At 39.1% G+C, this 60,599-nt stretch overlaps 4 protein-coding genes across 4 annotated transcripts; 1 reads left to right on the forward strand and 3 right to left on the reverse strand.

The window, feature by feature from the left end:
* Positions 1-14,377: 14,377 nt before the first annotated feature.
* Positions 14,378-19,062, reverse strand: LOC143713556 (BEN domain-containing protein 5-like). Its single transcript, XM_077204872.1, has 4 exons — positions 19,039-19,062; positions 18,772-18,824; positions 18,333-18,543; positions 14,378-14,711 (listed from the first exon to the last, which is right to left on the reverse strand). Exons 2-4 carry the CDS (start codon positions 18,820-18,822, stop codon positions 14,581-14,583), a joined length of 393 nt encoding a protein of 130 aa, XP_077060987.1. The 5' UTR covers positions 18,823-18,824; positions 19,039-19,062; the 3' UTR covers positions 14,378-14,580.
* A 673-nt stretch (positions 19,063-19,735) lies between these two features.
* LOC143713557 (uncharacterized) lies at positions 19,736-27,140 on the reverse strand. The gene is made up of 5 exons (XM_077204873.1): positions 26,897-27,140; positions 26,099-26,244; positions 20,988-21,132; positions 20,571-20,645; positions 19,736-20,013 (listed from the first exon to the last, which is right to left on the reverse strand). The coding sequence occupies exons 1-5, from the start codon at positions 27,102-27,104 to the stop codon at positions 19,910-19,912; spliced, it is 678 nt and encodes a 225-aa protein (XP_077060988.1). The 5' UTR covers positions 27,105-27,140; the 3' UTR covers positions 19,736-19,909.
* Positions 27,141-29,049: 1,909 nt separating this feature from the next.
* On the forward strand, positions 29,050-39,714 carry LOC143713543 (uncharacterized). The gene is made up of 9 exons (XM_077204867.1): positions 29,050-29,206; positions 29,643-29,682; positions 31,289-31,342; positions 31,509-31,574; positions 33,352-33,411; positions 33,936-33,995; positions 38,491-38,568; positions 38,657-39,551; positions 39,662-39,714. Exons 1-9 carry the CDS (start codon positions 29,139-29,141, stop codon positions 39,712-39,714), a joined length of 1,374 nt encoding a protein of 457 aa, XP_077060982.1. The 5' UTR covers positions 29,050-29,138.
* Positions 39,715-41,779: 2,065 nt separating this feature from the next.
* On the reverse strand, positions 41,780-43,901 carry LOC143713544 (uncharacterized). The gene is made up of 6 exons (XM_077204868.1): positions 43,642-43,901; positions 43,087-43,208; positions 42,687-43,002; positions 42,550-42,597; positions 42,161-42,205; positions 41,780-41,814 (listed from the first exon to the last, which is right to left on the reverse strand). The coding sequence occupies exons 1-6, from the start codon at positions 43,802-43,804 to the stop codon at positions 41,780-41,782; spliced, it is 729 nt and encodes a 242-aa protein (XP_077060983.1). The 5' UTR covers positions 43,805-43,901.
* Between the last annotated feature and the right edge of the window lie 16,698 nt (positions 43,902-60,599).

Here is a 60,599-nt window from a genome sequence, read left to right on the forward strand (position 1 = left end):
CTAAGCACTACTTGATATAATTTTAGCTAATCAATTGCATATTGAATCAAAATGTATTCTTATCAATTAAAATTAAAATTTAATATTTGTTAATACTTGCTTTAATTTCAACTGTAGCCTTAAATTAATTAAGTATACCCTTGTATTGACAAGTTACATCTGAGTACCCTTTAAGATTTATTTTAAAGTTATTTTTAGTTCTAATTTTTTCCTTCATGAATTGTCTTAATTCCCATTATGCTATATTAATTGTTAACATTATTTTAGTTTCTTTTCTTAATTAGTCATTATCATTGTTTTCTATGTTGTTTTATGGTGGGGTTATTATTAAGTTGCTACTGAATCTATTCAAGGGCTGAACATTCAATCATAGGAAAGTTGGTTGATGTTGACTATTGTTTGAGCTTGTACTCATCTCTGTTGATTCTCTTTTCTTTGCACAGTTCCTCTCATTACTGTGTTTCTGGTTAAGTTTGTCTTTTCTTCCATTCATGATTTGATCATTCTGTTAACCTTGTCATCAATCATTACATCTTTCACCAGGGTGTCTCCAGTGAGTCGTTCGTTGCAATGGACTCTTTCTCTCATTGTCAGCATGTCCTTGATCCTTCACTTCAGTTGTGGTGGGTTGCTGAAGTCAGTTGGTGTATTTTAAGTTGAGAGGCATGGACTCAAATGTCACTCTGTTGATCACTTCTTCTGAAATTACAAAGCACAGTTACTGATTCTTTTTGTTAGACTTGTTCCAGAATCCTTCCTGGAATTGAGCTGCTGCTATCTGTAAATTAAAGCTTAATTATTTTTGTTAGTGAAAACAACATGTGATTTCAATCATCTGCTCATCTGTCCCATTGTCCTTCTCGATGTTACCTGTAGAAAGGTCATGTGGGCTGAGTGGTGTCCTTTCTGCTTTCATTAACAGCAGGACTTTAATCCATATATTCCTATTTGTTTTTCATAAATTTGACTTTTTATCATTATTTGCTACTTTTTGCATTTTTCTTACAATAAATTTCAATGTACTCTTATAATTAGTCAATTCAACTCAGTTATCTCTTTGTCTTGAGTTCCACTATCAACCCACTATTTATTAGGCATCTTGGACAATACTCAACCCACTTTGACAAAAGTTACAAGACAATATTTCATACTTTTGACAAAGATCAGCTCCATCACGATATGCTGCAAAGAAAGTCAGATATGTTATGCACTGCGCAAATGTGGCACTGTTTTTTCTCTTTTTATTTTTCTCTTTTCATTCTTTGTTTTTTCATGTTGTTACTTCAGTTCCTGACCAGGAAATTTAACCAAATCCATCCATGGTCATTATTTTATTGGGCAGAATTTGCCCTGTGGGCCCACATGTTAAATTTTAAATACAGCTGTATTGGCAAAATAATTGATTTGCCTTAGTGTCTCTTCAGACACAATCTCTCACTCATTCACACTCAGTGTCTCTCTCACACACACTGGCCAGCATACACTCTTACAGGTTGTGCTCTAAATGTGGCATCCTATAATTTTAGCCATAAGGTCTGATCAGGTCAACACAGCTATGTCAAACACTACTGAGAAGTGTCAATGATCATAAGGTTTAATTTAACACCGTTGTTATAATCCTTTTTTTATTTTTACAAATTCTAATAGACTAAGTATTTTAGAATAATAAGCCTGCCAATTGTAATTTTTCAAATACATTTTGTCATTTGTTTTTCCTATTCTTTTTTAGTTTTTTTCTCATGAGCTGCTTTAAGAAATTGGAGATCTCTGCATAATCTTGGATCCATGGCCAACAACATTTCCATCTCATTATCTCAGTTCTGACAGCATTTTTTGCGATTTCATAAGCTTGGACTTTTGGAGTAATTTTTTCTCCAATCTATATCTCTAAAAACTTATCAAAACAAAATGGAGTGACCAGTATCATTGTTTTGTAAACAATAATATTATTTGACATTTTGCGTCTATCTTTTTCTTTTCTACATGTAGCAGGGTGAAGTGTATCAGTGTTGGTTATTGGCCAGTGTCAGGTAAGAACATTGAACCTATCGGCAGTTAGATGTCAGGGTATAAAATGGGGAGGGTTGTTGTCATTTGGGATGCGTTGTCACCTGTACCGCCCCTTTCCGGAAGTTGCTACTTCTGAATGAGATCGTATCTGGAGTGCCGTCTCTGCGTTGTGCTGCTGTGCATGGGCTGTCCCTGGCTTTGAGGTTGGTGCGTTTACGATGAGGATTTTCTTGTTAATGGGATGGTTGCTTATTATCTCGAGTTTTTGTGTAGCTCATCAACGAACAAACTGCATGCTATGGTCAACGACCACGTATAGTACCACGTTGTCAACATTCGGTACGTACAAGAGGCATTTGCGCGGTTTGTTTCTTTTATTTTTTGTTTGTTAGTAATTCTGTTTTATGTTCGACAGGTTGAGTAACAATCAAGGGTTTCATCTGATTTACGGGACGAGATGCGTGTCTTTCTGTAACGCACTGCTGTCTTGCCTGGGCTGATTTGCGTCTTTTTGGTTGGAGCGAACTTGAACTCTCATAACAGCGAGTCGGGACGATTGCTCGCTGAGGCGTGAGCATTTATGTGGAAGCTTGTCCTCTCGCTGGTTTGCTCTGCTCTTTGAGTGTACGGCCGATTGAGGCCTGTTTGTTTCATTTTGATTTATTTCTTGTTTTGCTCCGAATTGTAATTTATATATTTTTTTGTTATTTGTCTTGTGCTCATTTCTGCGTATTTTGCGATATCATTTATTTTTCTTTTGTTTAGGCTTAAGTTTGGTTGAGTTACAAAACGAGACTGAAATTAATATATTGTTTTGTTTCTTATTTTTATTTTGTTTGTGAACTGAAGATTTCTTTTTTTTGGCGCTGGCTTTTGCCAGTTAATTAATGTTTATTGTTGGAGACTTTTCTTTTTTTTATAAACAGCGTGACGAAGAAAGTTTATATAGAGGAGGGGTTTAGCCGCTGTTTAACGGGGTTCACATTGAGTGCTGTGCATTGAGTGACCTGACTTCACCAGAGTGGGTGTGTAGATCTTAATTGTGTTGCATGAATTGAGGGTTACAGCAGGCCATCTCCCTTCCAATTAAACTTTCTTGTGTAATTGTTTTTTTTTTGTATTTATTTATTTATTCCGAAGTTTTGTGAAGTATTGTTTGTTTTCTTCCTTCTTTTTGACATGTGAATATTGAGCCATTGATGTTAATCTAAGTGTTGATTTTAACTTTTGTATTTGAATAAAGCTGCTTCATATTTGATACTCCCTGGCCTATGTCTCTCTGCTCACCCATTTCTTTTGGTTACGAACCTGTGTGCTCCCTGTTTCAGGGTGAAGTTCCCGGTATATACCGGGTGGCGTAGTCAACAATTATCTAATTGTTTCATACATTTCCCTCAAGTACCTGATGCAACTGGCCACATTTGGCGTAGTCGGCAGGGTCTCCATATTTTGGGTGAGCTTGTATTTTGAGACGTAGGTCTTGGAGTGTCTTTTTTGTTAGTATTGTATGTTGGGTATTGTATGTTTGATTGTATGTTGAAAGTAGTAATTTTTTTTTCTCTCTTTTTTTTCTAAAGGCAAGGCAGCAGTGTGTTATTTGTGAGTAAATCTCCTCTTGTTGAGTTTCCTTCGCAAGTGGTAAGTAGCGTAGCGATGGAAGGGGAGTTGCAAGAATTGAGGGAATTGGTGGCACAGCTAAAGGCTGATAATGAGAAATTGCGCCAAGAACGTGTATCTGCTCCATTGTTGTCAAATAATGCTTTTTCTAGTGTTGCAGGCGCTCCTGCTGCAGTGTCCCAGCCCATGAGTGCTGATGTCACCTCGGCTGAGAGGTTTGTGTTTGTACCTCGTGATCGGCGATGTCCAAAATTTAATGGCCGGACTGGCATCAGCATTGATGAATGGGTTGAGGAAGTACAGGCGTGTATGCGGGTGCGCCATCTTTCTATTGCCAATCAAGCATTTTTTTTATTTGACCATTTGGAGGGGGAAGCACGGGAGGAGATTAAGCATCGCCCTAGTGTTGAACGGGGGGATTGCGCTAAAATGATTTCAGCGTTGAGGGAATTATATGGCTGCTCTCAGTCATATGTGGCTCTGCAAGAGGCATTTTTTTCTCGTAAACAGCGTGAGGGGGAGACCCTATTAGAGTTTTCATTAGCTTTGATGGGCCTTTGGAAGTGGATATGCTCAACATATGATGGATAGCTCTTTACGCCGTGAGTTGAAACAATTGGTGCGTCGCTCGCCCTCCTCCAGTTTGCTGGAGGTCCGTAGTGAGGCTTTTAGATGGGAGAGGGAGGGGTTGCCCGGGGGCGATCGCCGTCGAAGTCAGTCGGTTCCGTTGGTTCCTGTCATGCAGTATGGGGTACAGGGCGGATCATCGTTAGATACTCGCGGTGCCTCAACGTTTGAGTTAAGTGAGTTAAGGGATCTGTTGAAGTCGCAGCAAGCCCAGTTAAATCAGCTCTCTAAAAGTGTGACTCAGCTTCAGATGGTAGCTGAGTGTAGTCAAGCACCTCGTGCACGTAGTCATTCTCCACACCCGCGGAATCACTCTTCTCGTGGCAATAGCATCATTTGTCGAAGATGTCAGCGACCTGGCCATTTTGCCAGGGAGTGTGACGGGGAACGTGTTCCTCCTCATCCTCCATCTTCTCGTATGGTCCCTCCTGTGGCTGGAGTTGGGCAACCTTTTGCACAGCAGTTGTCGGAAAACTAGCACCCGCCGGGCTGCAGAGTCACAGCTCGGTTGGGGTAGATGGCGGCTCAAATATTCTTCAGGGTTCTCGTTCAGTATCGTCTTTGATGTCATCGTGCCCCCATTTGGTAGTTTGTGTTGGTGGGGTTCAGGTGCCCTGCCTTATAGATACTGGCTCCATGGTCTCTACAATCACAGAGAGTTGCTTCTTACAAAATTTTGAACCATGGGGTCAAGATCGTCTTCGGTCATGCCAATGGTTGCAACTTCGTGCTGCCAATGGGTTGGACATCCCCTACATTGGGTATATGGAGTTGGATGTCGAACTCTGCGGCAGGTTAGTGCCGAAGTGTGGGGTGCTGGTTGTCCGAGATCCTCCTGGGGGCTTGTGTTCCCAGGCACCGGGAGTTCTGGGAATGAATGTTCTCAGCCGGTGCTACCAGGAGCTCTTTGGACAGCATGGCTCTTCTCTTTTTGAATCTCCCTCGTTAGTTCAGGTGCCCAGTATTGTAACAAAGGCATTTCAATATTGTCATGAGGTATGTTCCCAGCCTCATTCCATTCCCGTAGGTTCAGTTAAGGTACGCGGTCGTAGGGTACAGCGCATCCCAGGTGGCATGTTACAATTAGTTACGGCAACTTGTTCAAAGCAGTTCTTGCATGACACTGTGCTTTTTGAGCCCCCGGAATCTGGCCTTCCAGCTGGGTTGTTGGCTTCGCCATCGTTGGTGCAGGTAAATCAAGGTATTGTGTCAGTGCCAGTGGTGAACGTGGGAACCACTGACATCGTGCTTTACCCACGCACCCATTTAGGCACTCTAACTAGTGTTTATGTTGTCAGTTTACCATCAGGGGTCACAGAGGTTAAAACTGTTGCGGCTACCGTTAACATGCAGGTCTCCCAGGAGTTACCTACGGTTGAAGAACAGATAAGGACTACTGATTTGTCTGTGTTGTCACTTGATGATCAAGAACGTGTTCGGGCTCTGCTCTGGCAGTACCAGTCGGTGTTTTCTGCACATGAAGGGGATTTGGGGTGTACTACCCTGTTGTCACACGAAATCCCACTGTTGGATGATACCCCAGTTCGGCAGCGGTACCGTCGAATACCCCCGTCAGAGTATGAGGTGGTAAAAGCTCATATCAATATGTTGTTGGAGGCAAAGGTGATACGTGAGAGTTGTAGCCCTTATGCATCCCCTGGACGTCTTGTCAAGAAAAAGGACGGTGGTCTGCGCATGTGCGTAGACTACCGTCAGTTGAATGCTAGAACTAGGAAGGATGCGTTTCCTCTTCCTCGTATTGAGGAGTCATTAGATTCACTGACAGGGGCCCGTTGGTTTTCCACTATGGATTTGGCTAGCGGATACAATCAGGTCCCTGTCAGTGAGCAAGACCGGCCTAAGACCGCATTTTGTACACCATTTGGCTTATTCGAATGGAATCGCATGCCTTTTGGCCTTTGCAATGCACCTAGTACGTTTCAGCGTTTAATGCAGCGTTTATACGGTGATCAGCAGTGTCAGTCATTATTACTCTATCTTGATGATATTGTAATTTTTTCATCCTCAGTCGTACAACATCTGGAACGACTGGAGCTTGTTTTGAGTAGGTTGCAGTGTGAAGGTCTTAAGGCAAAATTGGAGAAATGCGCTTTCTTTCGTTCGGAAGTCACATATTTGGGACATGTGATTTCAGCCGATGGTGTTTCCACAGACCCCAAGAAGATTGAGGCGGTGGCCCAGTGGCCACAACCTACTAGTGTGTCAGAGCTTCGTTCTTTCTTGGGCTTTGCGAGTTATTACCGCCGTTTTGTGGAGGGGTTTGCTAAGTTGGCAGCCCCTCTACATCGGCTGGTTGCAGAGTTTGGGGGTACAAAGTCGCGTAAGAGAGCAGAGCCGGCTTTTGCCAGTGGCTGGACTACCCACTGTCAGAGAAGTTTTGAGAGTTTGAAAGGTAAGCTCGTTTCTGCCCCAGTGCTCAGTTATGCAAATTTTTCCCTTCCTTTTATTTTGGAGGTGGATGCTAGCCTGGGTAGGTTAGGTGCTGTCCTTTCGCAGGAGCAGGGTGGCAAAGTAAGACCTGTGGCGTATGCAAGTCGTGGCCTAAGACCCACGGAACGTAATATGTCAAACTATAGTTCTATGAAACTAGAGTTCTTGGCATTAAAGTGGGCAATGGCCGAGAAATTTAGGGAATATTTATTAGGCCATAGATGCGTGGTGTACACTGATACCAACCCCCTCAGTCACCTGACCTCGGCTAAATTGGGGGCGACAGAGCAGCGCTGGGCATCACAGTTAGCTTGCTTCGATTTTGAAGTTAAGTATCGACCGGGGAGGTGTAATAAGAATGCAGACGCCTTGTCTCGCCAGAATCCACCCGTGCTGGAAGTGGCAGGCAGCCTAGTTCCTGGTACAGTTGTTCCCGCTTCAGTACAGCAGGCTGTTGCTATACCATCGGCCCCTCTTGCAATTCAGGCTGTTGTGACTGCCTTACCGGGTCATTCAGTGGATCATATCAGGGCCCTACAAGCGGCTGACCCAGTAATTGGCGAGATTTTGGGGTTTTGGAGGAAGCAAGAGCTCCCTGGCTCTTGCTTGGAGGAAGCAAGAGCTTTACCGTCGCATTTTCCGTCCTGATGGTGGAGATGAGATTTTGCAAGTAGTTCTGCCTTCTGTGCTGCGGCGTGACGTTTTGCAGGGGTTGCATCAAGAACACGGGCACCAGGGCATTGAGCGCACTACGGAGTTAGTGCGCCAGCGGTGTTATTGGCCCAGTATGACAGCCGAGGTGGCACGATGGGTCCAGGAGTGCGAACGATGCCAAATGGCCAAGGACACTGAACCGGCTGCCCGTAGTTTTATGGGACACTTGTTAGCGTCCCGGCCAAATGAAATCTTGGCCATAGATTTCACGTTGCTGGAAGCCTCCCGTTCGGGCCTGGAGATCGTTCTTGTAATGACGGATGTGTTTACGAAGTTCACGCTTGCCGTCCCTACTAGGGATCAACGGGCCGAGACTGTAGCACAGGTGCTGGTGAGTGAGTGGTTCTACAAGTTTGGGGTCCCGGTACGACTTCATTCTGACCAGGGCCGCAACTTTGAGTCCTTTCTGATCCAGCAACTGTGTAAGCTTTATGGGGTTGAGAAGTCTCGCACTACACCATACCACCCGGCTGGTAATGGTCAGTGCGAGCGCTTCAATAGAACCTTACATAACTTATTGCGTACCTTGCCAGTTTCAAAGAAAAGAGATTGGGTGTCATGCCTCCCTCAGGTGCTCTTTTCATATAATACCACACCACACCAGGCCACAGGTGAATCCCCGCACTTCCTGATGTTTGGGCAGGAACCACGGCTCCCCATTGATTTCCTGTTGGGCAGAGTGTCTGAGCCAGTGGCAGGTGAGGTGCATGAGTGGATTATGGAACACCAGACACGGTTACAAGTAGCCTTTGATGGGGCGAGAGACCATTTAAAAGCAGCTGCCGATCGTCGGAAAACATCGTTTGATCTGCGGGTCCGTGACGCACCACTTGAGCAAGGGCAGCTGGTTTATCTCCGGGAATGTGGCAGGCAGGGACGACATAAGATTCAGGACTTTTGGAGCTCTGTGGTGTATAGGGTGATGGAAGCGCCTAGGGTAGGTGGCTCAGTGTATACTATTGCACCGGTGGACAATGTGGATAAGATCAAGCGGGTTCATCGGTCATTGTTAAAAGCCCAGGTTCAAGGTAGCCCTGTTCACATACCTTTTGTTGCTCCTGTAGTTGAACCAGAACTGAGTTTACAGGATAGTTACGATGAGGTGGACTTGTGGGTAGCAGTGCCAGAGTCGCCCCAGGCGACTGGATTCTCTGTCCCTTTGGAAAAGTCAGTTGTGGGTGAGAGATCGGGGGCTATGGATGGGCCAGGTTCTCCTTGCGAGGTGGGAATAAGTCAAGGGTTATCATCAGACTCGTCATCTCTGGATCAGCCGCGAGAGGCTGGGAATTTGCCTCGTAAGTCACGGCGGCCAACAGCTGGCCAACATTCAAATGTTTATCATTTGCCCAGGGCCGTGGGAGAAGTCACAGAACGCGTTAGGACGCCCTCTGGAGCAACGTCTAATGTAGTATTAGCCATTTTTAGGCCATGGGATTGATTCTTGGGGTCTGTGGACTAATCGTCGGGGCGACGATTTATACTGCGGGGGTGGAATGTAGCAGGGTGAAGTGTATCAGTGTTGGTTATTGGCCAGTGTCAGGTAAGAACATTGAACCTATCGGCAGTTAGATGTCAGGGTATAAAATGGGGAGGGTTGTTGTCATTTGGGATGCGTTGTCACCTGTACCGCCCCTTTCCGGAAGTTGCTACTTCTGAATGAGATCGTATCTGGAGTGCCGTCTCTGCGTTGTGCTGCTGTGCATGGGCTGTCCCTGGCTTTGAGGTTGGTGCGTTTACGATGAGGATTTTCTTGTTAATGGGATGGTTGCTTATTATCTCGAGTTTTTGTGTAGCTCATCAACGAACAAACTGCATGCTATGGTCAACGACCACGTATAGTACCACGTTGTCAACATTCGGTACGTACAAGAGGCATTTGCGCGGTTTGTTTCTTTTATTTTTTGTTTGTTAGTAATTCTGTTTTATGTTCGACAGGTTGAGTAACAATCAAGGGTTTCATCTGATTTACGGGACGAGATGCGTGTCTTTCTGTAACGCACTGCTGTCTTGCCTGGGCTGATTTGCGTCTTTTTGGTTGGAGCGAACTTGAACTCTCATAACAGCGAGTCGGGACGATTGCTCGCTGAGGCGTGAGCATTTATGTGGAAGCTTGTCCTCTCGCTGGTTTGCTCTGCTCTTTGAGTGTACGGCCGATTGAGGCCTGTTTGTTTCATTTTGATTTATTTCTTGTTTTGCTCCGAATTGTAATTTATATATTTTTTTGTTATTTGTCTTGTGCTCATTTCTGCGTATTTTGCGATATCATTTATTTTTCTTTTGTTTAGGCTTAAGTTTGGTTGAGTTACAAAACGAGACTGAAATTAATATATTGTTTTGTTTCTTATTTTTATTTTGTTTGTGAACTGAAGATTTCTTTTTTTTGGCGCTGGCTTTTGCCAGTTAATTAATGTTTATTGTTGGAGACTTTTCTTTTTTTTATAAACAGCGTGACGAAGAAAGTTTATATAGAGGAGGGGTTTAGCCGCTGTTTAACGGGGTTCACATTGAGTGCTGTGCATTGAGTGACCTGACTTCACCAGAGTGGGTGTGTAGATCTTAATTGTGTTGCATGAATTGAGGGTTACAGCAGGCCATCTCCCTTCCAATTAAACTTTCTTGTGTAATTGTTTTTTTTTTGTATTTATTTATTTATTCCGAAGTTTTGTGAAGTATTGTTTGTTTTCTTCCTTCTTTTTGACATGTGAATATTGAGCCATTGATGTTAATCTAAGTGTTGATTTTAACTTTTGTATTTGAATAAAGCTGCTTCATATTTGATACTCCCTGGCCTATGTCTCTCTGCTCACCCATTTCTTTTGGTTACGAACCTGTGTGCTCCCTGTTTCAGGGTGAAGTTCCCGGTATATACCGGGTGGCGTAGTCGACAATTATCTAATTGTTTCATACATTTCCCTCAAGTACCTGATGCAACTGGCCACATACAGAATAATTTGTCTCATGCTTTTAAGCCCTATAATTGTTTCATATAATAGCCCTCACTATAACAAATCCAGCCTCAGTTTGAACTATTTGGTGAGTTGAGCACCCACTTCTCTCTTTCAGTGTATTCTCTTTCTTTTTTATATGGCTGGACTTGAACCTACTGGAAAAGCAGAGAGGGTTAGTTTAGCAGAGAATATAAAGAATTGCTTATGAGACCAGTGAATAATCAGAATGAATAAAGTTAATATAATAACTAAATTTGAAGCAGTCTCTAGAGTGATCATCGGAGTTGCCACACCTGTGTTGCCCGTAAGGGAAGGGTTTCGGTCAGTTCTTCTGTTTTTAGATTATCAGTCTGTTGAAGCTTCTTGGCTGTCGCTCTGCATGTGTCGTCAGCCTAGCTGTCACTCAAGGCTTGGTGTAGTAGACTGTATATTGGCTCTGTTGTTTCTCTGCCCCTTCTCAGTTTGGGCTTTTGATAGATTTTGACACAGTTCTGCATCTCAGGATTTTCCTCTCGTCCTCAGGAAAAAGTCTCCAGTGAAATAGTGAAAGTTTCACCTTTTCCAGCATTAAACAGTCTTTCTCCATGCTGAGTTTTCCAGAGAGTGGTCATCTTCAGAAGGGGAGCTGAAAGCCCCTCACCCTCTCTTCTTCTTCTCTCTGCAGTCGTCTTTGACCTTTCACCTCTTCCATTCGACACTGAAGCCATCTGAAACTTGAACACTTAGAGAGCTGCATAGATCAAATTAGTCTTTATAAATATTTGTTCCTGAGCTATTAGCTCTTTATCTAAATTCCACTTTTAACCATCTTTTTCCTAGTTCTTTTTTACTATATAATAATCACTGGTTGACAACAGCAGTTCTCCCATTCTGTTTTTAGTAAAGCAAGTTCTTCGTTGCAGGAAAAAGCAAGCTATTTCTTCTTTGCAATATCATCAAAAATCTAACTTTGATTTTCTGAGTATAATACAATTAAATAATTTTCCCTATCATAAAATCAGCCTTCAATCGTTCTTCTGTATTTGCATGCTGTGCTCAAAATAATCTAACATGGTGAATAAACTTTTCCTCACCCATTCCCAACAATTCCCATTTACTACAATTCTAAGATTGCTGTAAATTATTTATGACTGTTGAAACTTGGTCACCCAATCTTGTTCACTTTTAGCACACTGCACAAGTTATTTTTTCCTTAGCACAAACTTAATTATCTACAATGGAATCATTTTTCTCACTTTGTCTTCAGGGATAATGAGATACAAATTTTAGACGTCTTCAGATATAAGATATAATATATTAAGCACGTGCATTTTTATTTATTTATCCATTAATATATATCAGTCCATTTATTAATTAAATATATATTTTATAACTTTAACTTATTTCATACTACAATAATCTGCAAGATTATTATCTTGAAACAATTGTTTTCTTTTACTATTTCCTTTACTTTTAATACTCATTTATACATTACTTGTCTCTGAAGCACATTCACACATTCCTTGTCACCTATTTTTAACCACAGTCACAGTCAAGCAGACACACAGGACAGGATCCTACATACACACACAGAGCTATATTCTACTCACAGTGTTTCTCACTGTTTTTACAAACAATACTTCACTGAATAACTTTAAACTATCACAGACCTCTGCGATTCAATTTAGCTTACCCGAGCAGTCCATTGTCATTCCTATAACAATGCGGTAACCATAAGCTAAACTTCTAATTCCCCTATTCCATAGGATTTAACTTAACCCGAGCAGTCCCTCGCTAGTCGAGGCGGTAACTGTTAAGCCAAACATAACTTCCCCGAGCAGACTTTTGCTAAATCTTTAACAAAACGGTAACCGGAAGTTAACCTTGATCTGTACGCATGCTATACTTGTATCCGTCCAGGCCCACTTACAAGTAAACACAGATCAACACTGATATCTTATCAGTACTTATAATCCTCTGTGTACATGCTATCTTATTATCCGTCGAGGCCCTCTTAATAAGAAACACAGAGTTCTGGTAACCTTTACCAGTATACTTAATGATACCCAATACCATTAAAATCTACAATAAGTTGGTAACCTTTACCAGTATACTTAATGATACCCAATACCATTAAAATCTACAATAAGTTGGTAACCTTTACCAATAAACTCAAACTCTTGCTAATCATCCATCCAGGCCCTCTTGATTTAGCAAACACAGATTCTTACATACGTACGACAAAACCTTTAGCGGCACATCAGCATCCTACCAATATTCATACAATCTGCATCAGATTATATAAACACTGGCAAACACTAACGGGAGCTCCGCCGCGCTTTAACACAGTACTTGACATCATCAACAACAATAGACACTTATTTCTATAATCAAAGATCCTCTTTTCAATTTTTTAGTTCTTTAAACTTGGAGAAGCATTTTAAAGGGTCTTACCACTCTTGCTCACTGGTGACAACACATACTTTTTCAAAAGCAAAAATTGCTCACCTCAAATTACAGTGGCCACTGTTGTCTGTGTCGGTCACCAGTGTTGCCTTTCGTGGTTCCTTCAGCTTCAACCCAAGTCCTGCCGGGGTCGCCAAATGTTGTGGTTTTCAATCTTTCTGAAAAATAACTTCGCAGAGATCTTTGATGCCAGAAATAATTAGACTTTATTTTCGAACGCCGTCCCGTTCCATAGAACGACGCTCTAACGCTCTCTGGCCCTCTGGCCTTCCAGTGCGCTCCCGAGTATCTTTTGGTTCAGAGTTATATACATACATCTTCTTCCAAAGAAGGTAACACACCCTATAGATAGTTTTGGGTAAAGGTCTTTTACCATGTGACTTCTCAGAATAGAATTTTCTGCAGCAAACAACATTCCATTCAAGGTCTTTCACATACACAGAGGAAATCCAAAGTCACAGACAGAAGAAATAATTGTGTCCAAATATATAGCAAAATTACTTGTTTTCTAAATAATAAAATCTTCTACATTTCCCGGTCAACTATAAATCAATGACTTTTCAACACATTCAGCGATCGCCCGGTAAACCAAATATCAATGCTTAATCAATCATAAAGATAACTATAGATCAATGTTCTTCCAATATCGTTGCCATCAACATTAATAACATCAGGTTTTCATCGATAAATGGTGATTCAACATTTATTTTGCATTGAAATTTCAACATCAACCATAATGATGATTCAGATGGAAAAACAATGTTTATTCAATGTTGGATTTGCTGTCTGGGGGATTTCTCTTGGTTTGAAACAACATTCCACACGACGATAGATGGACGTGACGTCATCTGATATCGTCCCCACCAGGGATACACGTTTTAATTGTTAAACTACATTCAGAAGCAAAAATAAAATCGTTTTCACTCAGATAACACTCCAATAGGATCTTGACTACACATTCAGGCCAATTATATACATTTATACCAAAAGGGTAAATTTTAAATCACCATTTTCCCTCGTGAGGAACTTCCATCGGAAAACAGCTTTCCACACGACGAACGATGATCGTGACGTCATCCGATGTCGTCGCCATGAGGATAGTACATATTAAATTCAAAACAGCACTTAAAAGTAAAATACACTCTTTTCCACATAAATTACAGTAATAAGTAAATTTATCATTATTTCAGTCATAACCAATAATCGATTTTATTTTACAAATTTCCCTCGTGTGATCCCTGGTGGAAAAACCAGCTAGGCCAGTTCAAGCTGGTCAAGCTGGTCAACCAGCTTGACCAGTTCAAGCTGTGTTTTGGAACATGGTTGCTGGTTAGACCACCCAATACCAGCTTATGCTGGTTAGACCACCCAATACCAGCTTATGCTGGTAGCGTATTTTTGGGGTATTTTCTTTGCTGAGAATTGTAACCAGTTTTGGGTTTGAAGCTGTTTTATGTTGCTGGTCACTGATTTAATTTAGCTGCTAGTTACAACACCTACCCTAGGCTTATGATAAAACCAAACCTATGCTTTAAGAATGGAGCACACAGACACAAATATACACATTCAAGAGGAGAATTACATTTATTTATGTGAATTTCATTCTAACATCTTTATTAAATTAAACAATACAAAGATGTGGGTTTTTTTTTTGTATGAATTTGTATGAAATTATTAATTATTTGTAAGCTTAAATCAATACAACATTTCATTGTAACTACTTAAGAGAAAAATAAATGTAGTTTATGAATTGAAGCAAGCAATTTACTTATTTGGCTTTTTTGACTTTTTTGTTGATGTCTTGAATTTTTTCTGTCAAGTAGTGCCCAAGCTTCACTGTTCTGGCCTTCAGCTCTGCTTCCTCCAAATTTTTGCCCTCCAGCCACTTTTGAAAGCAACCTAGGAAAAAAAATACATATACAAGAGAAATCCTTTAAGCCTTGACTACCACAAATATCTATAGATGCTGTTCTTGAATAAGGCTAAATTTGACAGTCTGAGCATTATTACCGTTGATTGTTAGCACAGGCGAAGCTAACAGATATCTCTGTGCCCAAGTAGCAGTGCTTCGCCTGTGCTTCCCCCCAATATAGTCCCATGTCAATATCTGCCTAGGAAATCACCTAGTCTTAATCTGCATTGCTATTTGTACTCGTGTGAATACGCAGGCCACAAGAAGTAATTAGGTTAGTTTTTTTTGGGGGGTTCACTTTTATTCTCGACATGCTATCTGGCAACATAGGATTCCATTCACTATGCTAAGCTACGCTAGCGGCAGCACTGCCAGACTAAGTTAATGCATGCACTGAGACAAAAATGCTTTTGCCCACCTTAATAAATCTAGGGGAGACGGTGAATAACCCCTATTTCAAAAAACGTTGGCATGTTCCTTTAAATGCTTTATAAGCAGGGCTTGACATTAACACCCGCCAAAATGCGGGTGGATTTTGCTCGTGGTGGGTAACATAGTCACTCCAACTAGCCACTTTGGCGGGTTGAATAATTGTAGTCTTTTCAAAAGGCATCTGAAATAAGTGTGACACTACGACACTACAACTCCCATAGGGCTGTCAACGAATATTCTAAATTCGAATATATATTCGAAGAATTTCGAAGGTGAAAATGAATATTCGAATGTGGAAAAACGCCCACGGTAGCAGAGGCACGGCTGTCTGCTTTGCGAGTGGGCGCGCTGCCTGAGGGGTCAGGGAAAGGTAACAGGAAGAAGCGTTAACGTTAAACAGAAACATTACTAAAGTGTAGGCTCCTGTATTGACTGAATAGATATTGCATGAATAAGGTAGGTTAGATACAGCAGTTTCATGCACTACAGGCTTCCAATGGTTTGATTATTTACCGTTTCAGGTCAAGGAAAAGTTCCATGTTTACCACAGCACAGCTCGCTCGGAGCGTTCAATGTCGGTTCTATATAGGCTAATGTAAAACTTCAATTATTGTTAATAATATTTGTTTCAATCACTGAATGAAGCCTGCTATATAAGAGTCGCGACCTTAAATTGCCTGCACAAAACTCTTGATCAGCACTCAACATTTGCTTGTTGTTGTTCATTAAACCGTTATGGACAGAGAGCGTGACGCCTCATTCGCGCCGCAAGCAGTGTTGATTTCGTTAACGAAAACTATGACGAAAAATGTTCGTTGACGACCTTTTTTCCCCTGACTAAGACAAGACGATGAGAGACGACACCCACGTCATTAAACGATAACTGTGACTATCAACACATGCAATATCGTTGACGAAAAAAGACGAGACTGATCGGTTAAAACAAAAACAAGACTTTACCAAAACCACTTGTTTTTGTCGAATAAAGGAGAAGACAACACATTACAGACTGTGTTTGCAAGCGTTCATGCTTACGGTTGCCATATTTCAATAATTTAATCCCCAGTTAAAATTTTCTGTTTAAATAACACGTTTTCTACCCGGTCTTTTCAATAGTATCTGGCAACCATGCGCGCGTTCAGCGATCTTCATTTGAGATTTTCTACTTAAATTAAAGTTTCATTCAGTCTGTCTTTTTTCTGTCACTAGCCGCTTGCGCTGTTTGTGAGACTAAATCTGCGGTCAAAATTCAGGCTGATATCCAGCAGTGTTTTTAATGTTGATCATATTAGCCCTATACGAGCAAGAATGCAATGTTTCCCGAATATCCACACGATTTCAAATGTGACATTGATTTTATACAACAGTTCAACAAACAAAAGGGTAACATTAAGCGATGTAGGCCTACTACATTTAAAACTGTATTGTCAGTAGGCTATTATTGCTCTATTTTGCAACAAACGCCACAGCAGAACTGCAGCAAACGGCGGTGATTCGTGAACGAATCTGTGTCTTTGAACGAATCGTGAGATTCAATGATCCGTTCATAAGTACAGCAACTTGCTTCGTTACTGAATGAATGAATGGCTCGATGACTCACTCATAAACTATAGACAGACTTACCGCCACCTAGTGGCCATTTTAATTTAATATTTAAAAGTATAACTTTGTTTTTACCATCATTGCATATTTATTGAACATTGTTTTATTTAAATCATTATTTATTTTATAAAGGTATTTATAAAGGTAAAAAATAAACTGGAAAAATCGATTAAAGAGGGCAAATATTGTCCCTTAATGGAAAAGGTGTGACAGCAGTCTAAGTGGAAGAGGGGTTACGGCACTCTAAAAAATTGAAGAATCACTGAACTAAGGAAAATGGATATGTAGGATTGCACAAGTGCTACTGCTAGAGTGCAATGTCAATACAGCCTGTTACCTTGATTCAAATTTCTCATAAGCTTAAAGAACTGGCCTAGAGAGAAAAATTGTTATGACATTTTATGTCTAAAGACTACATATGCCAAAATTCGGTAACTGCAATTTGACTAAAAGTAATGACAAAGTTGACAAAAAATGCAATGACTTTTCGTCAACTAAAACTAGACTAAAACTATGAGAGACAAAATGACTAAAATGTGACTAAGACCAATAAGCATTTTCGTCTGAAGATGAAAACTAAGACTAAATCAAAAATTGCTGCCAAAATTAACACTGGCCGCAAGACCTAAACGCGTCTTTACACTCGCGCCAGACGCTCTATTCGCGTTTGGCGTGAACGCAGCATGAGGGTGAGGGTGAGAGAGAGAAAGAGTGCCTGCGAGTGCAAGTGAGCGAGAGTGAGGTCTGCGGTCTTGGCCATTAGTTGATTTACTTGTTTTTGTGTAGGTAATACGTTGTCAAATATGTTTAAACTTAAATAAACTACCTATACAAGTAGTTATGTCTCTTTGTATTAATTTGCCCTGTTATTGACGTAATGCGTGTCATTGACAAAATGCGCAACCATGTTCGAGTAGTTCGAATATAGGCTATGTGTTTTTTTTAGAGGGAATATTCGAACGTCATTTCTGAGCAATTTTGACAGCCCTAATGAGTATTACATGCACACAGTGTATGCCGGTGGAGCTATGTGGCGACATATAATACATAATACATGGTTTTATTTAAAAAAGGAGCTTTAAACACAACCTTATCAGAGCTAATGATAATGACCTGTATTGTGTAGTCTTGATTTGGGTGTGTACAGTGGTTTTACATTTAAAAGGGTTGTAAATTTAGTTCAAGTAAATTTTAGCATGCCACAGTCAACTTTTAAAAGGTAATTTCACAAAAACAAAAATGTGGCTAGTAAAAATGCTGTGTGGCTAGTAACTTTGGAAAACCACTAGCCACATTGACTAGTGAGCAAAAAAGTTAATGTCAAGCCCTGTTTATAAGGCATAAATAGTCCTCACTTTAGATGAAAGTTATTATAGATAAGCTTATAAATCAAGAATAAAGCATTTATAGCTGTATTTATAAACAACGTATTAATGTTTATTAATGCTTTATAAATGATGAATTAATTGTTTGCTAATGCTTTACTAATTACTAATAGCATGCAGTTATTATAAAGTGTTAACCCTTCATATGTCGAGCCCTGAACATAATTCTCTAAAGTTGACATCACTTACTTTTTAGTGTTCTGACTTTGTGAGGTGTCAGAGGTGGCCTAGGATCTGATTTTGTGGTGGGGCAACTTTTTCCTTCCAGGCTTCGGTTGGCCAGTGTGCTTGTTCCCCAAATGCACACTGCCAGCTCTTTCACAAACAAGCTGTCCTTTACATTGAGCTGTATCTTCATCCATTTTTCACGGTGTATAACTACACCTTCGCCGATATTTACCTATAAGAAATAAATTTTTAAAATTAAACATTTATCAAGAAACATAACACTACTGTAGTCTCCATTCTTATAAATTTGTAATCAACATTTCTCTTTTTTTGTAGGCTTTGAGGTACTATGTACCTAATGCAAAAATGTAAACCAGCTTAAACCAACTAATATAAACATTGGAGTAAGTAACAAGCAGCCCCAGCCTCTCCTAAATATTGTGTTTAATTAAAATCGTACCTCATTGTTATCTGAAGTTTGTTCAGAGTTTTGATCAACAGCAGAATTCATCTCTGTGGGAAGGGAGTGTGTAGTTTAGGGAGGTTAAGTTTTCATAACAATTACAGTGGGACCAGATTAACCATGTATGGATACAGGTAGTAATCCATCCATATGGCTAAACTGGCCCTATCATACAGTATAACATACATAACAACAATTATAGTAATGGTAATAATATGATTGATATAACAGGGAAAAAAATCTGCAAAGATCACCAATACTTACCAATTGCTGTTTGAGGGTGTTTTAAAGGGGCCCATACGGAAATGTAATATATGTACATATATGAAATATGCATATATTAAATATATGCACATAGACAGTGAAAACATATATGTACATATATATCTGCCCATATATAAAACGTATTCGAAAATGGAACAATTTCATATATTGACATATAAAACTAGCCCATATATTTTATGTATGTATAATAGTATCTATATATATATGTCACATATATACAATATACATGACATATATTTCTTTGTATGTATGTTCAATATACAAACTACACATATATGCATAGCATATTGCTTACATATATGTGACATATATATATGCCCCTCATATGTTTTTATATAGTCTTAGTATATATTTTTCATATAATTTGAAATATATATATATATAATATATTTTTGATACATGTATGTGGAATATATAAAAACATTGTGTGAGCACATATATTTTGAATATATGTTATGTTCTTATATTATCTATATTAATTGCAAAATATTTTAATGCATGATGTAAACTAAACAAATGTAAAAAAAATTTGCTTTCATTAACTTCATACATTATTTTTAAATATAGGTTATGGACGTGTACTTGTACTTACACACTTGTAATGAACATGACATGCCTAGCCTTAAATGTTAAATGGTGCAGTTAGCAAAAAATAAGTAATACAGTAAAACAGCTCAAACATTACAATTTTATTCAAAAACAGTTTTAATTCAAAAATAAAAATTAAGCTGTGCAAAATTTGAAAACTTCTGAACACTCAACACACAACTTTATCAATATTTCTCCAAAACATAAAACAAGACAAGAACAAGAATATCCACCAACAGGTACGATACAGACTGTTATTTATTTAAGTTTGGGTCTTCTTGGATGTCCGCAGCTCAGTGACCTTCTGATTGATAGCCACCCCTAGTTGGCCCCTGGTGGTTCCAGGAAATTTCTGGATCACTGCATCTGTATAAAAGACAATGAAAAGCATTTTAGTTTTATAACATTTATCTAAAGACAGGCAAATTATAATCACCTCAAACACTAAATTAACACAGGACATACAGGTGAAACGCGAAAATTTTTAAAATCATGCAAAACTTAATGTATTTCAGTAATTCAAATTAAAAGGTGAAACTAATATATTTAGTATATATAACTATATACATATGCATGATTATATCTTCAGAGGGACGACATTTCTGTATTTAAAATCCTTTTTTTTTATTGATTTCATGTAATATTCTAATTTTCTGAGATTTTGAATTTGGGGTTTTCATAAGCTGTGAGCCATAATCATCAAAATTATAACTTTTGCACAATATTTTAATTTTTATAAGTTTCACCTGCACATTGTTTGGTAGATAACAAACTTAATGTTCCTGAAATTCAAGCATTATTCAGAACCCAGTGTAAGTGTCATCACACTGAAACACCAAGCTGAAACTGATCAATTCTGATGGTTATACTGACACATTTGGTTTTAAACAATTCAAGCCCAATTCACCAAGTAATATACATACTCATTATTGCATCAATTTTTATTCTGTCCAATGGCTCTTTTGATTCCCCAGGGCTTGCATTTTTGGACTTGCCACCTAAGAAAGAGCAACATAATAGAGATTAGAACGAAATCTGAATTAACTCCACTCCTATCTAACTACTCAACCATACATCACATTTTTCATTCTGCTTCAGTAAAATGGGGATAATGTAAATAGTCAAATTTTATATTTATAAAGCATCATATTTCAATGTAAATGTGAATGAGTGTACATATGTCTGTAAATATGCAAGAATTACTATAATAGAGCAGTTTTTTGTTTTGTTTACTTTAACCCCTTACCCAAAGACTTCAGATATGATGTTCAATCTACAGAATTATCAAAAAATTATAATAATTATACAGACACTTGAAGACACTATGTCCCATTAACTACCTCTGAGATTGCTCTTAAGAAGTGTATCAATATCAAAAATTCCAAGGAGAAGCATCCGTGCCATGGTAGTGGGGCTGTTTGCATGGCTAGCTGACCACAATACATTTTTTGGTACATAAACTCCTGAGCCCGGGTGAATTTCAATCTGTGGGGAGAGGACAAACATGCATTAATATTAGTGTTATATTACAAAATAAAACATTGCTTTAACAAAAAAGTTTTTAGGGGGCCTGATTAAATGTAGCTTTGCATCGCATACTTTCTATAACATTATTGATTATCGAGTGTAAAGAGTTTTATCTCTAAAAACAGTTAACTTATAACGCTAGTATATGGGGCATATAATAAGTAAATCGCTAGTGAATACCACTAACTAGGCTCAAAATAGCCCCACACTAACACAGTAGTATAGTGAAGCTGGTCGAGGCTGTTTCCCAAAGATGGCTCCGCGATGGTACTGTCTTTATAAAGTATATTATTATTAAACTGTCTATACACTTACAAAGTTCTCAGTGCTTCGGTTTGTATGTAGAGACCCTCATTAAGCTACTGTGTTAGTGTGGGGCTATTTTGAGCCTTGTTAGTGGTATTAACTAGTGATTTACTTTTACTTATTATATGCCTCCATATACTAGGGTTATAAGCTAAACAGTTTTTAGAAATAAAACTCTTTACATTTGATTATCATGAAAACAACTCCCAGAGAACAGTCGACTCGGTACCAATGTGTTATTACACCCCAGGTTCATTTTGTGCCGGAGTTCTCCTTTAACATATTTGTTTTCACATTTTCATGCAACCTCAGTTTATGCATTATCGTCAAAGCGTGCATTCGTTTAAACTACCCTTTAAAAAGGAAACCAACAGTTTGAAGGTCCAAATCAATGCAGTTTCAAAGGCTCTACACAATCCCAGCTGAGGAATAAGGGTCTTATATCTAGGCAAACCATCGGCCATTTTATGAAAAAATAAATAAAATGTATATACTTTTTAACCACAAATGCTCAACTTCAGTGGTCTGCTTCTGCACAACATATTACGCCATCACGTTGCTTGTGACCCTTGTGCTGACCCAGTGCCGAAAAACTCCAAACTTTATTTTCTCCTCCAACTTAAAAATTTGTCCGACATCGATGTTTTACATTTATTTTTGTAACGAGATTTTGATATAGTCTTTCCACGTTAGTTTTAACACTGGGTCGGTACTTTTCCAATGTGATAACGTAATACGTTGTGCGGAAGCAGAACCCTAAAGTCAAGCATTTGTGGTTAAAAAGTATATAAATGTTTTTATTTTAGAAAATGAGATGGTTTGACCCTTATGCCTCGGTTGGGACCGTGTAGAGCCTTTGAAGCCATATTAAACAGCATTGATTTGGACCTTCAACCAATTGGTTGCAATTGAAGTCCATTATGTAGAGAAATAAATGTGATTTATTTTCGTTTGAAGAAAGAAACGCATGAACATCTTGAAAGACATGGGGATGAATAAATGATCAGGAAATTTTAATTCTAAAGTGAACTAATCCTTTAAGCACTAATTTGACAGATTCGCCAACAGCCAATTACTGATCATTATGATAAAACTTGTCCTTCGATAAAATTCTGGCAGTGTCCGAGGTTTTGAGCAACTGTCCTGCAGTGTTACGACTTATAAGACGAATATCAAATCAAGAACCAATAGGAGCACAGAACTAGATGACACAATTACAGCAACGATGACAACAGACCAACACAGGGAACATGTTGGAGAGCAAGGTGATCCAGACACGCGCCCTTGTTTTTTTTCTATCATTATTTTCAGACAACCCATTATCAAAACAACGGCTTCAGAATGTTGTTTTGTGCTAGCCGCCATTTTGTGCATGTATGTGGTTTTTTTTGTGGTTTTTTTGTATTTGAATTGGGTTTTAATAAGTCTTTACTGCCGTACCTTGCAGTTATAGCTGTTACTACAATAGTAGTTTTAAAATCAGCATACTCACAGGTTCCTGTATGCTGGTAGGTGATACCAGTTGATGATGTGGGCTCTGCTCCTTCGCGTCAAGCCATTTCTCCAGCTTGCCCATCGTGCTAAGGAGGTTTGGCATTTCTAGGAAGCAAAACAGTAAAGAAAAAACAGATTTTCAGTAGGGCAAACTTGTATGGATTTCAAAATGATAATATTTATCAAAAAACTAGTTTATAAAATATTAGAATTTTTCTTAATTAACACTTACGACTGACAACATTTGTTTTTAGGTTCTCTAATTCCATTTTTAGGGCTTCATTTTCTGCCTTTAATTGTGCAATGATGTCTGGTAAAGGACGATCAGGAGTAGGTGAGGATGGTGAAGCAGGCGATGATGAGGTATGTGAAGGTGGAGCTGAGGGTGGTGCAGGGGGACAGTAAGGAACCGGTGGTGCAGAAGTAGGCGAGGCAGAAGATGGTGAGGTAGGTGAAGATGGAGCAACTGATGTTGTAGCAGAAGGGAATCGAGGTCCATGCCGTAATTTTATTTTCTCCAAAATCTCCCTGTCCAAATTTCCATCACTAGTTTGCCTCTTTATAAAACATGACAAAAATGTTAGTACAAAACATTTAAAAAAAAGAGCTGAAAAAATAAAATGATGATATCACACTCTCTCTTAATTGATCTGCCACTATTACCAAGATAGATCAGCTGCTCTTCACAACCAAGAACAAGAATAGGAAGCTACATAATAAGATGCCTCTACAGACAAAACATGTGACATCACTCCTCGAGCCTCCTTTCCAAATTAAAGGAGAACTCCGGCACAAAATGAACCTGGGGTGTAATAACACATTGGTACCGAGTCAACTGTTCTCTGGGATTTGTTTTCATGATTATCGAGTGTAAAGAGTTTTATCTCTAAAAACGGTTAACTTATAACGCTAGTATATGGGGCATATAATAAGTAAATCGCTAGTTAATACCACTAACTAGGCTCAAAATAGCCCCACACTAACACAGTAGTATAGTGAAGCTGGTCGAGGCTGTTTCCCAAAGATGGCTCCGCGATGGTACTGTCTTTATAAAGTATATTATTATTAAACTGTCTATACACTTACAAAGTTCTCAGTGCTTCGGTTTGTATGTAGAGACCCTCATTAAGCTACTGTGTTAGTGTGGGGCTATTTTGAGCCTTGTTAGTGGTATTAACTAGTGATTTACTTTTACTTATTATATGCCTCCATATACTAGCGTTTTAAGCTAAACAGTTTTTAGAGATACAACTCTTTACATTTGATTATCATGAAAACAGATCCCAGAGAACAGTCGACTCGGTACCAATGTGTTACACCCCAGGTTCATTTTGCGCCGGAGTTCTCCTTTAACAAGGGCAGAGTACGTACTACAGTTCGGGGCAATGTCAAGCTGTATAATTATTCAAAATCATTATTACTTATAACTTTGCAAATGAATAACTACATTTGGAAATTAAATACTTGTATTAATGCTGTACAAATACAGAAAGTCTTTTTTATACAAGTATGTAAGCTTTACCATAAATAAAAACAGGCAGAGCAACATAAACAACTCTGACAGACTGCTTGTACTTGGGTGTAAAAAATGACTAATCCTGTCAAGATCTAGGGAACATTTGAGTATTAGGTACTCCTAACTTTGAATGATTCATTTTCAGTAATTAATTTCTAAATGTAGTGATTCATTTGCAAAGTTATAAGTAGTGCTGGGCAAAAAAAGATTTTTCGATTAATCGTTTTTTAAAATGTGGTCGATCCAAAATCGATTCTCAACGGCCATGAATCGATTTTTTCCATATTCAGTGCTCGCGGTGCTGCGTCTTCTCTCTCTGCACAAGGGAGCGCTGCAGGCGTCGAAACACACTCGCTTTTAGGAGTGGGGACATGACGGAATATTCACTTGCACAATCGGGCCAGCATTGCATCGTAACTAACATTTATAATTTTCACGTCTTTTTAAGCTTTACCAGTTTAAACATTCAATCAATGTTAAACTATCCCGTGCTCGCGCCCTCTCAGAGATGCTTTTCACTGCGTGCACATAATACAGTAGATAGTACATAGTACTACAGCCTAAATCCGCCTCACAAACAGCTCGCCAGTAACAGAAGTTATTTTTGGTGGATGATATCGCTTTAACAGTTAAAAACACGCAAAATGATGTCAAAACTCTGGTCTTGGTGAGTAACCTCGTAAAGATTATCATAAAGATACCGTCGGTTATGTCTTAAATAAACATAAAGTGCGTGTGACAGACAGCATAATGAAACTAATGGATTTGTGCACTATAGTTCTTAAAGTGAACGCAGCCATTAGTGTCTTTCATTAATTTTGTTGTCATAACAACATAATATAGCATTAATTGTACGCAATCATAATTAATAGCCTATGTATTAAATTCAGTAAGGAGTAAAAGACTATCCTGGGTTATTTTACATTGGATTACTTTATTCAGTTTCTGTAGTATTTCTGATCAAAAAACTTTTTTATTTTTATGTCTATTTATTTGTGTCTTTATTCTATTGTATTTATTTGTAATATTTTCAAAGTAATTCAAATATTGAAATCAAGCGTCCATGTGCATAAACTCTTAACAAAAAAAATACCTCATTGTAAAAACAAACATTTAGATGAGATCAATTTAATAGAAAATTCTCTAATTTGTCCAATTTTCAGCATCAATTTTGCATCTTGTATCAAATCCTGTCTATTTATTGTATGCATTTAGTGTATACCGGTAGTGTACCTAAAATAAAAAGAGTTTTATATACAAGTTTGTGGCTCTTAATTTCTTTGTATTAATTAACCATTAGTAAACTTATGTCCACTGTTCTTTTAAAAAAAATAAATATAGGATTTGTATTTGCCTACATCTATATTCATTATAGTCAAATCGAGAATCGAAATCGAAAATGGAATCGAATCGAATTGAGAGCTTGCGAATCGAAATTGAACATCTGAATCGATACCCAGCCCTAGTTATGAGTACAACTTTATAGTGGGCAGACACTTTTTTTACATTTGCAATGCAGATGCTAGTTTTGGGTCTCAGTAAAAAAAAAAAAAAAAAAAAAAAAATATATATATATATATATATATATATATATATATATCTTGTTACCTTTTTGGGGCTAGATGGTCCATCTTTACTGGTTTCCTCTTGAAGAAACTTAGGGTTTGGCTTAAATTTTCGTTTTTTCAGAGGTTTTGAAGTGGACTGGTGTTGTGTCCTCTGGTGTTGCACTTTTTCTAAGGTGGACTGTCTCTCTGTGGGGAAAAAGGGGGAATACAAATTGTAGAATCTAAAACAAAAGATACAAGGGCTATGGCAATAACAACAACATAGGCTGACCCACATGTAGAAACCCACAATTTTTTCATAATGGGACAGTGTTAAAAATATTAGCACACATTCTGACAAGGATTTAATATCCTGCAAGTTTATATTGGCATCCATTTGAAATATATTTAACTTTACTTAATTATTATAGTTTTAGTTCTATACTCTAAAGACAAATATTGTATTTTTTCCCCACTAAATGTGTCTGACAGCTGAAATCTTACTTTTTTAAGATATCATTCTCACATAAAAAACATTTAAAGATATTAAAATGATACACTGTAATAATTACGACGTTAGCTCTTAACGTTAAACATGAACATTAAAATGCATGCTCACAATAAAGTAGTAGGCTATTAATAGTAACGTACATGATGTAAGTTATTAAAAAATAAATAACTTACTACTAATAAAAAAACCTACATTTAAACACGGTGAATCTGCTCAATTATGTACTAGCTTCGTCGTTCGATCTGTAACTTAGCTTATAGCTCATTAAGTTCAGTGGTCACTTAAATTATGTATTATCTGTGCAATATCAATGTGTGCATTATAATAAAAGGTCAGAAATTAACTTACCTGCAACTTTATGCACCGTTGCCTCGTACAAAGGCCATCCGCATTTAGGTTTTTTTTTCAGTCCACCTCTCCACTCAATTAAATATACAGAACTTTCATCAAGTCCGTCTAAGAAATCGTTTAAGTTGAATTTTTGTATATGTGACGTTGGAACAATGCTCCAACTTTCCGTTTCTGTTTCATCTTTCCATTCAACAAGGGCGAACATTCTTCAGCCGTTGGTCTATATCCTCCTGATTCCTGAATGCGCTTTGGCGGTCTTTTGACTGCGTTTGAATTTTGGCGCGGGTAATATAGGGCATTAGGCAATGACGTAACGTATTGGGGTGAAACGTATGCTAAATGCATGGCCTGAAATACATGCTGAAAAGTGTTTCTACTATTCTGTTTTTGTTTTTATTTTTTGTTTTTTCAAAAATCAGCTAAGCATATTCATTATGTAAGTCTTGGTTTAGGCCACAGTAATGTAAAATAACAAAACTAAAACTAAAAAATATTTGAACCCTAACGTTATGCAATAAGTAATTTGATGAAAATTATTTAAAGTTAGGTTAGGTCTTTTTTCATTGCATATGTTTACACAGTGAAATTATGTGTAAGCAATCCAATGTGAAGCACATAACAAATACTTTACAATGCATTACAATAGATTAAAAATCATTATTGCACAGACTGCTATTACATAAACCCTGTGTTTACAGCATTATCTACATACATGTAATATATTATGTGTGTGTTTCTGCAAGGTGAATGTGATTTCACCAAGTAGCTATCACCCGGGTAAGGTACTTAACATCAGTTTTATTTATCATTACCCTCTGATTTTAGGGAAAAGTTATGGGGTTAGGTTTAGGGTAAGGGATTGGGTAAAGACTACATTTTGGGACAGGGATGCTGACATGTCTTACTTGGCAAAATCACAGTGACCGTTTGGGCATACGTGTATGTATGTGTGTACATGTGTAATATGAGGTAAGCTGGATTGATGTAGCTATATGGCTTCTGCAGCCTGTCCACAGCTCTGAGGGGAAAGCTGTTCCGTAACCTATTAGTCTGTGTTTCTGGGGTCTACCTGAGCAGAGGGTGCAAAGGGGTTTCCAGGATGTGAGTGCTGGATGTTTGTGGTCCATGTGAGAAGACGTCTGAATAGATGTCACACAGATTTGACAGGGGTGCCGTCAATACTTTCATCTTCAGACCCCTCTATTTTGTCTGGAGCAGTGCAGCCAGAATACCACACAGCAATAAGTTTTGACGTTTTTTGTATTGTGCAGCGGAATAGAAGCTGATCAGCAGTCTGGGGTTGTGTCTGGATAGTAATTGTAGACATTTTGAAAGTACTGTATTACAAAAAAGAAAGTGATTTGTAAAGGTCCACTGCATAGTTTTACTTCCAGATATTATGGGGTTGTAAACCATAAACCTCTATATGACTCAAAGACTTATTTACATGTCAAGTTAGAAGTAGCCTATGTCATGCAGTAGAGAGAGAGAGAGAGAGAGAGAGAGAGAGAGAGAGATATGCAATGTTATCTAAAAGCCAAACGAACAATGTAATGCAATGTAAACATGTATTAAAGCTAAGGTTTGAGGCTAATGTTTTCCCCAAAATTAAAAGGTTGCAAATATAATCATACCAATACAATGCTTTTCCTAATAATGTAATTTCAACACAATGCTCCTTGTACTTTAGTTTTATGTATTTGTACTTATATGTAGCCTACTTAAGTATTTGTATATGCTGAAATGTATTATTGTACTGTCGTATTTTATTTCTTTGGTATAAGAATAAATCTTGAAAAAAAAAACAATCTAGTCTGGATGGGCGTCAAAGATTAATGCTAATTTAAAACAAACAACAAAACACTTCTGGCGTATGGGTTGTTATTCCAGGGGCTGGTTGCATAAACATAGCCCTTATGTTGACTTGAAACATTTATGAACAGTCTTAAAGAAAAAAATTTGATGACTAAATTGTAATTAAGTGAATTAGAACTTCGAGTCAATTCGAGTTCTCGCGTTGTTACGCAACCCCAGAGGCGCGCAAACCAATCGACTTATGTCAAGAAAGTATCACGAGAGTCAGTCTGCAATCGCGGTACTTTGATTTCCCGCAGCGCTTGAGCGTTACAGTTCAAACAGGTGTGTTGTTCTGCCATGATTACTCGATGAATTTGAACCCGAGCTTCCAAAGACCATCTACGTCGGTTCGCGCAGTCACCTTTTGCTACAGTGATATGAGATGAAGTACAAGAAGTATCTCTCGGAGAACAAATGCGTTCCACGAACAACACTGCATCGCTGGAAAAGGTATGTAATGTTAAATTGTATCAAGATTATTACCCAATGCCGATAGCGGAGGGACTTGGGCCTGTGCAAAATGGCTATAGCCTAATATTATTTTATTTATAATCTACATAATATTTAAGAAATGTATCACGATGGAATCATATTGCAAAGTAATATTAATACAAAGTAATATAAAAATGAACAGTTTGAATAATTAGAACAGTGTTAGGCTAAAGCTATGGGGTTTTCTTTCTCTGTAGTTTAATAGTATGGTCATCAGATTAGGAATTTGGGAAAATCACACCTTATTAATTTAAGTGATTTAAATAATTTGAGTGTCAAAATTATTAAGCTTTAAAAGCATCATCCATGTAACCAATACAACACTTTTATTATATGTATATTTTTTTTATGGTCAAACACTTTTCTTCTATAACTCTTGATTTTTGCTTCGTAGACGAACCCGTGGACCTAAAAATGCTGTTGATGTGTTACAGGTAAGGATTAAAGACCACAGATAACGTTGAGGATCCGATTATTAGACTGTGCTGCATTCTGGCACACATTATTTTGGCACCATCTTGTTTTTCAAGACCGCTTTTGAAGTCGTCTTAAAGGGGTAGTTCACTTTTAAAAAAAACTTTAAATTTACTCATCCCCATGTTGATGTCCATGTCTTTCTTTCTTCAGTCGAAAAGAAATTACGTTTTTTGATGAAATCATTCCAGTATTTTCTCCATATAATGCACTTCAATGGGGTCCAAACGGTTCTAGGTCCAAATGACAGTTTCAGTGCAGCTTCAAAGGGCTTTAAACGATACCAGACGATGACTAATCTAGTGAAACCATCGCTCATTTAAAAAATAAATAAATAAAGTTTAAGTTTTATAAGCAAATGCTCGCCTTGCTCTTTTCTGTGAAGCACGTTCGTGACGTCACGTAATATGCAATAACGCACATTACAGAACAGAGCAAGCCGAGCATTTGTGCTTATAAAACTTAAACTCTATTTATTTATCTTTTAAATGACCGATGGTTTAGCTAGATAAAACCCTTATTCATCGTCTGGTGTCGTTTACCCATTGAAGTCCATTATGTTATATAATATATTGGGAATATTCAGTTTTAATTTAATCAATCAATAATTCTATTGATCAGCATTACCAAAAGTGGACGTCGTTATTATTTAATAATGAGAAGCTGCTTTGATACAATCTGTATTGTGAAAAGCGCTATACAAATATACTTGACTTGGCTTGACTATATGGAGAAAAATCCTGGAACGTTTTCATCAAAACCTTAATTTCTTAATTATGACATGGGGGTGAGTAAATTATCAGCAAAAGGTTTATTTATTTATTTATTTATTTTAAAGTGAACTAATCCTTTAACCAAATCTTGCTATGTATTTAATTACAATACCACACTTAAATTTGCTTAATGAACACTGCATAATGAAATTATTAAATAGGAGTTTAAAAACTGTGTATGAAAATATGGGTTTTCTATTAGCTTGTTAATTAAGATAAAAATACAAAGCAGTCGGACATATGCAAAACCCAAATACCTATCTCCTCCATCTATGTAATTTGCATTTAACTGTTGCAGTTGTCCTAAACAAGCATGCCCAAAAACACCGTGTTGTATTCGTTTTTTGTGTGTTTTATACCATTGTCAAATTAATTCATGTAAACAGCAAGACACAAAAAAATACTTAAGATGGGTTTTCCCAGGTTCACATTTATACACTTGTTCATGTTGTTGTAGTTATTAACTTTGACACTGTTAAATAAAACTCTCCCTTCATTAATGACTTCACACTTGAATAGAGTAACTCACTGCACATACTTGAATGGAAACGCTTCACAGGTATCAATAGGCTATTGTTTTAACTCCTATGTCTAGTTGTTTGAATTCTATTTCCAAACTTTAGATTCTTTTTGAATGCTCTATTGCCACAATAAGCTTTTTAACATTTAAACGTCAATTACTCTGATGGTTGTCCAAATTTCGATTTTTCTCTTTGGAATTTATGGTAAATCATTTTTGTTGTATGTCTTGGGTATTACTTTAGTCACAATGTTATTTTTATTTGCCTTTCAGCAAGACCCAGCTTTGTTCAACATGCGTATCAAGCACATGAGCGATACTTCGCAGGTATGGAGAATTTTAATTACAGATTAGTCTCTTATGTGTTGTAGGTTATACTTCTGTCGTTATTCATAAATGTTACAAAGTATTGCTTGAAGTAAAGTGATTATTTATCCCGCTAAAAAAATGCAATACATTTTCAATAAAACAAAATATGTATATTGCAACACAGCAGAATCAGACTTCAGAAGACCAGAATCCAGTTGTGACCATCAGCACTGTAAAGACATCCAGTCAGGTGAGGAAAAATAATGAAAACAATTGTTACAAAAAAAATTATGTCCAATGAGCTTGATCCTGGATTAAGTGCTTTCTACTGTTGGCTGTATAGGGGGGGAGTGGGGCATTTTGGGTAATTACATTAAAGATATTTGAGTTTGATTTATAAAGCAGTAAGCCTAGTGAAGTCATGGTTTACAGTGAAAATATAACAGCTAAGATGTGTTAGGCATGATGCGAAGAAGAGTAAAACACCCTTAGCTGTTATAAAATTACTGTAAACTTGCTTAAAGGGATAGTTCACTTTGAAATTAATTTTTGATATGTTTTAGCTTACCTCAAGGGCATCCAAGATGCAGGTGTCTTTGTTTCCACAGTATTTTCAATTTTGATATTTTTAGGTCAAACCGTTCTTGTCTGTCAGTCATATAATGCAGGTCTACGGTCACCACCTCAAAGAGCATGCACAGAGAAGTCCAAATTAAACATGATTTAATGACTCGTTAATGTAAGTACACATTGATGGCCTAAGACACGAAACGAGTGGTTTGTGTGAGAAAACGAACAGTATTTATATATCGTTTTACCTCGTGTAACCACAGCCATGTCTAACTGATCTGAAGGCACGGGCGCTTCGGTCTGCGCATGCGCCGGAAGTGATCGCTTGCGTGTGTATGTCACTCATTGTTTACACAGAGATTTCGGAAGTTTTACCTTTCACTAAACATATTTAGATATACAGAAAAGACGATTTTGAAATTTAATATACATAGCAAGATTTCATGAAATGCAACGCAAATAAAATGACAGGAATGATATTATTAAAAAATATTAGTGCTTTGCCAAACAAAGTAGTTCCTCAGAAACAACAAAGTGGTTGCCAAGCAACTCATGCAGTAGAGCAGTGATGCTTGTGCAATGCAGTCAGTAGTGGGTTACAGGGTGTTTTATTACTGCTTAGAACATGCCTCAACCAATCTAAATCAAGAACCAGAACTGACCATTTTATAAACAGATTTTTACACAGGCAACATACAAATCTGTTACAATTTAACATTTAAAGCTTGTTTCCAGAACCTACTATTCTCATTCAATTACACTAAAGGTGACCGGAGTACAAACATTACTGTACAACTTAACCCGTGGGTGGGATTAATTGTAAAAGACAAAACATACAGACATTTACTGAAGATGGTTATTGAGCATCTGTCTATAATAGATATATTAGATACCCAATCATTTATCCATCCATCCCTATCTCATCTACATGTCACCATCCTTCTAGTGTGGTTGGATACATCTACAGAGAAAGTGCAGCACAGTTATGACAAAAAAAAATCATAATTGTCAAATAGTTCCCTTGATATTGTACTTAACTTATTTTGATTAATGGAATTTCTATGGTTTTAGTTTGTTATACACTTGAAGGCTTGGTTGTAACACGGTTACTGTAACTAACTCAGCTGGAGGAAAATGTTTTTCAAGCCCACATAATAGGAGTTTCTGATGTTTCAAAGTGATGTTATGTTTTAGACAACAAATCAACGATTAAGATAATATAAGGTTGGTTTAGGTGACTTACACAACTCAGAATTCATTTAAAAAACTTTAATTTCCCAAAAGACCCATTTTCCACTATCTCCTCAAATGCAACAAAAACTTTCCATACATTTAGAGGAGACAGTCTACTGACATTGAGCTAAAAATAACCCCCTTCCCACAGCTACATAATATCTTTACAACCTGTAAATTATATGTAACGTTTTTTTTTATTCTTTTAAATATTTTTTTTCCAGGTTTTAGCAGATGTTGATGAAAAACCAGATGATCTGGATGCACCTGATGAGTCCTTGCAGGCAAGGAAAATGCATATACATGCACTGTCAGAACAAATGATCAACATATGGACCCTTTAGTCACAACACCCTTTAGTCACCCTTTTTATCAACACTGTGTTATAGACAACACATTTAATGTTACTTTAAACTCAACTTGTGTTGCCCTATTATTAATTTGAATGCACAATTAACACAATGTGTCACACAATGTGTTAAAATGGCGTAAAACAAAAAATGTGTTGATTAACATATACTTTTTGAGAATGTTGATGCTGCATTGTGAAGGAAGTTGATCTAGCCTGTCAATGTGAAGTGATGTGTTCTTTGCCAAAACCCACAAATCATCAGTTATATTATCAAAACAATTATATGAACTGTAGTATTTTTTCATTTTTACAGCACTCCAGTTGTTTTTCTTCTCACAATATAACCCTCTTCCCACAGCTACATAATATCTAATCTTAAATTTTCTTATAACCTGATCTGTAAAGGTTTATTCATTCTTATAGAATACATCTAAAAGAAAATATTTTTCTTTTCAGGTTTTTACAGAAGTTGATGACAGACAAGATGATCTGGATGCACCTGATGGATCCTTGAAAGTAAGGAGAATTTGTACAGAATATACATGCAGTACATGTTTGTGTATGCATGAGTATACATAAAAAAAGTTGATTTTCAAATTAACTTATGTCAGGGGTCCAGACTGCGACCAAATGATCGCATTTTGCCACCATTCCTGCTGATGCGACCAAGTTTTTGATAAGGTTGCGCTAGCATGACCACAGCTTTTCCCACTATCAACAAACGAAATTAAAGCGGATCGAAGCTGCGTTAGTCATTTGTGCTTCATGGACAAATTATCTATCCGGCCAATAATAGACTGCGCAGCGTCACAAGCTACTTGAGTCGTGAGCCGTAGGCATGTGCCGGTATCAAATTTTCATGCTGCGATTAATTGATTGAGCTTTCATCACGGTATACGGTATTATCACGATATTTTAATTGCACAAGAGAAACAGACGGATTGGGGGTATCTAAAAAAAACTTGCATCACAATGTGTAATTGTGATTGTCAAAACATTAATTTTATTTTTTAGTGACAACATGTTATAATGTTTACATGGTTACTGAGGCTACTGTTTGTATTATTGCTTAACACAATTTTCATGATTTCAATTAAATTCTTGGATTTAATTTCAATCTTGATTCAATATTGACTCATTTGGATAAATATTAGGTAGGCTACAGTAGATAGCCTGCATTTAAATGTTTCTCAAGAAAAAATATATCTCACATAATGCTGTAAACATACAGAGAGAAATTAAATATAATGCATACAATATAAATATAATAATAATATAAATATAAAAATGTAATATGCCATAATTTTCATTATAATAACAATTATATAATGACAAGTAAACATATATTAAAATATGTAATATAGTGCACATATTTAGCAAAATACTCCTCTCTATAGCTATTTTCTTATAGTCAACTAACATTAAATGGCTTTCCTGAGGTAAATGTAACGCTCTGTGACATAATTGTTCTCCTGCAGTGTTATTGACCTCTTTCCGTGGTTGAAAAACACTGATTGATCGAAAGTACGCATACCTTTCGGTGGGTTGTACTGTATCTTTAATAAAAAGTAACAGATGATCGGTTTACTTGATCTGAGGCGCGCGATCTGTCACGTCACATTTACAAGCACCAAAACAGTATTTATTGTCTGAATTTCGTTATAAAACCTGAGAGCTGATATTTTTTTCATATCAAAAGTAACCTGCTCTGTCTAGTCTGTCGGTGTCAGTGTCCTCTTTGCTCCGCGATTTTTCTCTGCGTGAGAAAATGGATGTGTGGCGCGAGACCGTGTGAAAGTGTCAATTGCGTGAGTCTCAAGCTGCTGAATGCGTGAGAGTTGGCAGCCATGCGGGGGATAAATAGTCGGCAGCGTTCCTCCTTCCGCCGTGCTTCTTCTCCATGTGAGGATTGTTTACATTAGACTAGAGTGCACACTGCATTCACACAGTGCTTATACATGTGATGTGGGGATTGTTTACATCAAAGTGCGGACGTGTTTTGCGCAGCATATACGCATTGTTTTTTTAAGCGGTTGATGGAAAATAAGCTGATGCGCGTTCTAAAAATCTAAATTCGGATCTATTATTTTTCACGGTATTTCGAAGTCCCCGCGATAACAATATCGTGCATATTCATTACCGCGATTTATCGCATTACCGAATACCGGCACATGTCTAGTGAGCCGGTTTCAATCACGCGACACCGTTACAACACAGTGCTATGAGATTCAGTGAAGAAATACATTGAATTTGCCACAGAATTAATAATATCGCTGCTAGTGAGGAGCATTCAGATTTGGTGCAGAGTTCTCTGTTATAAAATGTACATATCAAATCAAACAGCGCTGACGTGCAAACCAGGAGAAACGTGAACCATGAATGAAGAAGCTATAAAGGGATTTAAGCAAAACATTATTTGTTCACCCTTCAAGGACAGCCCCCATTTATAAAACTAAAAGTTTCAAGATGTAGGAAAACTAACTCACTTAAATAAAAAAAACAGTAAATTACAGTTGTAACAGTGGCTACAGAGGAGCGCTTTAGTATTTCCACTCTCTAATTTACATTTTCAATCGTTTTGATTTGAATTAATATTAAGACATTATGAATGATAATAAAGTTAATTGTATCTAAACTCAAGCTCGGTAATTTATCGTCAGCCCCCAGTGCTACCAAATACTTTCTGTAAAACTGGGTGGCTCTGGTGCTGCTGCCCTCAAGTGTTAGTCTGGAGCCCTGGGAACTTAAAATATAACTGCGCATTGTAATGTATGTTAAAGGAGTAGTTCACTTTTAAAAACAATTGTTGATAATTTATTCACCCCCATGTCATCCAAGATGTCCATGTCTTTCTTTCTTCAGTCGAAAAGAAATTAAGGTTTTTGATGAAAACATTCCAGCATTTTGTCTCCATGTAATGGACTTCATTTGGAACCAAACGGTTCAAGGTCCAAAAGACAGTTCAAGGTCCAAAAGACAGTTTCAGTGCAAACTGCAAACTGTTCAAAGGGCTTTAAACGATTCCAGACGATGAATAAGGGTCTTATCAAGCGAAACGGTCGCTCATTTAAAAACAAAATAACAAAGTTTAAGTTTTATAAGCTCAAATGCTCGCCTTGCTCTGTTAGGATTAGGGTTAGGGTGTGATGCGCGTTCGTGACTCTCCTATTCGAACTCGTTCATCAAAATGAACAAATCTTTTCCCGAGTCAACTCGTTCGTTGAATGAACCAAATGACACGAAAAAAGATTCGTTCATTTTGATAAACGAGTTCGAACAGGAGAGCAACGAACGCGCATCACAGAACAGAGCAAGGCAGGCATTTGAGCTTATAAAACTTTTTTTTTTTTTCAATGAGCAATCGATTCGCTTGATAAGACCCTTATTCATCTACTGAAATCGTTTAAAGCCCTTTGAACAGTTTGCAGTTTGCCCTGAACCTGTCTTTTGGACCTTGAACCGTTTGGTTCCCATTGTCCATTATATGGAGAAAATCCTGGAATGTTTTCATCAAAAACCTTAATTTCTTTTCGACTGAAGAAAGAATGACATGGATATCTTGGATGACATGGGGGTGAGTAAACTATCAGCAGAAGTTTTTTTTAAAAGTGAACTACTCCTTTGTATATTTATTTAATATTTAAAAATGAAAAACTGTGTTGATGGTTGATTTAAGGTGTGTCCCTAAATTTTCTGCTTGTGTTCCTAAACTTTTTTGGTAAGGGCTACAGTGCTCTTAATAAGTTAGTCTGGAGCCAGGGGCGGAGTGGGACCCAAAAATCTACCGGGAAATTTCGTAGACATTTCCGCGACACACTGGCCCTCGTCGCCGGCAGGAATTTAATATAGCATTCACAGTTTTACTGATTTAAAAGGAACTTTTTTTGTACTATGCTGGAGTAAAGTTCATAAATGGACGTTCTTTCCAATAGAAATTTGTAAAACTATGTTGGGTGGACCTCTGTGCCTCCAGGGGGGTTCGGGGGCATGCTCCCCCGCAAGAAAATGTTGTACATTTTAAGGTTAAATGCATCAATCTCGTGCTCTCTGAGAGATCAAAATTAAGAGCTTCAACCCATGCACTGCTCGTTGAACAAAGAAAAAGCATTGATTTGTACCAGGACAATAAAGAGGGCTCGTACATCTTTTTAGTTATGAGAGTCTCAGTCTGCATTACATTATCAATGGTGTTTTAGGATGCCAAACAATTATTATAATAATGTAATAATGATTTATATAATTATTCCTATGACGTAAAATCCATTTAGCCTATAAATGTACTATATAAATGAAAATGAGTATTTCAAAAGTATATTTTAGCCTACATTACACTATAATATAGGAAAATTAAAATACTTTTGTCCTAATTTCTTCACTTGCAAGAAATAAACCCTTGAGCTTTTATTTAGGTGAAAACCCCAGATGACCATGATGATCGCGTGAGCAAAGTAATCACGCAGCACAAACAGGATGCTATTCTGAAAGTCTTGTGTCTTGTGTTTTATAAAGGCACAAAGCCATATCATGGTTTCAATTTTAGTTTGTTGGCAAAATATAACGCTAGAGACCTTAATGTTAGGTTATACATTTTACATCTTTACATATGTGTTGGGAAAAGGGAGAAGAGAGAGTTCGGCAAAAGGCCGATTCGAACTCGCGTCGAGTGCATCAAATGCTGCTTTCAAGCACCTCAAACTCTACGACCTACGCCACTGTAGCTATTGCGTAACGGGCGTCTTTTTGGGCACTTATTGCAAATATATGCTCCGTTAGAAAATGTAAATGTTTTCTTCCCCTCGCTTGGGCCCAAGGTGTGCATGGCGAACTTGCAATAAATACATTTTATCAGACCGGCCCTCGCGGCCTCGAAACACTACCGGACCACCGGGAAAACTCCCGACTCTCCCGATTGCCACTCCGCTACTGTCTGGAGCCCTGCCTTATGTGTAGTATCATGGCCTGACGACTTGTATTTATGTTTGAGAATTGATTTGTTGACTTTAACTTTCAGCAACAAGTTGCAAAAGAGTCAACTACCCCTCATGGTTCAAGCATCCTACACAATAAAGTGGAAGGAAATAATGTGCAGGTAAGGATACGGTGCCATACAAACATTAAATTTTCTGTTATGCTTTCAGGTTTTAACTGATGTTTTTAAATGAATCCCTTTTGTATAGGTACTCTTCCATGAGAAACAGAAAATGGCTGACTACCAAGAAGAATCAAGTGATGCCAGTGATGACATTCAACATGGTGAAGACATTACAGAGAATGAAATTATGGAGAAAACACCTAGCAATGAAAGCCATGTATCTCCTTTATGGACAGTGTCAGAATACAGTGAGAAAGCACTACATGAACAAAAAAGAAAAGAGCATGAGTTGCTCCTCCTAGCTCTTAAATTAAAACATGGTTTGACTGATGAAGCACTAGAAGACACGCTTCAAGTCATAAATGCTATCACCGGTAAACACTCAGTGTCAACTACTAAACATCTCTTCTACAAAAACATAACTGATTATAAGGACTATATTATTATCAAGCATTTCTGTTCAGATTGTATGGTCTTAATGGAAACAAAAGATGAAAAAGTAGGTTGCAGAATTTGCGGCAAACAAGTTGATGCAAAGGAGCATGTGAAATCAGGAAACTTTTTTATTGTTCTCCCTCTAGAAGCACAACTACGAAATATTATTGAACAACACAAGTTTTCGCAATTGACCGTCAATAACAAGGATGACGTAAATGGTCACTTGATTGATGTATGTGATGGTCTGCTCTATAAAAAGACCTTTAAAACCTTCACACCTCTAAATGATTGCCCCAGCTTTTCAATCACCTTTAGTTGTGATGGTGTACCTTTATTCAAATCCTCTTCACAGTCCATATGGCCCCTGTTGTGCACTTTAAATGAACTACCTCCCGAACTGAGATCTGACCATATCATGTTAACAGCATTGTGGTTTGGACCTAAAAAGCCCCCGATGAACATCTATCTCGACCCATTTGTGAATGAGTGCACTGATCTACATGAGCGTGGCTTTGATTGGGTTACATCTGATGGTGTACGTGGTACCAGCAAAGTATATGCTTTAATACTTGTAAGCGATTCTGTTGCCCGTCCACTCCTACAGAACTTTAAGCAGTTCAATGGGGAGTTTGGATGTTCTTTTTGTCTTCAGAAGGGAACACTTGTCGAACGTGGTCGGGGAAGGGCCAGGGTTTACCCATTTGAGGAAAACATAGAACTTAGATGTCAAAGTCAGACTTTGGAGCTAGTAACGAGGGCTGTTGAGACAGGCACACCTTCAGCAGGTGTGAAAGGACCTTCGGTGTTGTCCCTTTTACCTGGATTTGATATAATTGAGGGATGTGTCCCTGATTACATGCACAGTGTCCTCCTTGGAGTTACAAGATCTATCACTTCGCTATGGTGTAACTCTGAAAACCACCAATCTCCTTGGTACTTAGGCAGGTCCATACCACAAATTGACAAACTACTGTTAAAAATAAAGCCCCCAAGTAATGTCTCCAGAACACCTCGATCCATAAAAGAAAGACATTACTGGAAAGCCCATGAATGGCTGATGTGGCTACTTTACTACAGTATCTCCATTCTTAAGGGAATTCTACCTGAGAGATACCTTAATCATTGGCTGAAATTTGCGAGTGGCATAGCTTTGCTGCTAAACAAATCGATTTCACCTCAGCAGCTTTTAGAAGCACAGGACCTTCTTCATCAGTTTGTATCTGAGATGGAGCCCCTTTATGGTATAGGCAATGTCAGCTACAATGTTCACCTCTGCCTTCATCTTTCTAGAAGTGTCCAGAATTGGGGGCCATTATGGACCCATTCTGCCTTTCAATTTGAGGCCTATAACATGGAGTTGATCGAAATGGTGAAAAGCACCCAGTCTGTGCCCATCCAAATATGTAAACTTTTCTGGATGAAAAAAGCACTTCCACTGTATGCCAGTCAAACACTGAAAAATCCTTCCTCAGAGTGTAGTGCTGTTCTTGGTCAGTTATTGAGGGGAAAACGAGAGCGAAAGCATGCAGTGAGGTGTTTGGGAGTTACAGCTTTTGGACCACCCAAGAAAAAAATTATGGCACATGATGACTACATTGCTTTGCATAGTGTTGGTGATCGGGTAGAGAAGCAGGTTGTAGAATATTATAATCGAGTGTTTGTCGATGGTGCGATTGTTCATTCCCAGGCATAGCACCGTTCAAAGAAGAGGAATTCAAGTGTAGTTCGTTTAAAAACTGACAACACATTCTTCTCGGTTAAAACGTTCATAGTGACAGATGTAGGAAATGGCAGAACTTGTTATGCTATTGGTCGCTTTTTTGACGAGGGGAAGCACAGCTTTTCTGCTTGTGTTCAAAATCCTCTACACTTTCATCCAGTCAATAAGGTGCTGTCTCACCTAACTGCTGTACATGCCTCAGCAATTGAACACAAATGTGTGTACATGCCTTTAGAACAGCACCAATGTGATTACATTATGACTTTTCTGAACTATTATGAAGTAACAGTTTAATTTTTTTTTTATTATGTCAGGCATCAGTGACATCACTTTTTGCAGCTCTGCCAAGCTTTGTTGAAAGAACCAAAAGTTTATTTTCTTTGAATGCTAGTGGAGAACCCAGGTTTACATAGCTGCATAAATTAGAGTAATTCAATTAGGGACCCTAGATTATTTGAAAACAAAACACAACTGTATATTATTCTGTATGCATTTGCATATGTAGTGCATGTATGTACTTTCTTACATATATATATTTATGTATGGCCATTGATGAAAAACAAATAAAATGTATTTTTTCAAATAGAATTTGTGTAGTGTTCTTTTTGTTTTTATGAGCCGATTAAGAAGAGGTAAAATAAATACATTTTATTTATAAAGATTCAAAAATGGGTTAGAAATTGAAATGAAATGTTGATGTGTAGACTTGATAAAAGTGTAGACTTGATAAAAGTTCAAACTTTGCAAATAAGGAAAACAAGGAATGAATAAGAAAACCATAGGCATGTAAAATATATGTATGTTTAAATAGTTTGGCATATATAAATTAAACATTGGTGACATATATGTTCAAAACATACAGTATTATATAAATAATAATCATATACATAATAATAATATATGTCAATATACTCATTTAATATGGCACATTTATATATGTTATAGACCTATATCAACATATATCTAGAGATAGGTATATATGTGATAGCAATATATTGTCATATATTTAGCATATATGACAGCGTCACTTGCGATATAGGGACATATAGGTCATATATTACATTTCCGTATGGGGGGGCTGCTCTCTGAGGCATTAAATGAAACAAAAATGCATCACAATATTCAATATACACAAAAAATCTGCAAACTTATGAATAACAAACAGTGCAAGTTTTTAAGAGCACTGGAATTAGAGAAGGCAATAAAATTAGATTTTATAAATGTAATAGTTTTTAAATAAGTTAACCAGGTTATTTGTAAATGAGGCCTGTACCTGTATTTCACGGACTTTTATCCAAAATAACTTTGACAAATTAGGAAAATACAAGCAATTTTCAAACATTACATATGTGTAAAATCATCCTTAGCAGACACAAATGCATTCAGTAAGTGCCTTGGTGTGGTGGGAATGTTTTTAGAAGCCAATCCTACCAGTTGTCTTTGGAAGAGCTGTAGTGGCTGTGGTGGTGTTGCAACCTGAAAGATATAATGTACCCACAAATGCAAAAAATGATCTCTCAACATACTGCAGAAAATAAATTTGACCTTTTTCAGTTCATTGAGTAATTCCCTGTAATCTTTAAACAAAAAAAAATGCATCACAATATTCAATATACACAAAAAAATCTGCAAACTTGAAAATATCAAACAGTGCAAGTTTTTAAGAGCACTGGAATTAGAGAAGGCAATAAAATTAGATTTTAATTTTTAGATTTTTTAAATGTAATAGTTTTAAAATAAGTTGACCAGGTTATTTGTAAATGTAATCTTTATTATTATTATTATTGTTGTTGTTGTTATTATGGTGCACAAAATCTTACCAGTTGTCACTGGAAGGTCTGGGATGGAGGCTGGAGATGTGTTGCTTCCTGGAACATAGTCTCAAATATTATGTATGTGTAAAAAAAAATAATAATAATACATTGATAATGCTACTAATTATAATATTAATAATTACCAGAAAGAATTTTGGCTACTAAACATGTTTGAAGCTCAGCATTTAATTTCCTCAGTTCCTTCCCTTCAGCAATAGCTTCTTGATATTTCCGAGTTAGAGATTTGTATCGGTTCTCAAGCTCATCAAATTTTGATTTTGGAATTAGTTCATCCTCACTCTCACTTGTTGTTATCTCATCATCTACAATATTTTTTCCTCTTTTAGGTGTAGAATGAGGAGGAAATAGTGGTTGCTTCCTTTTGAAGGCTTGTCTCTTTTTTAAAATGTCCATCAGAAATGTCTGCTTTCCTTCCTCAATGCTTGCCTTCTGGGCTGCCTGAAAATACAACTAACACAAGTAAGAGGTATTTAAATTATTCAATGAATTGAGTTCATCGTGCAGTCTTTTCATGTTACTTACAGCATTATCCTTAGCTTCCTTCCTTTCTGACGTTTTGTTCTCTGGTGGACTTTTATCAAGCAGCTTTGGCACTCGAATCCTTTTCCCAGTTGCCAGCACATTTTCAATTTCCTCACAAGTTTCTGGAATATGGGAATAGCTTTCTTCTTACTAAGTACTTGTTTATTTTCAGTCTAGAATTACACTAATGAAAACATCCATTTTTACTCTAGATTTAGTTTGATTCATAAATTAAAATGACCTTTTTTCTTTTACTTTAATATCTAACTGGAATGGTCACCTGGTATTATACTGGCAGAAAATAAAATTGAAAAAGCATTTAAATTAACTAATTTGATATCAAATCATATTGTTTAGGATCTTAAAAAATAAATACATTAGGTTATTAAGATACAATGAGCTAGGTAACAACTACAGGTTAACGTTAACATGTTATTAGCGCTTTTCATTAAGTTATCTGGTTCACAGATGTCACAAAAACGTCCTCAGTTTTGTAAGCTGTTTATTAAGCATATTTATAGATATAGTACTGTAAATTGAAAGATTTAGGCCTACCTTTCATCAACAGAATCTGTCCTTTTATGAAGCGTCCTTTCTGCAGGATCCAGTAAGTGTGAGACGAGAAATCCGTAGTATTTTTTGGGTCAAAGTGCTTAATGTCTTTAACATTAACAACGCCTTTAACTCCATCGTCTAAATAATGTACATATGCAAACATTTTGTATTAAAAACGCAGATATCTGAAGCCTTCTCCGTATCTGATAGAAGCCGATTCGAAAAGTTACCGTTAAATACGTGACGTGCATATGCGCGCGACACTTTGTGGGTCGCGCAGTAGTTGTCCATGGATACGCGCAGTAATTGTCCATGGATACGCGCAGTAGTTGCGCATGGATATGCACATTCAGGTTTTTTTTTTTCAAGTGAATTAAAGCTCCACAATGTAAGTGACAAAAACAATCTGTTACTCTTATATTCCTCCCAAATTTTTCCGATTGTATTTAATTAACTTTTATTAATTAATATTTTTTGACAGAAGTTGACCGTTAGATGGCGCTAGCATATGCTATTTCTGACAGATACTAGAGGTCCACAAAGGCTATTCTCACTATTTACAGAGACTCATGGTGGTGAGTGAAAAGTCTACTAGCTATTCTGTTTAATATTGTAGGATAATTGCAATCTTAACGTTACATTGTTTAACAGAGTTTAAGGACAACAACAGAGGGACTAAAATGAAGAGGTATAAGCAGTACCTGGAGCCAGATACTACTTATCTGTTGCCAAGGACAACAAAATTTAGATCAAACACTTATAGCTCCAACAATGGAGCTATAAGACCTGGACCATCTAACAATGATCACCCTGAACTAGAGGACAGAAATAGTGTAAATGGCACTGAAGTACATAATGAGGAAGAAAGTGAGACAAACGAAGCAAGCGACGGAGAAGTAATGGAATTGGAGGAAGGAAACTGTGTAGATGGTGACAGTGAAACGGCAAGTGATGGGGAAGTCACTGAAGCCGATGAAAGTGATGAAGGCAGTGATGTTGAGGAACATGATGGAGAAGAAAGCCAGTCATTTGCACATGATACTGGTCCAAAATTTGATGAAAATCTAAATGTCCCAGTATGCAGATTTCTCTCAATTACAAAGGCTGAACTCCTCCTGCTGCTCATAACATTCACACTAAGGCACAATTTATCATTTGCTGCACTACTTGACCTTTTGAAACTGATTAATTTTGTTTTCTCTAAAACAGTACTGCCAGCCAGTAAGCACATGCTTAGTAAGGTGTTCACACACTTCAGTCAGAGAACAGAACTTCATTTCCTTTGTACATTCTGTCAGTCATATCTTGCAAGTCATAAAAACAATAATCAGAGGAAACACTATGTGTGTTCACACTGTAACAAGACAAACAGTACCAAAGATCTGAAAAGTCAGAGTTACTTTGTAACTTTACCAGTTGATTTACAGGTTAAGTCATTCCTTGAAAATGACAACTTCAGAAATTCACTCAATTTGAGATTTACAAGAGCAACATCAGAGAACGTACTCAGGGACATTTATGATGGCGATATGTACAAAGAGCTCTCGCGCCCAGGTGGAATTCTGCACAATAAGGATAACCTTTCATATGTGTTCAATTCAGACGGAAGTCCCTTGTACAAAGCCTCAGGTACATCAATCTGGCCAATACAGCTGGCTATTAATGAAATTCCACCTGCCGAACGTAGAAAAAACATGATACTTGCTGGTTTGTGGCATGGGAAAGGGGAACCAAGGATGGATATATTTCTTGACAAATTTGTAGAGCACGCAAAAAAATTGGTTGTAGATGGGGTATTGTGGTGGAACAAAATCACAAATTCATGGATAAAAAGTAAACTGGTAGGGTTATGCTGTTGTGTGGACTCTGTTGCTAGACCCTTGATGCAAAACCTCACTCAGTTTAATGGCTACTATGGTTGTGGGTTCTGTTACCATCCAGGAAAATATATCTGCGGAGCAGTCAGGTACCCTGTTAGTGAAGAGCAACATGCCGACAGAAATGCATCAGAAATGATCCATGACATGGAGGAGGCTGTTAGAGGTGGACATCCTATCAGAGGGGTTAAGGGCCTATCACCATTGGTCAATTTACCATATTTTGATGTGGTTCATGGATTTGTGGCAGATTATATGCATTGTGTTTTACTTGGTGTAACTAAACAATTGTCAAAGTTGTGGCTGGATGAATATGGTAGTGAGTTCTACATTGGCTCTCCGGACAATCAACGTGTCATAAATGGACGCTTGTCTAAAATAAAACCCCCTCAGTATATTCGAAGACTCCCCAGGGATCTCACTGAAAGAAAGTACTGGAAGGCTGCTGAGTGGAGAGCTTGGCTTCTTTTTTATGCATTGCCTTGCTTGAAAGATATTCTCCCATCAAAATATCTTTGCCATTTTGCGCTATTAGTGCAAGCTGTATACCTGCTTCTGAGTGACAGCATTTCAAAAGATGATGTAAATGCAGCAGACCTACTACTCCTTGAGTTTGCATTTCGCTTTCAGATGCTGTATGGAGAAAAGTCTATGACATTTAATGTCCACTTACTACATCATTTGTCAGCGAGTGTGAAAAATTGGGGACCTCTTTGGGCGCATTCAGCCTTTAATTTTGAAAATGGCAATGGAAAGCTTGTAAGACTTGTTAAAAATGCCAGGGGAGCACCACTTCAAATTGTTAACAAGTTTATAATGAGTAAAACTCTTCCCATGTTAGCTAGCACAGACACAATCAGCGAGAGCGTACTCGAGTTTTGTAAAGATGTGACTGAAACAAACAGACTTAAGCATTCTAACTCAGTTGGTGATGTCTGTTTACTTGGCTCTGCTGCAGTTTTGACACTCAGTTTTGAGGAGGAAGTTGCTGTGAGGCAAATTGTTCAAAACATGCCTATCGGTATAGAGTGTAACGTTTACTGCCGATTAATAGTGAACACTGAGGTCATTCACTCCACAGATTACCTAAAACCAGTGAGGTCAAATGACAATGTAGTGGTCTTGAAGGATTGAACATTTGGCATTGTCAGCAAGATCTTAACTTTGAGAATTGAAGAGTCAGAGAGATGCATTGTGCTGATAAAAGAAATATGTCCTGTTGATGTACCCCTTTTGCAGAATGGAAGATCAAGGGTTTTTCTTCCTCACATTTTAGTATGCTCTTCTAATTTTGGTCAGTTACGGGCAGTTTCACCAACCGAAATTGTGAACAAATGCTTGTACATTAACTTCACCAACGAAAAATACATCTGCATGTTTCCAAACACTATTGAAAGGGACATTTAATCTAATTGAAAATATAAATAAGATGCTCTATAACAGCACCACAAAATCACTGTAAAAAGTTAGCTTACACATATGATAATGTGTCACATGTGTTATGATATTTTTTAAACAGTAAAACTTTACTAAACAGTAGCTAGGTACAAAAACAATTATTTTAAACAATTATAGTATGTTAGCATTTTATTTCATCTACAGTATTTTATTGCATTTTACCTATGATATTTAGCATTTAAAGGTGCATATGTACTCTGTATTTTTTGTCTTAACTATGTATGAATTATATTTTTTAAATATCTGTTTACCTATTTAACTTAAAATTTAAAATGGCACATTTACGCTTTATTGCTTTGCTCTGTATTTTTACCTAATATGAATTATAATTATTTTTTACATTTGTTTCATTGTGTTTAATTTTTTTAATATCTGTTTACATATTTAACTTAGTATTAGAAATTGCATATTCACTAGGCATTTGATCTGTATTTATTTTCATCTTACTTGTGTATGAATTATGATCATTTTTCATCATTCAACCATTTCATTGTCTTTAATATAGCAATTTCACAAATTACTCAAAGCATATTTTACATTACATGTACGGTAGCGAGAGCTCAACGCGCTGCAACTGAAGAAAACACATGCAAATTAGAAAAACACCAGAAAATTAAGAAAACTTCTTCATCAGTTTGACAACACACTGCAAATACTCACATTTCATAGACATCAAATAGACATCACAGAGATGTATGTGTGCTATCAGAAATGGTTCCACCAGCTCATCCAGGTCCCCACCAGCTTAGCCAAACTGGTCCACCAGCTCATCCAGGTCCCCACCAGCTTAGCCAAACTGGTCCACCAGCTCATCCAGGTCCCCACCAGCTTAGCCAAACTGGTCCACCAGCTCATCCAGGACCCCACCAGCTTAGCCAAACTGGTCCACCAGCTCATCCAGGTCCCCACCAGCTTAGCCAAACTGGTCCACCAGCTCATCCAGGACCCCACCAGCTTAGCCAAACTGGTCCACCAGCTCATCCAGGTCCCCACCTGCTTAGCCAAACTGGTCCACCAGCTCATCCAGGTCCCCACCAGCTTAGCCAAACTGGTCCACCAGCTCATCCAGGACCCCACCAGCTTAGCCAAACTGGTCCACCAGCTCATCCAGGTCCCCACCAGCTGGTCCAAGCTGGTCCACCAGCTCATCCAGGACCCCACCAGCTAATGACCAGCATGGACCAGCTAATGACCAGCTTGGACCAGCTAATGACCAGCATGGACCAGCTAATGACCAGCTTGGATCAGCTAATGACCAGCTTGGACCAGCTAATGACCAGCATGGACCAGCTAATGACCAGCTTGGATCAGCTAATGACCAGCTTGGACCAGCTAATGACCAGCTTGGACCAGCTAATGACCAGCATGGACCAGCTAATGACCAGCTTGGACCAGCTAATGACCAGCTTGGACCAGCTTGGACCAGCTACCAGCTTGAGCTGGTATTAGCTGGATTCTCCAGTAGGGATGTGTTGTTTCATCGTCTCTCCACTCGTCGCTCTACCAGTGCACGAGGAGAGAGTGACCTACTTACACAAAAGCTCATGCAACTTCAATAATACATTTATTTCCACAAAAAATCTTTTATATATCTGTCCCTGATCACATTTACTCACAATTCGCGGATTTACATTTTTGGATTGGACTGTATTAAGCTCATTTGCAGACTTAAGGGAAACAGTTTTTTTCCCAACACGGTCTACTTAAGGGGGCGCGCACAGCGCGCGCGCTCAATCACACTTCACTTCGGAGAACGCGCTGACACGAAAATCGCTCTGCTTCTTTACAACTCAAAAACCATTATATTATCTTATGATAAATAAATATATATGTTATGAATATATAGATAATGATAAACCTTTTTTATTGAAGCCTGCCTGAAGAAGCTTGTACTGAAACGTCGCGCTAGGCTTGTTTGATCATTTCATTTCATATTTTTTTTTATTTTTCACTCATACTATTATTTCTCAGTGCACTTGAAGGATGGATGTCTTAAGAGGTCGTGGGAGACAACAATACCGTGTTCTAACAAGAACTGGAGTAGGCTATGTCAGAAAACAAACAAAAAAAAGACTCAAAATATTATAGAAAATTGACCCATTCTAACTTGTTTTTATTATTTCTCAATCGTTTCCTGCACTTGCCCGAGCTTAGTGCTTGTTTATCCCGGCTGGACATGTGGCAGAGAGAGAAGAACTGTTTGTGAAATAAAACTTGCCATTGATGTACAAGTGATTGCAAAAGGCCTGTGTGTGTGTGTGTGTGTTTTGAGAAATATCTTTATACTGCAAGGCTATATTTTATTTATTCATATATTATTTTATTGCCATTACCGGTTTTCATACAGAAGTTTTGTTTGCTAAATATATAATTTTTTTTAGTTGGATATTGGATGTGAAAGAAGGAAATGGTTCTTCCGTAACACACTGCACTTTAGATGTGTGTGAATTTCCCACACCAGGAGTAATTTATATAGTTATATTTTATAGCGATTACTGTTCAAAAAATGTTCTATGTAAAATGTTCTATTAAAGAGAAGATGTAAAATAAATATTTGTGTGTGCTGTAAAGTGGTTAGAAAAAATGAAACCGGAATCAATGCTCATCACTGCAACCTTTCATGTGTTGGAATAGATCTAAATATATGATCAATACTTTTGACGATTTGTTAATCTCGATAGTAAAAATGTAGTCAAAGTTTTCGAGAGAGTTCCACATGTAATACTAGCTATTTTAAATGCAAAGTAAGCATGCCAGCCAATCACATCAGTGGGCGTTTACATTAAAGTCTCACACAGACACGTCCCCTCAAATCAGAGGCCAAAATTAGGCTTGGAAAAATGCCTTTTATTTCTAAATAATGACAATATTTGATGTAAAAATCATAGTAACATTATAAGGGCAGCTTAGGAGACATTATAAAATGATAAAATCCAGTTCATGATCCCTTTAATTTTTATTTCAAATCGCTATATCAAGACTTTATTTACATATTTAATAGCTATATATAGCCTACTTAACAATTTGTGACTTGGCATGTTGGTTATTTCAGCTATGTCCAGCTGAGTCTCCTGAGGTGGTCTGTTGGTGAAGTCCAGTTGTCTTGTCTCCTCCACAGTCGTGTCTCTGTTGCACTGAATGTCAAAATCGTCTTTGTAAAACTGCTAACTGTCTTTGGCAGTGTGAAATGTTTAAGTTTTTGCTAAACCTAGTTATATTCATAAAATGCAGTAGTTCAACAGTCGTTTTCCAGTCGTTACTTAAAAGCTCATTTAAAGTAGTCTGATACCACAGCAAAAATTCATGGATGCGAGAAAGACGAATCAATTCGAAGTTCCCGCTCTATCTGAGTGTGATCCACTCAGTGCGTGTGAGCGCTTTGGGTGCGGCTGTGGACGAGAAATTAAACATCCCTGTCTCTTCAAGAGCTAGACTTGTTTAAATCTTTTAAATGGGTAAACGACCAAGAAAAAGTGTATATGATAACGTTTCTCGAATCACATGAGTGCTGAACAGCGACTGGTTCACGGATCAGCTACGATCTGTTTAACCACTTACTGAAAACTGTACAGTTTGCAGAAACGATTCTAAAAACCTGCTGTCTAATGACGAAGAGAAAATGTCAATTATTGGATAAACCCGTTGGTTTCCTGATAAAGAAAAGAAATGTGTATTACCTTCTCAACGCCAAATAAGCCAAGTGCTTTTAAAAAGGTAATTATAACGTAACTTTTTAATAGCTTTACAAAATATGAATTTCTTGTAACCAATGTGTATTCAGTTAACAAACAATTCAGTTTGTACTGTTTTGGTATCAATACATTTGTAATAGTTTGCATAGAATAAAATATTATATAATGTTGATAAATGGCCTATAAAAAATATTTTTCTATTGTAAAGTTATAGAACAATAGTATTTAAGTATTTACCAAACATGGGCCCATTTTTATCAGTGTTTGGGCAACATTATGTTCAGGCCCTGATTTTATCAGAGTATTTTTACCTCGTAATCCTGCAGGGAGAGCGTCACATAAGTAGGACATCGGTCGCGCCACATGTCCATGGGGAACAGCTGACTTCCAATTTTCCGTGAGTTGTGACTCTTAGGTTGCAGGCCCAGGGTTAAGATGGATGTCCCCACATAACGGAAGAATACTACAGAAGATGATGGAATAACCTTGTTTTACTGCAATGGAGGTCGATTTCTGTCTGCGCTGCTCACGTTGACTAAACGGGAATCGGGCAGATGCTCGTCCGTCATCCAGAAAGTTGGAATATAAAATGTATTGACTCCACGAATCAAGTGGGACAGCAGGGTTTTCCGGTGAGATGGCATACCGAGTTGAGCGTCCACAAGCAGCAGACCAGTTTCCCCAGCTGTATTGTACAGCTGTGAGAATCAGCAGGTACATGGCCGCTGCCAAACCGCTACAACCACCTGCCGCCATCCTCAGCTCCTTAGTTCTGCTTTCTTATGATCTGCTTATGATCCAGCAGAAGTCTCCCTCGAGCAACGGGATTCACCCACTAAAGCCAGGATGGGTAATAATGTTATTTTTCTTGCTGGCAGGGTTTCGGCTCGGTTCCAGATCCGTTCTTTATTCTACACGCTGTGTCCCTTCTCGTAGGAATTTAATCATATACTCAAAAAATCTCTCGAGTTATTTATGATTCGTCTCGATCGAGGTTGTTTGTCTTTCACAGCAGCTCTCTGTCATCACTTGAACATTTTTCTTTTTGCATGACACTGTGGTTACAGTGAAAATAATGTCAGTGAGCGTGACTCTGGTACCGATCGGTCCATGTCTTGGACCGATCGTTCAACTGCCATTAACGATGGGTTTTGGGGGGCCCTGAATGATTCTGACCCCCAGATGTCACGCTGTGACCCTTGCTCTATCGCCCCATGGGCTTTTTTAATGCACTTTTCATGTTTTTATAATTTAAACAAAAAAAAAATATCACAATTTTGTATATCAGTGGGTACCAGGAGACCTCACTCTGGCCCCATTAACGGCCCCCGAATGCTTCTGACCCCCAGATGTCACGCTGTGACCCTCACTCGATGTCCCCATGGGCTTTTTTTACACTTCACATTTTTTACAACTTTTGCACATTTTTCACACAACTTTAGTACCAGTGGGTACGCGGGGGAATCCCAAAAGAGTGACAATTCCCAAAATCTCTCAAATACAAACAATAAGTGCTAAGGTGCATACCTGCCATTCTTTTTATTCTTTAATTTATTTTAAAAGGGACAATGTGCACATATCTTTATTAGTCCTCAGTCACAATTTATTGATTTTCAGCAGACTGATCCTGACTAAAGGGTAAAATCACTTGTAATCAAAAAGGTTTTGCTGATATGTTGCATAGTTTAAAAGTATAAAACAATTTCATTGCTTTTCTTTTGACAGTTTTTCTCAATTGTTTACACACATTTTCTGAAAGCATGCCTCATACTCTCAGACCTCTACACACAAATAATAATAAAACACACACACACAATAAATGACAGCTTAATGATTTTTTTTTGTTGATTTTTTTAGCATTTATTTAAAGTATCCTAATGATAAGGGATGAGCGAGTACAGCATTATCTGTATCTGTATCTGTTAACCATATGAATTATCTGTATCTGTATCTGTACTCGGACTGGGCGGGGCCTAACCCGGAAGTGGGCGGGATTTAACCCGGAAGTGGGTCAGGTTGTCTTGAAATGGGCGGGGCTTTAACCGGTATGGTATTTTAAGCATGCAATTGATATGGGTTCTTCAGTAATTGTTATTTATTGCTGATTAGAAAACTATTTACTCATTATTCTGTATCACTGATCATGAGAGGGGGGGGGGGGGGGGGTGTTTGTGTTTTTGTGAGTGTAGCAGCTTAATTTGTAATATTATTTATAACACAACTACCTTTATTTTATTTATAAAATACAGCAAGAAAGTGTCACTCAGTGCGTGAAGTAAAAAAAAAACTGGTTAGAGCCAGCAGACGGTTTAAAAAAAAAACTCAGATGACCGGCAGAGAGAGAGAGTGTGTGTGTGTGTGTTGCTAGCTAATTCATTTGTAATATAGTTTTATACCACTACTTCCTTTATTTTTTTTTAATGAAATCCAGCAAAAAGTGTCAGACACTCAGTGCATGAAGTAAAACAAACGGTTTAAAAAAAAAAAAAAAAACTCCGACTGGCAGAGACGCAACGCGAGTCGCATTCTACCAAGCACCACGTCTGAACAAACCCCACGTTTACCAGAACTCTACTGGTTAATAAGTAAGTGTACTACAAACCGAAGTAAAAAACAAACCTTAAGCTGAAGAAACCCTAAACGTTAACGGAAAAAAGACCCGCGAACCTGAGTGACTGAGGGAGAGACAGAGGGAGAGAGTGTTCTGTGTGTGAGTGAGCAGAGCGGGACACAGCAGCACAATAAATCAAATCTGTATGCGTGTAGGGGAGGGGCGTTGTGACTAGTCTATCACAGAACGCAGACACAGTCAGCTACCCAATGAGGATTTTTATTCAATCCGAGCACAGATATTGACTCGTATTACTCGTATTATACTCGTACTCGGCAAAAGTGCTTTATCCGTACCGGATACTCGTTTCAGCCGAGTATCCGGCTCAACTCTACTAATGATAATGAAACAAATAAGGAGATTGTTTTTTTTTTAAATCAGGTTTTTTAAAAATGTGCTTGAATGCGATTAGTTTGTTTGCACCACCATGTGTTTGCTATAATCATTTAAATCTGAACTTTTGAGTGTAGCATAATTAAATGGATGTAAAATTATGATTATGTCGCGTGACATTGTATTCAATGTGACAGAAAAAAAAGACAGTAACACCAGTGACAGAATGGATCACCAAACTTTGCCCCTTTAATTTTAATTATTAATATACAAAAAAAATGATTAGGCACACTTTAAACTACATATTATAAGCATTACAGAGACATACAAAATATGCCTGTTGAATAAAAATTAAAAGAAAGAATATTATTTTAACAGGAGGCTCAAAGTTGAAACCAGGTAATGTCCTCCCAGATGATCACCACAGCTTATTCAAAGCTATTAAATTAGATTATATGCCAAATGTAACAATTTAGTCTTATGTGTGTCATTGGTTGAGAGGGAACACTTTGTAGGCTTATATGTTAGTATTTGTGTGTGGACAAACAAACAGGGCCTGCAAAAATTTGCATGTCCACCGGGTGGCGATGTGGGTCTGGAATCCAGAAAGACCATGGAGGGAGTGGGGGAGGTGTTGAAGAGATCCAGCGATTTTCTTCTGAGATCGTGACGTCACGCAAGCCCTTTGATCCACGCGAAAACACAACGAAAAATCACCGCCGAATCCGTTGAGTTTTGAATCAGAATCAGAATCAGAAAGAGCTTTATTGCCAAGTGTGCTTGCACACACAAGGAATTTGTTTTGGTACTGAGGCTTCCAGTGGACATATACAAATACAACATGAAACATAATACTACAAATTATAAGAATAAAAAATCAAAATATAAATATATGAGAGTAAAACTATCACAGTTGGGTTTAGTCAGAATAGACATTTTCAGATTTACAGATTATGAACCTATTTACAGTGTTTTGAATATTATAAATAAATAAATCTACATGTAAGTATCACCTGAGTTGTGGGATATTGCACTAAACAGTGGGAGTATTGCACTTACAGGCATATGCCTTGGGAGGAGTGTTAACTGTTCAGGAGGGAAATGGCCTGTGGGAAGAAACTGTTCCTGTGCCGAGATGTTCTTGTGGCCAGTGATCTGAGTCTCCGTCTTGACGGTAACAGTTCAAACAGGTGGTGTCCAGGGTGAGTGGAGTCTGTGATGATTTTACCTGCTCTCTTCCTCACTCTGGAAGAGTACAGGTCCTGGAGGTTTGGCAGGGGGGCACCAATAATCCTCTCCGCAGTCCGGACTGTCTGTTGTAGTCTCCTGATGTCTGATTTGGTAGCTGAACCAAACCAGACAGTGATGGAAGCGCACAAGACAGACTCAATGACGGCTGAGTAGAACTGAATCAGCAGATCCTGTGGCAGGTTGAACTTCCTCAGCTGGCGAAGGAAGTACAGTCTCTGCTGGGCCTTTTTCACAGTGGAGTCAATGTGATTGTCCCACTTCAGGTCCTGAGAGATGATAGTGCCCAGGAACCTGAATGACTCCACTGCTTCCAAAGTGCTGTTCATGATGGTGAGTGGGGGGAGTGCTGGGCTGTTCCTCCTGAAGTCCACGATCATCTCCACTGTTTTGAGCGTGTTCAGCTCAAGGTTGTTATAACTGCACCAGGCAGCCAGCTGTTCAACCTCCAGTCTGTAAGCAGACTCGTCACCGTTTCGGATGAGACCGATGACAGTGGTGTCGTCTGCAAATTTCAGGAGCTTGACAGTGGGGTCTTTAGAAGTGCAGTCATTAGTGTACAGGGAGAAGAGCAGTGGGGAGAGAACGCACCCTTGGGGAGCACCAGTGCTGATTGTGAGTGTCTTGGATGTGTGTTTCCCCAGTCTCACTCGCTGCTGCCGGTCCGTCCAGGAAGCTGGTGATCCACTGACAGATCGAGGATGGTATGGAGAGCTGGGTCAGTTTGGCTGTGAGAAGACCAGGCATGATGGTATTGAAGGCCGAACTGAAGTCCACAAAGAGGATCCTTGCATAAGTCCCTGGTCTGTCGAGATGTTGCAGGATATAATGCAGTCCCATGTTGACTGCATCATCCACAGACCTGTTTGCTCTGTAAGCAAACTGAAAGGGATCCAGCAGGGGTCCAGTGATGTCCTTCAGGTGGGCCAGCACCAGTCTTTCAAACGACTTCATGACCACAGACGTGAGAGCAACAGGTCTGTAGTCATTAAGTCCAGTGATTTTGGGTTTTTTGGGACAGGAATGATAGTGGAGCGTTTGAAGCAGCAGGGAACTTCACACTGCTCCAATGATCTGTTGAAGATCTGCGTGAAGACCGGGGCCAGTTGGTCAGCGCAGGCTTTTAAACAAGCAGATGAGATGCCGTCTGGGCCTGAGGCTTTCCTAGTCTTCTGTTTTTTGAAGACTCGGCTCACGTCCTCCACACAGACCTTAAGCTCAGGTTGGATGGCAGGAGGGGGGAGTGATAATTGGAGAACAGGAGGTGATGCTGAATGTGTGAAGTGCAGATCAGACCGGGTGTGTGGTGTGAATGAGGGCTTTTCAAACCGGCAGTAAAATGAATTTAAATCGTCAGCCAGGTGTTGATTGTCCACAGATCGAGGGGATGGTGACTTGTAGTTGGTAATGTTCCTCAGGCCATTCCAGACTGATGATGGGTCGTTGGATGAAAACTGTTTTTTCAGTTTATCAGAGTAGTTCCTTTTAGCAACTCTGATCTCCTTTGTCAATCTGTTTCTGGCCTGGTTATACAAGATTTTATCCCCACTTCTGTAAGCATCCTCTTTGGCATGACGAAGGTGTTTGAGTTTCCCAGTAAACCATGGTTTATCATTAGTGACTGATAAGAATGTCCTGGTAGGAATGCATGTATCCTCACAGAAACTTATATATGATGTTACAGTATCTGTGAGCTCATCCAGATCATTGGTAGCAGCTTCAAAAACAGTCCAATCAGTGCAATCAAAGCAGGCCTGTAGATTCTGCTCTGCTTCATTAGTCCATCTTTTTACAGTCCTTATTCCAGGTTTAGCTGATTTCAGTTTCTGCCTGTAGGTCGGTATGAGATGAACCAAACAGTGATCAGAGAGCCCCAAAGCTGCCCGTGGGACGGAGTGATACGCATTTCTTATTGTGGTGTAACAGTGGTCCAGTATATTACTGTCTCTGGTGGGACATGTAACGTGCTGTCTGTATTTTGGTAGTTCACGGGAAAGATTTGCTTTGTTAAAATCCCCAAGAATGATTAAAAGAGAGTCTGGGTACCTTTGTTCCGTTTCAGATATTTGTTCAGCCAGCTGTTGTAGCGCCGCGCTCGCGCACGCGTCTGGAGGGATGTAAACATTCACGAGAATGAAAGAGGAAAATTCCCGAGGCGAGTAGAAGGGTTTACAGTTTATGATATGTGCCTCTAAATTAGGAGAGCACATCTTCTTCAGTGTTGTTACATCTGAACACCAACTTTCGTTAATGTAGAAACACAATCCACCACCTCTCGTTTTCCCCGTTAGCTCCGCGATGCGATCCGCTCGGAACAGCTGGAAGCCCGGCAGATGTATTGCGTTGTCCGGTATGGCTTCACTCAGCCAGGTTTCAGTGAAGCACAAAGCAGCAGAGTTTAAAAAATCCTTGTTAGTGTGGGTGAGGAGAAGAAGTTCATCCGTTTTGTTAGGAAGGGATCGGAGATTCGCGAGATGAATGCTGGGGAGTGCAGTGCGCAGGCCGCGCTCGCGGAGTTTAACCAGCGCGCCGGCTCGCTTCCCGCGTTTGCGTCTAAACGCGCGTTTGAACAACAACGCTGCCCCTCCGACGAGAATGTCCAGCAAAACGTCCGAATAATCAAAAACTGTAGAAAAGGTTTCTGGTGTGTGTTTCCTAATGTCCAGTAGTTCGTCTTTGGTGAAACTGATAGGAAAAGAATGACTAAACGCAGAACAAACGAACAAAAACAACACAATAGCTGGAGAGCTCCACATCGAGGCAGCCATCCGCGGCGCCATCTTGGATCTAATCCGAGATATTTGCGTTTTTGTACGCCCACCTACGGACGTCTTATAACGGCCGTAACTCGGCGAAGACCCGACCGATCCTGCGTGCGCTGAGCTCTTTGGAATCGTCTAGTCGACCTGAAAAGAAAGGTACAAGGTACATTTGTGTGTGCGAGGAGCTGCTGTTTGACTACGGCGTCAAGCGCAAGTCTTTTCGAGGAGAAGCAATGGCCCTCGACTGGCTGGATGACTGAACACATCAGGCCATATTTCTTATAGAAGAACGTCTCGGTTACATATGGTAACCCTCGTTCCCTGAGGGAGGGAACGGAGACGTAGGTCATGACTGACCAATAGGAATCTCGCTAGAGAGGCCAATCTACTTCGAGTGAAACTAAAACAAGCCAATACACATTGGCGTGCAATCATTTGTATCAGCTGCGCGCCCTCGTTAGCGCGGGTATAAACGAGCAGCTGGTGCGATTGCACACTAGTTTTTTGCTGAGGAGCCAAGCCTGAGAAAGCTGGCCGCCCCGGCGGGCGGCAGCGGATGTGGCGACGGGACCTACGTCTCCGTTCCCTCCCTCAGGGAACGAGGGTTACCATATGTAACCGAGACGTTCCCTATCGGTCAGTCACTACAACGTAGGTCATGACTGACCAATAGGAATCCCTACCAAAGCGCCACAGCCGCTGCACCCCATCCAGCGCCCCCGTGCAAGCCTCTACACCTTCTTGCCTGGAAGGACGATAGGCGGAGGCTTACACAGAGTGAGTCTGACACTGTTGTTCCGTAATAACCCATACAGTGAGATATTGGATAACACTGGGAAAGCGTGCCCTTTCTGTTTAGGAAGGAACGCTGCGGAAGCCACTTCTTCAAAGAGTTATGTGGAAATGCATATGGACTAGCCGAAGGCTGTACTGCATATGAAATAAAGGGTGACTTAGCCCAAGGGAAAGACACGGGCTTCCGATAGGAGCAGCCGTGGAATATACACATATGGGATCCCCGTAGGGTCACACAAATGGAACCCAGCCCAGATCCGGTTCTCAAGGATTCAGCGGATAAGGGCCTGGCGCCGGACGCTCCGCCAAGTCCGGGCCGAGGGGTTTTGGAGGACTCAACAGGTTTTACTCTGGAGCAATAAGGGTGCACAGTAGGGTGCAGCAAGCCGACAGAGCCAGACCTCTCAGTGCTTCTACCCGTCTAGGGTGAGAACACGGGAGGACACCGGCTCTACACGTAGGCTATAGTATCTAGCGAACGTGTTAGGTGTCGCCCAGCCCGCAGCTCTACAGATATCTGTTAGCGAGGAGCCACGTGCCAGCGCCCAGGAGGATGCAACGCCTCTCGTGGAGTGTGCATGCAACCTGAGCGGGCAGGGCACGCCTTGTGCTTGGTAAGCCAAGGCGATGGCATCCACTATCCAGTGGGCCATCCTCTGCTTGGAGACAGCCTTTCCCTTCTGCTGGCCTCCGTAACAGACAAAGAGCTGGTCTGAGGTCCTGACGCTTTGAGTTCTGTCCACGTACATACGCAGAGCGCGAACGGGACAGAGCAAAGCCAGGGCTGGGTCTGCCTCCTCCAAAGGCAGCGCTTGCAGGTTCACTACCTGGTCTTTGAAGGGAGTGGTAGGAACCTTGGGCACATAGCCAGGCCGGGGTCTTAGTACCACGTGGCTGTCACCCGGCCCGAACTCTAGGCACGATTCGTCGACCGAAAAAGCGTGCAGGTCTCCTACCCTCTTGACAGAGGCCAGTGCAACCAGCAGCAAAGTCTTCATGGAAAGAAGCTTTAAGTCTACTGACTGCAGAGGCTCAAAGGGAACATCCTGAAGTGCTCGAAGCACCAGGGAAAGATCCCAAGAGGGTATGGAGGGGGGTCGAGGAGGATTTAATCGTCTCGCCCCCCTAAGAAACCTGACGACCAGGTCGTGCTTTCCCACTGCTTTGCCATCTATGTGGTCGTGATAAGCTGAAATAGCGGCAGCATGTACTTTGAGGGTGGAGGGAGACAGTCTACGCTCCAACCCCTGCTGTAAGAAGGAAAGCACAGACCCTATCGGACATCTTCGGGGGTCTTCTCGGCGAGAAGAACACCACTCGACGAACAGGTTCCACTTCAGGGCGTAAACACGTCTCGTGGACGGCGCCCGTGCTGAAGTGATGGTGTTAAGTACCTCAAGGGGTAAGTCACCTAAACCCTCCGCGTCCCGTCCAGGGACCAGACATGGAGTTTCCAGAGGTCTGGACGCGGGTGCCATAGGGTGCCCCGTCTCTGAGTCAGAAGGTCCTTCCTCAGAGGAATGGGCCAGGGAGGGACTGTCACAAGGAGCATGAGTTCTGGGAACCAAGTCCGGGTGGGCCAATAGGGAGCCACCAGAAGGACCTGCTCCTCGTCCTCCCTGACTTTGCACAGTGTCTGCGCAAGTAGGCTCACTGGGGGAAACGCATATTTGCAAAGGCCCCGGGGCCAGCTGTGTGCCAGTGCGTCCGTGCCGAGTGTTCCCTCGGTCAGGGAGTAAAACAGCTGGCAGTGGGAGGTCTCTGAGGAGGCAAACAGGTCTACCTGAGCCTCCCCGAACTCTCTCCAGATCAGCTGAACCGCCTGGGGGTGGAGTCGCCATTCTCCCGGGAGCACAGCTCGTGATAGCTCGTCGGCCACACGGTTGAGCAAGCCGGGGACATACATGGCTCGAAGCGACCTCAGATGCTTCTGACTCCAGAGGAGGAGATGGCGGGCGAGTTGCGACATGCGACGGGAGCGTAGACCACCTTGTCGGTTGATGTACGCAACGGTCGCAGTGTTGTCCGTACGGACCAGCACGTCCCTGCCCTGTAGCCGTCTTTTCAAGCGGGTCAGGGCGAGATGTACTGCTAGCAACTCGAGGCAGTTGATGTGCCAATGCAGTTGAGGGTCCGTCCACACCCCTGACACTGCATGCCCGTTGTACGTGGCACCCCAGCC

The sequence above is a fragment of the Siphateles boraxobius genome, unplaced genomic scaffold, assembly GCF_051911475.1.
Source record: "Siphateles boraxobius isolate OS27281-9 unplaced genomic scaffold, OSU_SipBor_1 52, whole genome shotgun sequence".
Taxonomy (NCBI): domain Eukaryota; kingdom Metazoa; phylum Chordata; class Actinopteri; order Cypriniformes; family Leuciscidae; genus Siphateles; species Siphateles boraxobius.

Bases quoted from the DNA above. Each gene is read 5' to 3' on its own strand.
- LOC143713556 (XM_077204872.1), bottom strand. From the start codon at position 18,822: ATGAATTCTGCTGTTGATCAAAACTCTGAACAAACTTCAGATAACAAT. The intron at 18,544-18,771 runs GTACGATTTTAA...TATTTCTTATAG, and splicing joins AAACTTCAGATAACAATGAG to GTAAATATCGGCGAAGGTGT. The intron at 14,712-18,332 runs GTAAGTGATGTC...TTTTTTTCCTAG, and splicing joins CAAAGTCAGAACACTAAAAA to GTTGCTTTCAAAAGTGGCTG.
- LOC143713543 (XM_077204867.1), top strand. From the start codon at position 29,139: ATGAAGTACAAGAAGTATCTCTCGGAGAACAAATGCGTTCCACGAACA. The intron at 29,683-31,288 runs GTAAGGATTAAA...TTTGCCTTTCAG, and splicing joins ATGCTGTTGATGTGTTACAG to CAAGACCCAGCTTTGTTCAA. The intron at 31,575-33,351 runs GTGAGGAAAAAT...TTTTTTTTCCAG, and splicing joins CTGTAAAGACATCCAGTCAG to GTTTTAGCAGATGTTGATGA.
- LOC143713544 (XM_077204868.1), bottom strand. From the start codon at position 43,804: ATGTTTGCATATGTACATTATTTAGACGATGGAGTTAAAGGCGTTGTT. The intron at 43,003-43,086 runs GTAAGTAACATG...TTGTATTTTCAG, and splicing joins AGGAAGCTAAGGATAATGCT to GCAGCCCAGAAGGCAAGCAT. The intron at 41,815-42,160 runs GTAGGATTGGCT...TTAATGCCTCAG, and splicing joins AGCTCTTCCAAAGACAACTG to AGAGCAGCCCCCCCATACGG.
- LOC143713557 (XM_077204873.1), bottom strand. From the start codon at position 27,104: ATGTTCGCCCTTGTTGAATGGAAAGATGAAACAGAAACGGAAAGTTGG. The intron at 20,646-20,987 runs GTAGTTAATGGG...GCTCTTTCTTAG, and splicing joins TCTTAAGAGCAATCTCAGAG to GTGGCAAGTCCAAAAATGCA. The intron at 20,014-20,570 runs GTATGTATATTA...TCTTTTATACAG, and splicing joins AAAAATTGATGCAATAATGA to ATGCAGTGATCCAGAAATTT.